At 42.6% G+C, this 62,601-nt stretch overlaps 1 protein-coding gene across 1 annotated transcript; it reads left to right on the top strand.

The window, feature by feature from the left end:
* The first annotated feature begins 9,137 nt into the window (after positions 1-9,137).
* LOC147452362 (putative phospholipid hydroperoxide glutathione peroxidase) lies at positions 9,138-39,089 on the top strand. The gene is made up of 6 exons (XM_086518080.1): positions 9,138-9,288; positions 9,760-9,836; positions 10,994-11,055; positions 11,131-11,249; positions 11,582-11,752; positions 38,774-39,089. Exons 1-6 carry the CDS (start codon positions 9,244-9,246, stop codon positions 38,795-38,797), a joined length of 498 nt encoding a protein of 165 aa, XP_086374206.1. The 5' UTR covers positions 9,138-9,243; the 3' UTR covers positions 38,798-39,089.
* Positions 39,090-62,601: the final 23,512 nt, after the last annotated feature.

Below are 62,601 nucleotides of genomic sequence, written 5' to 3'. Positions count from 1 at the left end.
GTTGTACTTGAGGTGGGAACCGAATCCAAGCTTGAGGGGCTTAAGGGCTGTGCTTGTGGTGAGAACTCGGCCCTAGGTTGAGAGGCTTGAGGTGTCACAAAAATCAAAGCAAATCCCTACAAGGAGGGGGCAAGCCATGCAAGAAGGGGGGGTGGTTGCTTGACCACTCTCTCTCCAAAGGGCACCCCTTTCCCAAGAGGCAAGTAGGCCACATGTCAAGCCCCTATCTAGGTTTCCCTCATGGTGTGCCTAAAGCCTATTGGTTGACCTCCAAAGGGGTCCAATGATAATTAAGTAAATTTAATTAATTTTTTTGCATTTATCAAGTCCTCTCTTTCATGGGGGAAAGGGGGACACTTGTCCCAAGGCTAGCATGCTTGCTTGGTATGACTCTTGCTTGTGATTGGCTAGGCCTGGAGGGGTCTAATGAGCTTCAAGCATGAGCTACAAGGGGGGTCAACCAAAGCAAGCTAGGGGACTGCTTGAGGGGTATACTCTTCCACACACACTCTCATTGTGTATTGTGCAAAGTGCAAGAGCTCCCTCTCCTTCTTGAAGCAAGTAGAGAGGTTGAGAGCCTACACCAACACTCTTGGCTATGGAATGCAAGTCCAACCAAGAGCCATGCTTCAATGCTTAAGCTTTCCATCTTCTCCATCTTCATTACTATGCTATTATGTATGCTAGCAAAAGAAGAGTGATGATAAATGAGGAACTAGTTCTTTCTCCTATGAAATGTTTCTTCTTCCTCTTCTCTACCCTCATTCCCTACTAGCTATCTCCACCTTTGAATGTGTTTGAGGTCTTGGGACTAAGGCTTGGGATAGTTAATGCTTTCCACAAAGTTCATGTTATGCTCGTGATGCATGAATCTTTCCATCTTCATTGCATCACCTACATCACAAGGAACACAAAGATTGTATTGTAACAAGTCTCTCTTGATGGGAGAGACTATAATACAAATGCTTATTGGAGGGGGAACCGGCTACACATAAATCCGGTCCTCAATTGTTGTCATGTTCTCTAAACTCTCTCTCTTGCAAAAGTATTGTTTATGCTAAGTTAACTAAACGCTATGTTTATGTTTCTACCATCAATTAAGTTCACCCGCTATGCTCACAAAGTAATTCCACAAAAGTACTTTTTCTAATTTTTGCTACTCTTAAAGTTAATCGGCCATGTCCATTACATTGGTATCAAAGCATTTGGTTTCTCTTTCTTTCTTAAGAAGAGAGGTCCTTAAGTAGCCTATAAATGGTTGAATTTGTTCATTATATTAGGGTAAGTGGGACTGGGATCTATTATCGGTTTTGTTGAGCTCACTATGTGGGATATGGTGCACACCTCGGGCAATTCGAACTTAATAATGGGGTCTTTTTTAGACTTTCCTACGACTTTACCATTATTGAGCCATAAGAAGTCCAAAAGGAGCTAGCCCTCAGTAATTTTGCAATATTAGACCCACTCCACTACTCTTTATAATTAACCACTTTGAGCCGTGGATGTCCTTTCAAATGCTATTTTCCAAACATTCATTTTTTGGCATGAAAAAGGCCGTAAAGGAGTGGTGGCGAAATCGTGCAAACCTCTCACCATCAAAAATTTCACCATCACAATAAATGTAATAAAACCTTTGTTAGCACTAGTGTTTTTATCGCCATCAAATTAGATGCAAATGGCTTTTTCTTCATTTTAGTGTTTTTAAAAGGTGTCTCCATATTGGTGTTGATTGATGTGAGGTATTAAAACCATAAGCACAAAGTCTTATCTTTGTCATAACATTTAATTCAATGTAGGAAAAGATAAAGCTTTTGGGTAACAATCACATTGTTTTCTATTTTTCTACTATCTTCTCTCTCTCTCTCTTTCTCTCTCTCTCTCTCTCTCTCTCTCTCTCTCTCTCAATTAAGAATGTCTTATCGATTATTTTATGTTCTATGGAGCAAGGAGGGCTTGGGATCCTTAACTCTAGCACTCAGGTGGAGGTACAATGTCCCAAGTTTATGGTAGCCATAGCAAGGTCAGACTTGGGCCATTATGGCCAAGGATATGATGGATAGCTCCGGAATACGCTCACAAGGTGGCCAGTGGAAAGGACTAGAGGTGCAAGACAAGCTGGTGACCCCACAGTGGGCCATCCTAAAACTTGGAGGTACGACAGGTGAGCTTATTAAAAAATGCAACATAGAAACATAGTCTTTGGAATGGGAGAGCTACCAAGGTACTTTCACAACTCTATATCTCAATGATCCCCTTGGATATCTAAGGCTGGAGGCATCCTTTTGACCTCTTTCTAGAGGGAAGATGCTAGAAAGGTTAATAACAAAGATATTAAACGTTTAGCCTCAGTGGGTTAGAAAGATTGTTGATCAATAGAGCTCTAAAACGGCTCGAGAGGTGGTATCTATCGGCTTGTGAATCCAAGGTCGAGTGGAAAGCTTGGCATTGGCATGTGAACAGACAATTCCTAAAATTGCAAACGAAGGATGTGTATCTCACCCTTATGGCATCACAGGATTGGTTCTCCCTGCTCAATAAGAAGTGAAGTAAAAATTGGCCAAAGTCAAGGTGAGAGACGGTCATGAAGAACATATGGCGCCCTCAATGGCCACATGGGATGAAGGTTTTTCGTAACGGTGCTATGGGGAGCCATGCCAATTGGAATGAAGGTCCTTGCTAGGGGAATTGTTCCAGATAGATGGTCGCAATGCAGAAATGCTTGTGAAGACCTCTCACACCTTTTCAAGGAGTGTTCAACGATCTGTGGTCGGCAGGCAAGATCTACAAATGGGTCCAGAAAACCTAGAAAATACGATTCTAGCGATCTTTTCTTGGGAGGGAAGATTTCTGGGAGCTCATTGCTACACAGATTGTGAGGTATTGCTACTTCAAACACATTTGGAAGGCAAGGAACTGTCGAATCTTCAAGAACTCCTGGGAGGTAGCTAAGTTCATGGAGATAGTCCAAGAGAGTAAGGTGATGATCATCGCCATTGGAAAACAAAGAAACTCAGAGGAGTGGAATAGGAGCCAAGATGCCGCAATAACAAACATACAAAATTAAAAGTATGGGCTCATCCATGGTCGTGGGGTGGCTCCCCCATCAGCCGATGTATCTATGATATGTTAAAGAGGTCATGGCTCGTCACGAGCACGACAGGAATATGTAATTTGTTGGATCTATCAATATAATCCACTCACCATTGTGAGTTTTACACAAAAAAAGAATTTATTATAAATGAAGTGCACTTTTAGACACAAGTTATTCCAAAAGCACAAGTTATTTCAATTAAGAATGTCTTATAAATGATGTACACTCTTAAGCACAAGTTATTCCAAAATTTTAGTTGAACTTTCTCTCTCTCTCTCTCTCTCTCTCTCTCTCTCTCTCATCACCACAATTTAATGTAAAAAGAAGATCCTCTCGCTTTCCCTCCCTCCCTCTCTCCCTCTCTCTCTCACACACACACACACCCACACACACACAAACACACATACAGAGTTTATTACAGCTAAAACTATTGCCTTCTTGAGGCCATCGTAAAAACTTGACCTTGTCTTGCATTCATTTTTTGGCATGTTAAAGGCCTTAGTACCCAAAGGGTACTGAAGGTTGTTCAGTTTTCAATGTGAGACAAGTATCCCTATCTATACTATTATAAAAGGTGGAGGGATTCCGGCCCCCTCCCCTGAACACGTGGCGATAGCTCCTCGCTTCGACAATGTAGCTTGTAGCCCATGGCGCTCAACGCGCTCAGAGAGAGAGAGAAACAGATTGCACGAGCGAGAGGCGGCACTAGTGGGTTCTTAAAAGTCTTGTGAATGAATAGAGAGATCATAGCCTTTTAAATGCTATTCTCCCAAGGTCCAAAGGTACATTCACTTTTTGGCATGCTTGAAAAGAACAAATGAATAACTAAAATATTGATACTAGTTGGATGCCATGATATGAGATGTTGATAAAGGGTCCTTTCATTTAAGGACTTCAAAAAGTTCTTTTTATTAGATTGTTTTAATATTTCCTATACTTATTAGATCTATTTTTTTAATAAGAAAACATCAAAATATTTTTTTGTTTTGATATTTGAAGTGTTTTTTAATTTACTTTTTATTTTATTTTATTTTGTTTCAAAATGGTGATGTCCAATGTGCACTTTTTACCTTATTGGCATGCTAAATGCCTTAGTGCACTATGGATGAAGGTCTTTCAATTTCATTGCTATTAGTTAACACTAAGGGGCCTTGAAAGTCATGTGAGTAGTAATGTCACTACAATCTTTTTTACATTTGTTTTAAGGGGTATCTTGGGTGATGCCTTGGGGCTTGAAGAGTGAAAAGTTTAAAGAAATGCAAAAAGAAAGGGAAATGGGGACATGGGCGGTCACAGACAGAGTGGTCTCACCTTCCCCTCCTAAAGTTTGGGTGTAATACGAATAAATGAAAGGGAAAATTACCAAAAAGCCCCTTAAATTTCAAAAATTCCCAAAATACCCTTGTATTTATTTTGATTGGATCGTTCAAGATTTTCTTATCTTTATTCCTTTTTGAATTGAGATCCGTTTTTGAGTGCTTAATTACCTCGCAAAAAAGGCAATTATGTCTAAAATTTATGTACCAATCCATCTCCAAAGCTTGCATAACCAACTCAAATTCTAGTTTTATCATCTTGTATTGATAGACAATCGGTCTTCTTGTGAGAAGCTGTAGTTTTTTCTATCTTCGAAGAAATGTAATCTCACAATTGAGGGTATTTTGGGAATTTAAAAGAATTTGAAGTGCATTTTGGAAATTTATGAGCAAATATTGGGGATGCCATGGGTACGACTTTGAAAACAGGTCTCTGATGCTCTGGTGCCTTCGAGGAGAAAACAGGTTTAGATGGCACGTGGAGGAGAGAGAGGGGGAGAAAGAGAGTGTGCGAATGTCGCACGTACGGATGTGGGCAGAGAGACGCAAGGATTTTTTGGATGCTAAGGAAGTTTTTCTTAGATGTCGTTGCGTGGGAGGTGCGAGGCACGAGCGCACAACGGTACAGACGGAGCCATAGGGGAGGTAGGGATTTTGATCGTAAGGAGGTGCAGAGGTTGCAGAATGCACAAGAGCTAACGAGGGCATCCATCGAGCTCACACGGGAGCTGACCAGGGGCTTCTCTCTCTGCAGCTGACAGGCTGAAAGTCGGCACACGGAGGGTGTGAGGCGGAGACTGGATGTAGCAAGCAAATGACGACAAGGGCCAACCACACACATGCGACAAGAGGGGGGGAGGCGATGGCGAGAGCTGCTTTAGGATTGTGAGATTCCTAAGGGGTAGAAAAAGACTTACTAGAAGAGGAAAAGCGCATGGCACACAAAGAGGCATTTCTCTGCACGAGTCGAGGCCATTGGTGGAGTGGCATAGCAAAGGCAGGCACACTTGAGTTTAGAGAGGAGACTTGAGAGGTTCTCTAGTGGCAGGCGGGGGCTCAAGAGCAACGAAAGAGATTTGCAGCATCTCTGTCAACGAGGGAACTAGGAAGTTATAGTTTTGGCAAGTTAAAGCCAAAAGGAATCTTCGCAATGAATTAATGAATGAGATGAGAATGGACCCAATATGTAGCTATGGAAATACATGATAGTTTTTTAAATGCTATTTTCCAAAGTTTCATTCACCTTTTGGGATTATAAAGTGTATTCATAGGAGTTTGATCCCATGATATGAGGTATTGATAAAGGTCCTTTTATTTAAAAACATCAATTCATTTCACTATCTTGTTTTATTATGCTTATTAAATTTACATTTTCTCATGGAAAAAGTACTTAAACATTTTTTGTGCTCTGAATTTAACTTTTATTGTATTTATTTTACTTATTTCTCATTTTATTTTATGTCAAACGTTGATATGCAATGTGCACATTTCACGGTATTTAAGTTGTGGGACTCTTCGTAATATATAAACTACTCGTGATTATATAAGTATAATAGATCATACACTTTTATATTAAATCACAACAAAAATTCCATATGATTATGGGCACGTATTTAAACTCACTCTCCCTCATCTCCCCTTAACTTAGCAAGACTTCGTGCCTTCTCACCTTGTTACTAAAGTGAGACCTTTCGTAATATAAAAACCTTTTATGCTTTCATATCTATAATAGATAATACAAATTTATTTTAAAACACAACAAAACTTCTATGTGATTGTAGGCACTTATTTAAATCTACTCTTCTTCATTTCCCCCCTTAAATGATAGGCCTTCATGCCTCCTCACCTTGTTTGGCAAGTTGAAAGGCTTTAGAGAACAAAGGAGTAAATAGTGTATTCATAGGAGTTTGATCCATGATGTGAAGTATTGATTCAATTTCTTTTATAATATTCTGATCTATAAAGAGTCCTTTCATTTGAGGACTTCACAAATATTCATTTCATTAAATTATGTTAATATTCTCTATGCTTATTAAAATTATTTTTAATAAAGATATTAAATTTTGTGTCTTTTGGTTTTAAATTTTGTTTTGAAATGGTAATGTACAATGTGCACCTTTCACCTTATTATTTAACTGAAGTCTTGTGTAAAATATAAACCAATTCGTGATTATATATGTAAAATGAATAATATAATGTGTGTGTGTGTGTGTATATATATATATATATATATATATATATATATATATATATATTTTTTTTTTTTTCATTTCATTTTGTTTTCAAATGATAATGTGCAATGTGCACCTTTCACGTTATTATTTAAGTGGGCAGGTTCGAATGTCAAGGAGTTCGTCCCTCTCCCACAATGATGGAAGCTTTAGCTATCCAATCATGAAACGTGAAAGGATTGATTATATATGTATGATGGATAATATAATTTTGTATTTAAACAAAACAAAAATTCCATGTGATTGTATGCACTCATTTAAACGTACTCTCCATAAATCTCATCCCTCATCTACTTAGCAGGCCTCATCTTGTTTGCCTTTATGTGTGGTTTCCGTCATGCTCCTCCCCCTTGGCATAGAGCTAGGTTGCAACTTGTTGGCATGCTCCTCCCCCTTGGCATAGAGCTAGGTTGCAACTTGTTGGCAGCATATTGCTAATTTTTTGGTGGAAACATTTCATGTGAACACAAAATATTGGCAACATGTTGCAAACCAAGAGCTCACGTGAACTGCACTTAAGAGTATTACGATTTTTAAGGGCTTTGTCTCTATGATACTTTTAAATCAAGATAATACTGTGTGGCTACTGATTTGGAGTTTTAAGTTAGTGCTACTAATATCACTAATACTATGTGGGACTCGACTCTAAGTTGAATGGGATATCTTAGTCTTTAGGACAAGCCTTTTCCATTTTTTTGAGACTAAACACAATTTTACATCATACGTGGGACATGAAATCTCTATACAATCTAATGTACCTCTAAGGCCTTTGCCACATGGCATAAGGAGAGGGGGGAGTGGAGGCCAAGACAAATAAAGACAAGTGAAAGAGTCACGATGGCTTTCTAAAACAATAAAAAAGCGATAAAATCATTAGGTTGAGTTTAACTAAAATCAATGCTAAAAAACGATTGCCTCAACCTAGCCACGAGTCGTTGAAAATAGAGACTAGTCCGTTGCAAACCATGGTAAAGGAAAGAAAAACCGATGAAATATATGAGAGAATAGATCCTCTAAATTTCAAAATTTCTAATGGTATTTCCACTTTTCTTTTTTGCAAGGAGGAAACTCGACCACTAGTGTTCGGGAAAGGTGAGCCTTAGCTTAGCCTTGAACTGATCAAAAGTCGAGATTAGCCGTTTACAAGCAACGATAAAGGAAAAAAAACCAATTAAGTATATAAAAATATTTCAAAATCCTACAAATTTGAAAATTTCTAATTATAGTTCCGGTTTGCATCTCTACATGCAGGAGACTCGGCCGCTTAGGAAAAAAGACTTTCCCAAACAATGTCGACAGTCGCTTAATAAAAGAGACTTTCCCGAACATTGCCTGGAATTAAGCTGCAAGAAAAGTCAAGCCATGTGAGGTTGTGAGATGAAAGATAAAATAAAAAGAACTCATATGTGTGTGTGTGTGTGTGTGTGTGTGTGTGTGTGTGTATATATATATATATATATATATATATATATATATATTCAGACTAGGCGGCGGAAGAAAAATGCAAAGGGGCGTCGATCCTTCATGACGAAATTTGATTGGTTGGAGTTGAGGCACTCTTCCGCCGAGCCCTCCATTTTTCTTCCGACCCCCCCCACCCCCCGGAAGAGTTGATGGCCTCTCTCAGCCCCCTTCACTTTTTCATTTTTTCTCCTCCACACCGTTCACACTAAGCGGCAACACATATAGGAAGGCTTGACACTTCCGCCGGTTCAGTCTGAACCCAATCATATATATATATATATATATATATATACACACACACACACACACACACACACACACACACATACATGTGTGTGTACATATATGTATATATGTATAGAATCTACTAAAATTGTGCACGTGAAGTTTCACTTTAGCATTCTAAAACAATAATAGAATGTAAAAAAGTGAAGATAAAATGCAAGGTGAAATAAAAAGATCCATTTAATATTTTAAAACCGAAATAACATTTAAGATAAGTTTCAATCTTCGCTGAAAACATCAAAAGCATGCAAGCTGCGTGGAGAGTGGAGCAAGAAAAAGAGCCCCCTCTCTCTCCCTCTCTCTCTCTCTCTCTCAAGGGGAGCTTCCCTCGTCTAGACTAATGCTCGGCCCTGGGGGGACTGGGCTCTAACGGCTCATAAGAAGAATGTTCATCGTTCACTACGAGGCAGTTCACGTGGAACCATGGCTCGCAACCGGCTGCCGGTTGGCAACCAGCAACTACTCAGTTCCCATGAAAAGCGAGAATTCTGGAAAATGCATTGAAAAATGGCATATTTTTCCTCATCGAAGCTGAAAAAGTGAGCAAAGTTTTGTCCTTTTCCATGGTTTCCAGCCTGCTCCACCTCCTCCCCTAGGAGCAGCATCGTAACCGGTTTGCAACCAATTGCAAACTTTTTCTTCGCAACACCTCATGGAAACCAAACTGGTTCGCAACTGATTGGCAACCAGTTGCAAACCAGAGCTCCATGTGAACTGCACCTACGCTACGACAATATCACACTAGGCTACGTGGACCGCGACTGATCTCTCCTTAAAATGTTTTCGTTTTGCGCACAACACATTCCCCGTAGTTCCTTCTGTTCCTGCTCAACTCCCCTACCTTCCGATCATCGCCATGGCCAACAGCCAACCCTCCAGCATCTACGACATCACAGTCAAGGTGTCTTAACGTTCTCAGAATCCAAACGGTCTGCCCATTGCTGTCTAATTCTCCATTGTTTGCCCCTGCGTCTTTGATGCGTTCTTGTTTGTATCTGGCTATTGCTGTTACTTCCTCCGTTTGAAAAGGTCAAAGAATAAGCGCAGAAACCTACAAGCTCCTGGTCATGAAACCATGCCTTAGTGGTCATGGGGAATACCCTTTCTGCACAATTGTTACCCGTTCTTTTAAAATGTAGAAGCTGCATCGCACTTGGGTATTTTGTGTTTAAGTCTGGTTTTCTTCATTTTTAGGAAAACTTTGCATTACATTTGTCCTTTGTAATTTTTTCTTTTCTGTTGCTCTGAGCAGAGTGGTTGCATACATTTGCATGTTTGAAGAATAGATAAAGCCTTACTGAATCACTTAATTTTAAATTATATTTGTTGTATCGATTATGTATTGAGGTTTGGCTTGTGTTTCTTTGCTCAGGATGCTCGTGGAAATGATGTCAGCCTGGAAACATACAAAGGGAAGGTTTTGCTGATTGTTAATGTGGCATCACAATGGTTAGGTCCTCATTTGTTCTCATGGATAGTTTGGGAGTAGCTTTTCAAGAGAAATTTTTTAGGGTCGAGTAAAGAGTGGTTTGTGATGTAAGCGGGGCACATGTATTAGTTAGGGTCAGTCGGGAAGGTTGATAGTTGAGACAAGCTCTTTTATATCCCCAGGGGCCTTTTATACACAGTAACATAACCTTGTTACTTTTGCAAAGGAAAGAAGCATTTTATACTATTTGCAGCTTTGTCATCTTATTTTGAGGTCAAGTTAGCTTGTTTGGTTATAATCTATTAATTTCTGTGTATATTTTGGCTCTTTTCTTGTCCTGGTTATTGGTTTGATTCCTTGGCATCATCTTCCAGGATAGGAGCCATCAGCCACCTTGCACCTTGGATATTGCTACCTATCCTTGGAGTAGGGTGTGTTGCATAGCAGTCTTTGGTCTACCATCCATCCATGTGATAGCAGGATTTTTAATTTTTACTCTTTGGACTTTTTGTGTTCCTGACCTTTTGGCTCCCCTGAGTTTTTTGGTTAGCGGTGGGGTGTGGGAGCATATTGGTACCTAGTTTTACACCCAATATCGGGCATTGACAACGTTAGCGGGGATATTGTAGTAATTAGTCAATACTATGCATGATGGAGCTGATGATTATATGGTCTTGTGGGTGACTACCATGAGTCTATACCTTGCACTTTCCTTTAAGGGTGAATCTGGGCTTATCCTAGATTCATTAGGTATTTTTTAGTCGTATATGGGACATGCATACTTCAGATTGTGAAGTTTTTGTCCGAGTTACGATTAGTTGATATTGAGCTAATTCTTTCTATCTTTTCTGGTGCTATTTAATGCTTCTTTTAGTGCTACGCTTCATTATGGCTGAGTCTGCCCTGCAACTCTAGAGTTATGACAGAATCTCAGTAGGCAGATCTTTGTATTGATGTATGCTTTTTGTGTGTGTGTGTGTGTGTGTGTGTGTGTGTGTGTGTGTGTGTGTGTAAGCATATATTGGTACCTAGCTCTACACCCACTATTCGGCACTGAAGACGTTATAGGGGATGTCGTTTCCTTAAGGGTCCTGGATCATCTAGGTGTATATATGTTTTCAGAATGTAATTTCTTTGCATAAAGTGCAACCACTCATGCAACTGTGTGCTTTTGCAGTGGGCTGACCACATCGAATTACACTGAGCTTTCTGAAGTATACAGCAAATACAAGGATCAAGGTGGAATACCTTGACATCAATTCTCTTTGTTGGCATTCACCTGGACAGGCGGTTGATGTGTGTCTTAGCATGCAGGTTTGGAGATTTTAGCTTTCCCTTGCAATCAATTTGGTGGGCAGGAGCCAGGAACCAATGAAGAGATTCAACAATTTGCTTGCACGAGGTTTAAAGCTGAATATCCTATCTTTGATAAGGTGTGCACTTTCCTTACCCGCTATCCCCTAGGAATTGCCAATATTTTTCTTCTCCAGAGACATCAATTATGGTGGTTTTGAGAACTGCTTGTAGACAGGTTTTCAATAATGTTACAGAACTGTTTTATGGTTGAGGATTATGTGGTTAATGATAATGTTTCAGTAAGGTGGTTGAGGAGCTCTCAAATAGAAGAAAACAAATGGCATGCCATATGTGCTACATGCCATGTGATTTTCACACGATGAATGAAAAACATTCTGCCTGCAAGCTCATGTACTCTTCCCACTTGCTTATGCTTAACATACTTTTTTGCTTTTTACATCTTAAACAGGTGGATGTGAATGGAAGCAATGCATCTCCTCTTTACAAGTATCTGAAGAGTGCTAAAGGTGGACGAATTTTTGGCGATGGTATCAAGTGGAACTTTGCTAAATTCCTAGTGAATAGGGATGGGGAGGTCATTGATCGCTATGCTCCAACCACCGCTCCTTCCAAAATTGAGGTAATTGTACATTACATGCAACTGGGTGACTTTGAAGTTAGGGTCCCATGTTCGAGAAACTCCCCACCCGCTTGCGCCTGTGTGCACGAGAGAGAGAGAGAGAGAGAGAGAGAGAGAGAGAGAGAGAGAGAGAGAGAGAGAGAGAGAGAGAGAGAGAGAGAGAGATGTTATATTAACGTCTTCAAAAAAGGCCAAAATGACCTATGAGACCAAAAAGTTACAACTGGTGAATCTGATACCATGTGTGAGTACGGAAATTACAAAGTTACAGAGAACTAACAATAAAATACTAAGGAGAAAGGAAATTGGGGGGGGGGGGGGGGGGGGTTTGTGGGTTCAGATGAAATCTCTCATCGATCGCTGTTGGATCTCATCGACCTCCTCCATGGTCAGAACTTTGGTTGGGCGTCTTGCATGTCGAGCTAGAGTGATCTGTATCTTCTGTTGTAGCCTTCGTCGGGGAGACCCCCCGAGGTCGTGGACGTCTGGATCTGTCAAGTTCAGTGGCTCGGTCAAGCAGTTTACCTCTAGTATGAGTAGGCTCTGAGATTTGCTGTATTCTCTTCTCCATTGGCTCTCCTCTATCTGGTGTAAAGAAATCTGTGATTCGTCTCTGAGATTGTCTCTCCCCTGATGTCCTCAGCAAGCTCTCCCTATCTCTGCGCAGCTCTAGCAGGAACAATCCGAGACACCTCTGGTCCTTGTATCTCTGAATAGAGAGTGGAAGCGGCCGCGTATCTCATAGTATGCCGGACAATGACATGTAGTGCAGCTGTGTCTCTGGCTCTAAGTTACATAGGTGACATATCCTGGCTCCTGTCGGCACCCCTCGAAATCGACCAGTCTGGATCTGGAGTTGCTATGAGGATGTGCGTGTCCAATAGCGCATCTTATCCCATGAGATAAATGTGTATCCATGTATGCAGGCCTAGTCACAAAGTCGTCCTCCGTGAGTTGGAGAAGATGCTCTCTGTAGAAGGCCATCTTCGTGCCCAACTCCTGTGTCGGCTCTATCCATCATAGTCACAGGGGACTCCCTTTTTCGGGCTTCCCGTCCCCACTTGCCGTCTCGTCCTCTTTTTTACACTAAAAATCCATTTGACTTCCGTCCCCCTTTCCATGTCCCGGAATGTGTCCCTTGTGACTATGGTATCCATGTGCTCCTGGTATTTAGCTGAACCAGATCTGACGTATGAGTCTGGTGATCTCTGTCCGTGTGAGAGACAGGGAGGGTGCATCCAAGGAGTATTGAAGTGGAGGTAATCTATCCATGTTGAGACCATGTGAGTGAAACCATGATGTCATCTGTCCATACCAACATGCTGTATCGCCTTGTAGAGCTAGTTGTCGAGATGACTCTTAGGCAAGCCGGGCGTATCTGTCCCTGGGGAGATCCCATAGATTGTGCATAAGGAAATTGATCTCCTCAATGCCTCCGCCATGACGGGGGGGGGGGGGGGGGGGGGGGGGGGGGGGGGGGGGGGGGGGGGACGCGGCTAGCTTGGCTCGGATAATCTCATGTGGTACTGAGGCCTTAGCCCGAATCATCCGAGAGGATAGAGACCAGAGGCCTCTCTATACATCTCCATCCATCTGTGTTGCCAGACCGCCCATGGTGGTCTAATGAGGGTCCCCATACTTGAACTCCATAAAGCATAGCTGGAGTCATGAGAGGGTCTAAAAGCCAAAGCTTTGTTCGCGGTTCCTGAAATTGAACTTGCGAATACATCCTCTCTAGTCCTCCCAAAGCTGCATATGCTCTCGTCACTCTAGTCTCTGATGCTCTCCTTAGTGAAAACACCGGTCCACCGAACACTACCCCAAGATAGGTATATGCACCTGTGTACTACCACAGTCTCCTGGCCATACATAAATGTGGGTGCCGACCTCTTGACCCACTGTGGTGCAGTGTTGAACACCATAACCTTGGTTTTCCCCAGATTGACATACAATCCACTGTCACGAGCAAATGTATGTAGAGCATCCAAATGACGTTGCATCCCCTTTGGGGAGTCAGAAATCAGCACAATATCATAAGGATATAGTAACAGCGGAATCCATGTCTCTGCTAGCTGAGTCCCCCTGTCCCCTTGACGTTCTACATAGTCCGAAAACTCATCCACATACATCCCAAAAAGAGTCGGGGATGGGGGCATCCCTGCTTTACTCCAATAGTGGAGTGGACCATGACAGACATTCCCTCAGTGGTGCGTACTGTAACCGGCCCGTACAACGTAGAGGGCGGTACTATTTCAATTACTTGTTAACTTTACACAGAGCACTGAGAAGGGAAGAGAACACAGTTGTGTCCAGCAACTAGAATGTCACTGCGCACACGAGACCGACACCCTGTAGGCCCCAAAGACTGGCGCCCCTTTCGGTATTTCTTTATTCAAATTAAGGTAGACGATCCGACGACTTAGCACAAGCTTTCACAAAGCTGTCCAAACCTGGCGAGGGCTGAAAACGCAGGTTTTCGACCTGATTTTGGTAGCATAACGGCGCAAAAACCCCTGTAGGTCAAAAGCACCTGTCTAGGACGGATTCCCTCGCTATCTGGAAGCTTTCTGGTGAGCTGTCACAGAATTCAGCGGGCTGTAATTCCCGGTTTTTCACTGCCGGGTGTCCAAAAGCCTGTACACGCATCCCAAGGTTTTCACGAGGCTCCCCCGGGGTTCCCTTGCAGTTTAGGTGCGAAACCCTAAACCTGCAGAAAAACACAGCAGGCTGTAATTCGCTGTTTCGGATCGTTTTTAGCGGAGCGAACACGCCTACGCGTGTCCCAAGGGCTCCCGCACACAATGGGACTGTTCCCCTGTGAATTGGACGAGTTTTCACGCGAGAAAACTCTCCGAACTCGCAATCTTTTGCGATGGAACTGTGCGTACCTGTGGGGGATTAGCAATTAGCTAATCCGGTTCCTGTTCACAAGGCTCTTGCCTTGGCAAACACTCATAAACCCCCAGAACTGTACATGTTCATCTGAGTAGCCCAACTAGTGGGGCATTATCATATGTGCCAAAGGGGAGAGAGAGATGCACGAGAGCAAGTCATCGCGCTACATGAGATAGAGGAGAAGGTAAGCTTTCCATTAAAGCTGTAGACCTGCACCCACTACTCACACACACACACTGTAGGTCACTTGTGTTCAAAAATCAGCCTCCTCTCTCAAATTGGGCGCACCCTCTTCATGCTGGAAGTGGCAAAATTGCCTGGAGTCGCCATGTCCAGTTTGCCTCTTTTGAGTTAATTCTCTAGTTCCCACTGACTTATAAAGTTATAAGTGACTTTCCGAGTGGCCCAGACTTCATTTGGCGCACACAGGCTTCCATACTCATCAGAAAATTCAGTGCTAACTGGTCCGACCAGTCCCAGACTGACCGACCCAGACTCCCGCTGTGAGAAACCTATTCGGCACCGTTTCACACTGGCCATGCAATGTCCACTTGCACCTTTTCAAGGGTTCTGGGAAAAACAAGTAAAAATAAAAATAAATAAAAATATCTAGTACTTATTTACGGAAGGCAACAGGAAAAATACACCTCGTGGTGACACACCCCACCCTTGAAATACTGCAAGCGACCTCGCTTGCATGCCAATAATACATGCGGTATCAGTTGATATCACACATATTCTATGATGGGAATCCAAGATATACATGCTTCCGGAAATGTAGCGTTGGACGATTAAACAATCCCACCAACCATGCTACGACACATATATCAAGCATAGAAGCCTTCTAGTGTACTCTGAAGCACAAACTTCTCTAGCTAAATTCTGTATGGAAAGAGTAGATACAATTGCTTAACTACTCTCTTGAGCATCATGAACCATGCTCTTGCCTTGCTCCAAAAAGGCTACATCAAGTCACTGTGGGTTCCATCTGAAAGGCTTCAAGATACAATTGCAATAGCTGAGGTGAATCAAGCAATTCAGACTCTTCCATCCATTTGGCATCCAACGATGGATAGTTCTTGAACTTCACCAAATAGCGTCTTGCAACCTTTCCTCTAACCTTTCTTTCTTTATGTGCCAATATTTGTTCAGGAACAAGGATTTCATCCAATTCTTCCACTTCGGGTTGTTCCTCATCAAGCATATTCTCTGGCACATCACCAACAAAGGGTCTTAGAAGGCTGACATGAAATCATTATGTATTTTCCAGCCTTCTGGTAGCTTTAACCTGTAAGCTACATCACTGATCTTTTCTGAAATCTGAAAAGGACCATAATATCGCATAGTGAGCTTAGGAAACAAGCGTTCCTTGCCTTTCCTTTTCCTTAACTTGGCCTTTTCAAAGCGCAAAAGCACCCAATCACCAAGTGAAAATACAAGTTCACGACGGTGACGATCAACAGCTTTCTTTTGCTTAGCCTGAGTCTTCTCAAGAGCAATCTTTATCTTCCTGTATGTTTCATCCATATCTTGCACATACTTGTCTGCCTCAAAAATCTTGTCCTTAGTCTGCAAAATGGGCGGGACTTTCTTCCCTCCTTCCACTATCTCAAATGGTGCCTTACTTGTTGACGTATGCACAGTGTTATTGTAAGCATATTCAACCAATGGAAATGGTGTTCCCAAGTTGCCTTGTGCTCTGGCACATAACATTTGAGCAGGTCTAGAACAATAGAATTTGCCTCTTTTGACTGTCCATCAGTTTGGGGATGAAACGAAGAAGAGAACTTTAGCGTAGTGCCCATGTTCTCAAACAATGCCTTCCAGAAAAGACTCGTTATACGTGGATCCCTGTCACTGACAATTGAGTGAGGCATCCCGTGATATTTAAAGATATTGCTCATGAATATCTTGACCATGTGTTCTGGCTTTATCTTCCTCCTCACATGATAGAAATGGGCCTGCTTACTGAACCTACAAATGATAGTCCAAATCCCATCATTGCATGTTTGCGTCCTTGTAAGATCAAAGATAAAGTCCATTGCTATGCTTTCCCATGGCCTATCTGGGATCGGCAATGGCTGCAACAATCCCGGTTGCTTTTGTCTGTCAAATTTGACTTTTTGGCATACTAAGCATGATCTTACAAATGTGTCAACATCTTGACGCAAAGCTGGCCAATAGAAGAATGCCTCAACCCCTTTCATTGTCGCATCAATTCCACGATGCCCAACATAAGGTGGAGCATGACTTTCCATCAAAATCTTTGGCCGTAACTGTTTAGTAACGCATAACTTTCCATGCATCATGAGAAAGTCATTCTTAAGCATATAGTGCTCATGATGTTGCCCATCAACAAGCTGGTCATAGATCCTTGCAAAATCTGAATCTTCAGCATATTGTGTCTTCATTTCGTCTAGTTCACAATGGTACGGAATTGACACTGTTGAAATTTGGGGCTTTTGTGACAACGCATCAGCCACCACGTTCTTTTTCCCTTGCACATGCACAATCTGAAAATGGAACATTGACAAGATGTTTGCCCATCGCATGTGCTTCTCAGACAACTTCGTCTGTGTGAGAAAATATCGCAAGGTTTGATGATCCGTTTGGACAACAAAATCAGCCCCTAGCAGATAGTGTTTCCAACTAGTGAGAGCATGAATTACTGCCAGCAATTCTTTCTCATAGACTTGCAAGTTCCTTTCAGTCTTCAAAAGAATTCTGCTCTCATATGCGACTACTTGGCCATTCTACATTAGAACTGCACCAAGACTATGGCCACACGCATCACACTGAACCACAAAAGGTTTCGAAAGATCTGGCAAAATGATTACCGGATCTGAAGTCATCTTCTCTTTCAAGTGTTTGAACGCTAAAATTTCCTTGGCTGTCCACTTGAAAGTAACTCCTTTTCCTTGTAGTGCATGGAGTGGAGAAGCAATCTCAACAAAATTTCGGATGAACCTCCTGTAGTAGGAACATAAGCCTAGAAAGCTTCGAATGTCATGTACGGACTTCAAGTCTGGCCATGACCTAATTGCTTCCACTTTAGCGGGATCCATGCATACCCCATCCTTTGAAACAATGTGTCCAAGGAAGTGAATCTCTTGCAAAAAGAATTCACTCTTCTTCGCATTAATGAGTAGCCTGTTCGTACGTAACTCATTGAAAACTGCAGTCAAGTGATCCCTATGCTCCTCTTCAGACTTCGAATAGACAATCATGTCATCAAAGAAGGTACCCACGAAGTTTCTATGTGGTCTAAAAATTCTGTCCATCATTCTATTAAACGGGCAGGAGCATTTGTGAGACCAAATGGCATAACAAGAAACTCATAGAGACCAAATGTTGTCCTGAACGAAGGCTTATGGACGTCTTCTGGCCTAATGCGTATCTGATGATACCCACTCTTTAGGTCTATTCTTGTAAACAATGACGCTCCCTCAAGCCGATCAAGAATGTCATCTATCCTCGGTATGGGGAACTTGTTCTTGATAGTATTCTTATTCAAGGCGCGATAGTCAATGCACATGCGCCATGAACCATCCTTCTTCTGCACTAAGAGTACAGGCGAACAAAAAGGGGATGAACTGGGCTGAATCAGCCCCTTCTCTAAAAGCTCGTTGACCTGACTCATAATCTCTTTCTGCTGGGCTGCACTAACCCTGTATGGTGGTCTATTCGATGGACTAGAACCTGGCACAAGATCTATGGTATGATCCTCAGGTCTCTCAGGAGGTAACTCCCTTGGCAAAGAGTCCGAAAAACAATCACTGAAACCACTCAAAAAAGTTGACATGTCTTTATCTAAGGTAGACAAATTAGATACAACTTGAGGTACTTCTTTTGCAAAGATCAAGTCCGCAGAAAGATGATTCTTTATTACAGATGAAATAGCAGAAGCAGAAACAACTGGAACAGACTCGCCTTTAAGCTTTACATCAAGGACATGAGTCTTTCCTCTATGTACAAGGGTAATCTTTTTGTTGTAAGTATCCACCGTAGCATGCAACCATGTAACACCATGGGATACCCAGTAACACATCACAGCCCTCAAGTGGCATAATATGAAACTCTTCCGCATCCACATAACTCTGAATGTGCAGACGAAGCTTCCCCAAAATGGGAGTAACGGGCTCTGAATGACCTGGGCATGCCAAACCTGCTTCCCCTGTCATACCCATCTCCTCTGCACGAATGCCCAACTTTGATGCCAATTCTGGTGATATGAAATTTGCACGGGCTTCTGGATCAAAGAAAACCAGCACTGTCTGGTCTCTAACTTTGCCCCAAGCTCTGCACAGCTCCGTGGCATCTATGTTTGGCTGGTCTCCAACCAAATCTGGAACAAGTCCTGCACTTGGCTTTGGCTTCTTCCCTTTATGGTCTGACTTGTCATCCTTATCCTGTGACTTCTTCTGTGGGCATTCATTTGCAAAATGTCCTTCTTGTTTACAAATGTAGCATTTCTTGGCCTCCCTAAGAGCTTTCCGTTCTTCAAAAGTTTTGCCAGAAAAATGCCTCTTTTGTCCTTGTCCTCGTCCCGAAGAAGACTTAGACTGCTTCTTGGACGTATCACCTTCTTCAGTGGAGGGCTTCTTTGTGGGAGGCTCAGAAGGCTTTGTTGCAACATTGCCCTTGGCTGAAAACTGTTTGCCCTGGGACCCTTTCTTGTGGCTATTAAATCCATCGGAATCTCCCTTCGACAGATTGCTGGCCACTCTTGCATTCTCTATCAATTGAAACATATTCATGACAGTAGTCTTTGTGCAGTAGTCCCTGATTTTCTTGGGCAATCCGCAACAGTACTTCTCAATCTGTTTTGACAATGGCACAAACCTGTAAGAGGTGACTGGCAACAGTGCGGCCCAAAACTGTTTAATGTACTTTTCCAAATTCGCACAATGTTTAGCATTCAACTCGTGCCAGTCATCACATCCACTTCAAAAGTGTTTGTCAACCATGTAGGCGCAAGAAGTTGTTTGAATTGGACCCACGTTATTGGGGCTTGACCCTTGTTCAACAATGCGGTCCACCATTGAAGCGCATTCCCTTTCAAGAAAGTGGCAGCCTTGCGTATCTTTGAAAATTTCGTGAAGTTGCCTCCAGCATAAGCTGCATCGAACTGCTGTATGAAGGTCAAAGCCTTCAATTGATCCTCAGTTCCTCTGAAAGTTTCAAACTTCACTCCCTGCCCACCTTCCTTGTAATCCTTCAGCCGACTCAAAGGAGCCACATTATCATAAACAGGTGCTTGTAACAGTGGTGCTCCATGATTGTTCATTCCAGCACTCGCATCAACTGTTTTACCTGTCATATCTGCATTTTGTACGTATGGCTGCGAAAAACCAGCCATACCAAATTGTGTTCCAGGCAGTCGAAACTGGCCATAGGCACCCTGAAAACCTGGTTGGACACCCATGTTCGCGGACATAGGGTTACCCATGCCTGTTTGCATTGTCCCGAACACATTCCCTGGCATATAACCTGTGGAAGGTCCAGCCATAGCTTGAAACACTGAACCACCTCCAAAATAACTAGGATAAGTATTAGGTAATGGAAGGGTCTAACGCATAGCGTGTTCATTACTCCCTTGACCATTCACAAACGGTTCCTGTCCAGCTAAAGCAAGTTGCTTTGGATCATTGGACACCGCTAGTTGCTCAACCACATGGGCTTTCCCTCGAGCATCATGAGTCCTCTGCGCATTGGAAATCTCCTTTTCCTGCAACGGCTCAGTCATGCCCTGTGTAGGAGGCTGAAAACCCTGTGTCGGAGCTTGTAAGAACTCCTGCGTCCTTGGGTTGTTAGCCAACTGCTGAAACATGTCCATGCAGCAACACAGTTGAGTTCTAAACAACCTGTCCTCTTCTTGAAGAGTTGAAGGAACTTTCTCGGTGCCATGTGAGGAAGATCCCTCTTCAGGTACTTGGTCTCTCTTCTCTGCCATAACGACAAGCTGTGTGTTGCTTTCACCCACAACAATCCACGCTGCTCTTTTTGAAGAAAAAGTGACTATCCCGTCGATGGAAACCATATTACCGGCCCGTACAACGTAGAGGGCGGTACTATTTCAATTACTTGTTAACTTTACACAGAGCACTGAGAAGGGAAGAGAACACAATTGCGTCTAGCGACTAGAATGTCACTGCACACACGAGACCGACACCCTGTAGGCCCCAAAGACTGGCACCCCTTTCGGTATTTCTTTATTCAAATTAAGGTAGACGATCCGACGACTTAGCACAAGCTTTCACAAAGCTGTCCAAACCTGGCGAGGGCTGAAAACGCAGGTTTTCGACTTGATTTTGGCAGCATAACGGCGCAAAAACCTCTGTAGGTCAAAAGCACCTGTCTAGGACGGATTCCCTCGCTATCTGGAAGCTTTCTGGTGAGCTGTCACAGAAATTCAGCTGGCTGTAATTCCCCGTTTTTCACTGTCGGGTGCCCAAAAGCGTGTACACGCATCCCAAGGCTCTCACGAGGCTCCCCCGGGGTTCCCATGTAGTTTAGGTGCGAAACCCTAAATCTGCAGAAAAACACAGCAGGCTGTAATTCGCTGTTTCGGATTGTTTTGAGCGGAGCGAACACGCCTACGCGTGTCCCAAGGGCTCCCGCACACAATGGGACAGTTCCCCTGTGAATTGGACGAGTTTTCACGCGAGAAAACTCTCCGAACTCGCAACCTTTCTCAATGGAACTGTGCGTACCTGTGGAGGATTAGAAATTAGCTAATCGGGTTCTTGTTCAGAAGGCTCTTGCCTTGGCAAACGCACATAAACCTTTAGAACTGTACATGTTCATCTGAGTAGCCCAACTAGTGGGGTATTACCGTGTGTGCCAAAGGGGAGAGAGAGATGCACGAGAGCAAGTCATCGCGCTACATGAGATAGAGGAGAAGGCAAGCTTTCCATTAAAGCTGTAGACCTGCACCCACTACTCACACACTGTAGGTCACTTGTGTTCAAAAATCAGCCTCCTCTCTCAAATTGGGCGCCCCCTCTTCATGCTGGAAGTGGCAAAATTGCCTGGAGCCGCCATGTGTCGAGTTTGCGCCTTTTGAGTTAATTCTCTAGTTCCCACTGACTTATAAAGTTATAAGTGACTTTCCGAGTGGCCAGACTTCATTTGGCGCACACAGGCTTCCATACTCATCAGAATTCAGTGCTAACTGGTCCGACCAGTCCCAGACTGACCGACCCAGACTCCCGCTGTGAGAAACCTATTCAGCCGCAGTCGTTTCACAGTGGCCATGCAATGTCCACTTGCACCTTTTCAAGGGTTCCGGGGAAAACAAGTAAAAATAAAAATAAATAAAAATATCTAGTACTTATTTACGGAAGGCAACAGGAAAAATACACCTCTTGTTGACACGTACCCACCCCATCATTGTCCTGTATAGAGCCAAAATACCCCATCTCAGCTCTGTAGGGTGTGTCTGTAGGCACACCCATGTCCTTTAGTCTGTGTATAAGTTTGGCTCTCGTCACTATGTCAAAAGCTTTGCGGAAGTCCACAAAGCTACAATAGCCTATAGGTCCTCTTGCCATGGTGTCTACCCTCCTCAATAATAGCTCTGAGGGTCAGAATCTGGTCAAGAGTGAAGAAACCTCTCTTGAAACCTGCTTGCCCTGGTGCTCTTATGCCCTCTCGCTTTGCCCATCTACTCAGCTCCTGCTCAAGAACGGATGCATACAACCTAACTAATGTGTTGACCAACCATGATGGTGCGATAATTCGCGGGAATCATGGGATCTCCTGACTTGAAAATAGGCACAATCGTAGACATACTCCATATAACCGGCCTATACAACGTAGAGGGCGGTACTATTTCAATTACTTGTTAACTTTACACAGAGCATTGAGAAGGGAAGAGAACACAGTTGCGTCCAGCGACTAGAATGTCACTGCGCACACGAGACTGACACCCTGTAGGCCCCAAAGACTGGCGCCCCTTTCGGTATTTCTTTATTCAAATTAAGGTAGACGATCCGACCACTTAGCACAAGCTTTCACAAAGCTGTCCAAACCTGGCGAGGTCTGAAAACGCAGGTTTTTGACCGGATTTCGACAGCATAACGGCGCAAAAACCCATGCAGGTCAAAAACACATGTCTAGGACGGATTCCCTCGATATCTGGAAGCTTTCTGGTGAGCTGTCACAGAAATTCAGCGGGCTGTAATTCTCTGTTTTTCATTGTCGGGAGCCCAAAAGCCTATACACGCGTCCCAAGGCTCTCACGAGGCTCCCCCGATGTTCCCTTGCAGTTTAGGTGCGAAACCCTAAACCTGCAGAAAAACACAGCAGGCTGTAATTCCCTGTTTCGGATCGTTTTTAGCGGAGTGAACACGCCTACGTGTGTCCCAAGGGCTCCCGCACGCAATGGGACAGTTCCCTTGTGAATTGGACGAGTTTTCACGCGAGAAAACTCTCCAAACTCGCAATCTTTCGTGATGGAACTGTGCGTACCTGTGGGGGATTAGCAATTAGCTAATCCGGTTCCTGTTCAGAAGGCTCTTGCCTTGGCAAACGTGCATAAACCCCCAGAACTGTACATAGGTCAAATGAGAAGCCCTCTAGTGGGGCATAACATACTGTACGTAGGGGAGAAAGAGAGCAGTATGTAGCGTGCGGGGCATCACTCCCGTCACCATACTGTGCATAGAGGGCAAGGTAAGCATTCCGTAGCTTCTGTACCTGCTACAATCCACCTGAGGCTGAAAATGGCGCCCCCTTTGTTGATATGCAGCTCGTTTTTGCCTCCCAGAGTGGCAGAATCGCTCACAGGCTCACAGGCTGACACGTCGCCTAGTTTCCGAGTTTGGGCTTTCCGTGCTAAAAATATCTCAACTGGTGCGTCAGTTGACTTGGCAGCAGAGCAATAAAATGTTCCCCTTGTCATTCCAGAGCTAATGACGCGAACACATTTTCCGGTCAGAAATAGCAGTTCCCTAACTTTTAGGAGATGCTTCCATGGCGTCCCTATCGGTCTCCTGACCATCATTGCAGACTACCATTTGACCAACATCTACAATGTGGGTTAATTTATTGGCCCCTTTCAACTTATAAAGTTGCAGTGACTTGATGAGTGGCCCAAATTCCAGTTTGGCGCACACGAGCTTCCATACTCATCAGAATTCAGTGCTAACTGGCCCGGGCAGTCCCTGTCTGACCGACCTAGATCCCCGATTTGAGAAACCCATTTGGTTGCAGCCGTTTCACACTGGCCATGCAATGTCCACTTGCACCTTTTCAAGGGTTTTGGGACAAACAAGTAAAAATAAAATAAATATATCTAATACTTATTTACAGAAGGCAACAGGAAAAATACACCTCCTGGTGACACTCCAAGTTTCCGAGAGGCTTGCATACATGGCTCGATTAAACATCATAGCCAAGAGCTCTGCAAGCATATCTCTGGCATGGATGAAGTGCTTTGCTACCAGACCATCATGATCATGTGCTCTCCCTGTCTACATCCTGTCAATGGCTTTCCTTACTCTCTCGGTAGTAAAGAAAGAACATGTCTTCGGGTATGTCTCTAGTGGGTACGGCAGAGGTTGGTGCCCTGATGCTGTGTAGAGAGATGTGGCATATTCCCTCCATGTCTCAGTGGAGGTGACCGCTGGCGGTGGTGAATGTGTCATGATTGTGACTATGTTAACAACATTACATCTACTCCTAGTTGCAGATACGCGAAGTGCCATGCCAAGGAGAACCCCTACGCTTGGATGGTCACGACCCTCGCTCAAGAGACGTGCCTCTTCGCCAAAAGCCACACTCCTTCGACGACTGGTCACACCCCTTCGCTCTACGGGTGCGTCTCTTTGCCCAATGGTTGCAGCTCTTCGCCGAAAGGATGTGTCTTTACGTCTAAAGTCATGCTCTTCACCAGGAGACGTACGTGTCTTTTCATTTGTCTCTCTTCGTCTCCTATATAAGGAGCCTATTGTACTTGGTTTCGAGCATTCAATCAATCAAACACAGAATCTTCTGAGTCAAGTTCACGTTTCTTTAGTCTTAATCATGGGTTTAAGTACTTAATTAAGGATTAGTACCTAGAAATTACATTGGTATCATAGCAATTTTTTTTTTCGGGACCCGAAGGTTGTGAGCCTCCCACCCTCGCCGCTACACTATACTATACCCGGAGTTGCATGGAAGCGGAAGAAAGGTGGTACGCATGTGCATGCGTGCATGAGGTAACTTAAATTTTCCTTACTTCAGTGCAAAACAATAAAGGACAGAAGGATTGTGTGTGTGCATTTACTTACCCGTGAATGGTGATGATGGTGGCCTTGCTGTTGCCCTTTCGTGGGATGCACCCTTCGGCATTTGCTTGCACCTCTTGTGCAAATAGCCACATATTCAGCAGGCTGCCCCTTCGAGCTCGCCCTTCTTCCCGACGGCGTGCCCCTTCGTGCTCGTACCCTTGGCGCATGCTTTGCTGGGCTGAATTGCACGCTGGCTGCCCTTGCCTTTCGCTGGCTGCTGCACATCCAACAGGCACCCCTCTTCATGAAAGGGCACATGCACCCCTTCACTCACGCCACACCCCTTCCCCCCGTGATCTGTCTTGTGCAAATTGCTGAAATTGCTGAATTGCTGAATCGCTGGGCTGAACCAATCGCTGCAACGCTTTGCTGGCTGTTTTACGTTGCAAATACTTTACGATGGCAAGTATACCAACGGTGGTCTTCATTAATTGGCCATAGTTTATTAAGTGGCCACCAAATAACTCATTGGGCGGACACCCTTCTAATAACGTGGCATTAATTTTTTTTTTAAAAAAAGCCAAAGATCACTAACGAATTGGCAACCCATCTTACATATTTATGCAACCTGCAATTTCTGCCAGCCCTTGCCAGAGTGCAAGCGTTCTCCTCCACGCATGTTGGCTCTTGGTTGCATTCCTCACCCTACATACGGTGGATGATGCTTTCGACATGTCTACACCTTACATCTCGTAGATAGACAAGATACTTGAGAAAACCTTGCTGGAGAAATTAGAATCCACCCGAAGTTATCATTATTCCCGATTCGCCGGAACCCGAACGTGCTCCAGCGAGTGCTTCAGTTCTCGAAGGCGCTCCCGTTCCAGCAATTGTACCCGTTCCAGAACCCGTACTTGCTCCAGAACGAGTATCCGTTTCTGTGCTTGGGATCGTGCCGACACTACAGAATTACGTGATTTACGTCACCCATCACCACGCAACTCAGTTACAGGTGTGGATGGTGTCGCACATATATTAACGTGCGAGTCTCGTTATCTTCCTCCAGCCCTTGGTGCGTGTTCACAGCCAGCTCCTAGTCCCAGATTACACACCTTTGTTGCCCGCTCCAGTGGAGACACCTCCCATCGACGAGGTCGAGATCTCTATGTCCACGTCCCAGAGAGAAGATGATCAGCAAGCGCAGATGTTTGCCCTTCTCAAAGCCCAACTGGAAGCTATGCAACAGACTTTCTCAGCAAGTCTTGCTTCCATCAACAATTGCTTGGACCAGTTACAGATGCAAAGCTTTGAACCGACCAAATCGGAGGTTTTGCGGTCCAAATTTTCTCACCCAAAGCATGGTTTCTCAGAGACAACTAGACACAAAGTACCTTCATGCGAGCAACAAAAGTCTCGGCATGAATATTCTTGGAAATGTTATAGTTCTAAGCAACCAACTTCTTATCGGAATCGTCAGTAACGAAAGGAGCAACATGAAGCTTCCAACGGATCATCAGCGACATCAAGATGGGCTTACTTAGTAGCACATATATCCGACCCTAGTCGAGTACTCGGTCATGAATGCCGCGACGCTGGACAAGTTCCCCCTCACGAGCCATGTCCTACATTTAAGTCTTTCTTATATGATGGTGGTAAAGTCGAAGATTTGTTGATCCTTTCCTTGTGCAAGAGGATCCTTCAGAGGTCTAAGAGGCAACAGCTCCCTCGACCTCCCCCTTCTCAATTGGAAGCCTTAATACTCGCTGAGAAAGTTGAAGATTCAGAAGATTCCAGTTCTTGTGCGACAACCAACAAGCACATAACCACTTCTTTGGTTGTGATCTAGGTAGAAAAAGTTGCCTCATCACCGCCCTTGCAGAATAAAGTCTTTTTCTCTGAACAGATACCAAATGCAGTGGTGAATGATAATTCTTCAAACTGAAGACTCCAGTCCTTACCTTCAGCGCTGCAAAGGATAAAGCAGATGCAGACTATTGCAGCATGACTTCAGTCGCTGCAATTGAATCTTTGGACGCAACTTGTTCCATCGATAAACCTTTACAGATGGATATACCTTCAAACACTACTCTGTCTTAGTCTACGACATCCCTTCAGGAGGATTTTACTGTTCCAGACAAACCAATGGAATACTTTACAGATTTCCAACCAGTGGTCATCACTCAACAAAAAACTCAAGTCAGTTTACCAATAATTTCACTCGAAGCGGATACAGATTCAATCTTTTCTTGGACAAAGCTCGAAGTTACAAAAGACATTGACAAAGGCACTTAACAAGTTGCAGATATGATCAGTTTTCAATTTGGCAAAATAGTCATGGTCAATAACAATGCCATGACATGGGACTTAACAGAAAGAGCTTTGGATGCAGAAGCACAACAACAATACATTTCCTTCTCCCAGAGTTTTCTACAACTACCCAGGGTTTTATTTAAAGAGGGAGGGAATGTCACGATTGTGACTATGTTAAAAGCATTACATCTACTCCTAGTTGCAGATACGTGAAGTGTCATGCCAAGGAGAACCCCTACGCTTGGATGGTCACGACCCTTTGAAACGGGCCGTGGGGTGCTAGGCTTCGGCTTTCACCCGAAATTCTTTACTTTAAACACACACACAGAGAACGTGCAAAGGAAACCTGTGACGGAGATTAACACTTGAATACACACACGGCTCGGAAGCTAGAATACCCCGAGCAGACGTCGACAACCTGTAGGCCCCAAAATTGGCGCCCCTTTCGGTATTTATTTATTCTTTGAGAGGGTAAATTACAAAGTAGAGTCCTGGGAATCCTTTACCTGTATCCCTCTAGATACTACCTGATTTGGCCAAATTTCGGCAGCATAACAACCCCAAAACTTGCGCGAAACCAATTCCCCTGCTGGAACTCACTTCCACTAGCATAAACCCTCTGATTCTTGCCCAAAAACAGTAAATTCAGCACGCTGTATTTACTGGTTTTTGCCCTGTTTTCAGCCCCAAACAGTCCCCTAACTATCCTCTGCCAGTGGGGCATGATTCCCAATGGTTCTGGCGTCCCTATGGCTGAAAAACAGTCAATTTTCTGCGCATACACAACGCTGAATTTGCACCTGTACGGTGAGGTTATGACGCTCACCGGTGCCTGCTTTGGAGTATTAGCTAGCTACCCCTGTTCCTGCTCAAGGAGGCTCTTACCTCAGCACAAAAGCATGAAACCACACAGCTGTACATCAATCAAATGAAGAGCCCTCTTGTGGGGCATCACATAACTGCACGTAGGGGGGAGAGAGAGCAGTGTGTAGCGTGCAGGGTATCACTCCTAGCACCATGCTGTACATGGGAGGGAAAGAAAGCACTCCATAGGTCTTAACCTGCGACAGCTTCTCAATGAAGCATCCCTTCATCATAAATCGAGCGCCCTCTCTGCTGCCCTTGACCTGTAATGCATCTGTGAACAAATAGGTGCAAAAAGGGGGAAGATTTCCATGGCTGCCAAAACTTGCGTGTCACTGAAAACGCAGCAAAACAGCCCTGTAAACACGCATCTGATGCCTTCCAATGCTGAAAATGAGCTCCTTGGACCTAGGTAAAGTCATGGGAAGCTCAAAAATGGAGAGAAATGGCTGAAAATCAGAGTTATCAACCTCCAAAATTGCTCCAAAAAGTCAGTTACGAGTTCTGTTCTCCCAAACTTGGTAAATTGGCCAAAAAGTGCCACTTGGCACTCATGCATGCAATTTCCTCGCATTGGGCTTCTGCTTAAAAATCTCTCAATTGGTGCATCAGTTGACTTTGCAGCAGAGTAATAAAATGTTCCCCTGGTCATACCGAAGGTATTGACGCGAACACATTTCACGGCCCAAAATAGCAGTTCCCTAAATTTTGGGAGATGCTTCCGTTGAGCTCCCACTGGTCATTTGACCATCTATCCTCACTTGGACCGCATCCAAAAGTGCAATGTGGCCCAACTGTCGGATACTTTGTGTTGGTGACCCCACCTTGACTTTATGCCTTTATTGAGTTCACTTCCTAGTATCCACCAACTTGCTAATTGCAACGGGGATACCTACATGATCTTGAACTGAGCCTAGACATCCTTTTACTTCACGAGTTCCAGTGCCGACCAACTTTCCGTCTGCGGATGAAACTACCGTTCACATTTACCATACAATGTCCGACCATTTGCAACTTCAAAAAGAGGGTCTCAAAAATTAAACAAAAATCATTGGAAAGAAACCAACAACTAAGGTTAGCAGTAGTCACGTCCTCGTGACATACCCCCCTCTTAAAATCGCAAACGTCTTCGATTGCATACCATAAATACATGCCGTAGATGATCTTGTGTGGTAAGCACCCTTTTATCATCGCATGTATCCGCAAGAAAGACTGTCAAAGCATATGTACAAATGACTTAATGAGACCTTCAAACTTTTGTCAAACTGTACACTGCTGTTGCTTTGAATCCATGAGTATATTTGATGTGCTAGCTCTATCATTACCCCTTCTTTGCAGACATTGATTTGGGGCATACGTAGGCTATAACCCAAAGGCCTCAAGGTAAAGCTGCAATACATTTGGTGACTCTGACAGTTCATGCTCTTCCATCCACTTTGCATCCATAGGTGGATAGTTCTTGAACTTCACCACATAGCATCTTGCAACCTGTCCCTTAACTTTTACGTGTGCAAAAGGCTCTTGCCTCTGCAAACGAGCATAATTCCACAACATTGTAGCGTACTACCCACGACCAAATAAGCTTAAATTTCAAGATGATTTACCAATGCGTCAAAGAATCCAAGCAATCACCTTAGAGAATCGGCAAGCAGCGTGTCACCTGGCAGACCCACATCACTCCCGTAGGAGATCTAGCGGCCAATCTACCACCGTGAGACCTCTCCCTATCTCATCTTGCAAACCCTAAAAACGCAGCAGAAAATCAGCCCTAATTTGACCACTTTTTAGCAGGACGTACATGCGGAATTTCTTGTCTGTCCTGTGAAGAGGAACCCTCTTCCATAATGCCCTTTCCTTTGTCGGCCATAGTGTAATCCCGCGTTCTTGCACTCTGTGTCTTTATCCAAAACAACCGAGGCTCACTCTTTGAGGAAAAAAGTGATTGATATCTCGGCAATGGAACCATGAAACTGGCCCGTGGGGGGGTAGGCTTTGGCTTTCACCCGAAATTCTTTACTTTAAACACACACACAGAACGTGCAAAGGAAACCTGTGACGGGGATTAACACTTGAATACACACACGGCTCGGAAGCTAGAATGCCCCGAGTAGATGCCGACAACCTGTAGGCCCCAAAATTGGCGCCCCTTTCGGTATTTCTTTATTCTTCGAGAGGGTAAATTACAAAGTAGAGTCCTGGGAATCCTTTACCTGTATCGCTCTAGATACTACCTGATTTGGCTAAATTTCGGCAGCATAACAACCCCAAAATTTGCGCGAAACCAATTCCCCTACTGGAACTCACTTCCACTAGCATAAACCCTCTGATTCTTGCCCAAAAACAGTAAATTCAGCAGGCTGTATTTACTGGTTTTTGCCCTGTTTTCAGCCCCAAACAGTCCCCTAACTATCCTTTGCCAGTGGGACACCATTCCCAATGGTTCTGGCGTCCGTATGGCTGAAAAACAATCAGTTTTCTGCGCATACACAGCGCTGAATTTGCACCTGTACGGTGAGGTTATGACCCTCACCGGTGCCTGCTTTGGAGTATCAGCTAGCTACCCCTATTCCTGCTCAAGGAGGCTCTTGCCTCAGCACAAAAGCATGAAACCACACATCTGTACATCAGTCAAATGAAGAGCCCTCTTGTGGGGCATCACATAACTGCACGTAGGGGAGAGAGAGAGCAGTGTGTAGCGTGCAGGGCATCGCTCCTAGCACCACACTGTACATGGAAGGGAAAGAAAGAACTCCATAGCTCTTAACCTGTGAGACAGGTTCTCAATGAAGCTCCCCCCAGCAAAAATCGAGGGCCCCCTCTGTTGCCCTTGACATGTAATGCATCTGTGAACAAATAGATGCAAAAAGGGGAAGATTTCCATGGCTGCCAAAACCTGCGTATCGCTGAAAACGCAGCAAAACAGCCCGGTAAACACGTATCTGATGCCTTCCAATGTTGAAAATGAGCTCCTTGGACCTAGGTAAAGTCATGGGAAGCTCAAAAATGGAGAGAAATGGCTGAAAATCAGAGTTATCAGCCTCCAAAACTACTCCAAAAAGTCAGTTACGAGTTCTGTTCTCCCAAACTTGGTAAATTGGCCAAAAAGTGCCACTTGGCACTCATGCATGCAATTTCCCCGCATTGGGCTTTTGCTTAAAAATCTCTCAATTGGTGCATCAGTTGACTTTGTAGCAGAGTAATAAAATGTTCCCCTAGTCATACCGAAGGTAATGACACGAACACATTTCACGGCCCAAAATAGCAGTTCCCTAAATTTTGGGAGATGCTTCCGTTGGGCTTCCAGTGGTCATTTGACCATCTATCCTCATTTGGACCGCATCCAAAAGTGCAATGTGGCCAAATTGTCGGATTCTTTCTGTTGGTGATCCCACCTTGACTTTATGCCTTTATTAAGTTTATTTACTAGTATCCACCAACTTGCAAAGTACACGGAGATACCTACATGATCTTGAACTGAGTTTAGACATCCTTTTACTTATGAGTTCCAGTGCCGACCAACTTTCCGTCTGCGGGTGAAACTATCGTTCACATTGGCCATACAATGTCCGACCATTTGCAACTTCAAAAAGAGGGTCTCAAAAATTAAACAAAAATCATTGGAAAGAAACCAACAACTAAGGTTAGCAGTTGCCACGTCCTCGTGACACCCTTTGCTCAAGAGACGTGCCTCTTCGCCAAAAGCCACACTTCTGCAACGATTGGTCACACCCCTTCGCTCTACGGGTGCGACTCTTTGCCCAATGGTTGTAGCTCTTCGCCGAAAGGATGTGTCTTTATGTCTAAAGTCATGTCTCTTCACTAGGAGACGTGTCTTTTCATTTGTGTCTTCGTCTCCTATATAAGGAGCCTATTGTACTCAGTCTCGAGCAGTCATTCAATTAATCAAACACAGAGTCTTCTGAGTCAAGTTCAAGTTTCTAAGGATTAGTACCTAGAATCCTTACAAAAATGCTCGTGGAATAGCCTCCATGCTTTGCCTGAGTCTTGACTTTTAAATAGCAGATATAGATCCCGCTCTAGTTGAGATAGATATGCCCTTTTCTTTCGTCGCACTAGGGGGCGAAAGATAATCCGTGACTGTCTATGTGTGCTAATATGCCACGCGTGCGTGGAGTCCGTTAATAGTACCTAAGAGATGGTGGTTGATCTTGCTGATGGACTCGCTCAGTTCTTCTTTGCATTTTTGGATGGCATCCTCCACCGGTCATCCTTGCTATTCGGCTTTCTCATGATTGAGAGGCCGCGACAAGAAAGGGAGAGGCCTCGGGTACCGGAGGGAAGAAGAGGTTTTTTTTTCCCCCTCCTCTCTCTCTCTCTCTCTCTCTCTCTCTCTCTCTCTCTCTCTCTCTCTCTTTTTCTACGCGGACAGACTCTCTCTCTCTCTCTACATCTATCTCTCTCTATGCGGACATATTTTTTTTTCCTTCTCTTTCTACGCGATTTTCTCCCCCTCTATCTCCCTACGTCCTTTTTATTTTTCTTTTTTGTTTTTTTTTTCCCTCTTTCTCTCTCTACACGATTTTCTCCCCCTCTTTCTCTCTCTACGTCCCCTTTTTTCTCTCTTTCTCTCTCTACGCTATCCCCCCCCCCCCTACCCCCTTTCTCTCCCTACGTGCTAGGTTAGGAGGGAGCGGGAGCGTAGGGGCAGCGGGTGCGGGTGGAGAGCAGGGGAGCAAGGCAGAGAGAGAGAGAGAGAGAGAGAGAGAGAGAGAGAGAGAGAGAGAGAGAGAGAGAGAGAGAGAGAGAGAGAGATAGAGAGAGGTGCGTTTATGGCTCTCTTGCGCATCTGCCGCGCCGACTTCCATCGCTCTCCCTTGCCTCGAGACGCGATCTGCCTGCAAGCCCTATCTTCCTGCGCGTTACGAACCTGCTGCTGATGCTTCCTCCGTAGTGAATTGCCCTGTTTGATACTCCGCAGCCCCTCCCTTTGCTTGACACCCCTTCTCCCTTGAACCGTTGACTGCCTCTGTGGCTTGCGTGAAACCGGCATAGTAACAGGGGACGCCCTTTTTCGGGCTTCCCGTCCCCACTTTTTCGTCCCCACTTGCCGTCCCGCTCTCTTTTTTACACTAAAAATCCATTTCAGCCCCGTCCCCCGTCCCCCGTTCCCCCGTCCCGGAATGCGTCCCTTGTGACTATGGTTCAAACCGGCCCGTAGGGCGGCAGGTGTTGGCTTTCACCCGAAATTCTTTACTTTAAACGCACACACAAAGCACTTTGCAAAGTAAACGTGCGACGGGAATTAACACTTGAATACACATGGCTCGGAAGCTAGAATGCCCTGAGCTGACGTCGACAACCTGTAGGCCCCAAAATTGGCGCCCCTTTTGGTATTTCTTTATTCTTTGAGAGGGTAAATTACAAAATAGAGTCCTGGGGATCCTTTACCTGTATCCCGCTAGATACTACCTGACGTGGCCAAATTTTGGTAGCATAACGGCCCCAAAACTTGCGCGAATCAATTCCCCTGCTGGATCTCACTTGCATTGGCGTAAACCCTCTGATTCCTGCCCTAAAACAGTAAATTCAGCTCGCTGTATTTACTTGTTTTTGCCCTGTTTTCAGCCCCAAACAGTCCCCTAGCTGTCCTTTGCCAGTGGGGCACGATTCCCAAGAGTTCTGGCGTCCGTATGGCTGAAAAATAGTCAATTTTCTGCGCATACTCAACGCTGAATTTGCACCTGCACGGTGAGGTTATGACCCTCACCGGTGCCTGCTTTGGAGTAGCAGCTAGCTACCCTTGTTCCTGCTCAAGGAGACTCTTGCCTCAACACAAAAGCATGAACCCACACAGCTGTACATCAGTCAAATGAAGAGCCCTCTTGTGTGGGGCATCACATAACTGCACGCAGTGTGTAGTGTGCAGGGCATCATTCCTAGCACCACATTGTACATGGGAGGGAAAGAAAGCACTCCATAGCTCTTAACCTGTGACAAAATGCAAATGAGGCTTCTTCCCAGCTTAAAATTCAGCGCCACTTCTTCTGCATGAGGCAGGTGCACAGAAATGTGCCACTTGGCGCATTTACAAGCTTTTGCCCGTTTCGGGGTTGCCGCCTAAAAATCTCCCGACTGGTCGCCCAGTTGACTTCGTAGCAGAGTTGTAAAGTGTTTCCCTAGTCATACCGGAGGTAATGACGCAAACACATTTCGCGGCCCAAAATAGCAGTTCCCTAAATTTTAGGAAATGATTATGTTGGGCTCCCTGTGGTCATCTGCCCATCTATCCTCATCGGGACCGCATCCAAAAGTGCAATGTGGCCCAACCGTCGGATATTTTCTGCTAGTAGTCCCATCTTGACTTTATGCCTTTATTGAGTTCACTTCCTAGTATCCACCAACTTGCTAAGTGCGACGGGGGACCTTTATAATCTTGCTCTGAGCCTAGACATCCTCTTACTATATGAATTCCAGTGCCGACCACTTCCTGTCTGCGGGTGAAACTACCGTTCACATTGGCCATACAATGTCAAACCGTTTGCTACTTCAAAAAGAGGGTCTCAAAAATAAAACAAAACCCATTGGAAAGAAACCAACAACTAAAGTTAGCAATTGCCCCGTCCTCGTGACATAGTTAACAGCTGCCACGTCCTCGTGACATTGCCGCTTTTTTCTTGTTTTCAGCGTTTTCTCTTTCATTTGCGGGTTTCCTTTCGCTTGCTTGATTGTTGCTTGTTTGCTTCTTGAGTACGTCTGTGACTTTTTTGTTTTATGTGATTGCATGGTGTTGCATGTGTTGCATGTGCGTGTGTGTGGTTGCTTGCGTGGGGTGTGGGTGCGTGTATATATCGAAAGGGGCGCCAGACTTTGGGGCCAATCTCTTTGGGCACGGAATTACGCCGGGCCATGTCAACTCTCTCTCTCTCTCTCTCTCTCTCCCTCTCTCTATTAAAGTTCACCGATTTTGAAGTTTGTGTTTGTGTGTTGCTATTGATTTCTATTGATTTCTGGCTTGGAGTGTCCAAAGCGTGTTACAAATTCATTCCGCAAAATACTGTCAGCCCATTAGTATCCCTAACATCTCAAAGAGAAATCAGTTCAATCAGGCAATCTGTGACAAGGGAATGGAGGGGTTTCCCCGTGGTGCGGACTCTCCCCTCTTGTGTAGTCCTTACCACACCAGATTCAACCTGTTGATTTATTGGTAACTTTTGGTATAGACACTGCTAGTAGCCCAAAATCTTAATGGTACAACTCCCTCTGAAGAGAATTTGTGATGTTCTCCTCCTCCATCCACTTTGCATCGAGGGCTAGAGAGTATCCTTGACCAAATTATCGGTGGACCTAGCTTACCTTTTTGTTCTTTTCTTGTGTTGTGTGACCTTTTGGTAGCCCCACTGGCCTCCCCTTTGCGCAAGCTCCCCTCTTGTTGCAATCTGCACCGCACCGGATTCAAGCTGCTGATTCATCTATAACTTCTGGTATAGACACTGCTAATAGTCCAAAACGGTACAACTCTCTCTAAAGAGAATTTGCGATCTTCTCCTCCTCCATCCACTTTGCGTTGATTCTGTGCGTCTACGGGGAATAGACGAATTCTAGAAGCAATTTTAAGCCAAGTAGCACTCGTGTGGGAACCTAGATAACAGAAGTAGCTTCTCCCATCCATGACGAAGCAGATATAGTGTTCCCGGCTATAGGTATGATGTATTTCAACCAATAGGCTTATGAAACCATGCATCTTTATGCATCAGAAAAGTACTTGGGACATCAACAATGAATTCAGTTTGGGGTTCACGTGCTTGTAACAGTTCAGAAATCGATAAAATCTCTTTCCAAGGGGGGGAATAGCTCGTCTTCTTGTCCTTAGTGCTATGTCGATTGTTTTTCTCAATTTTATGTTGTGCAGAAGTCCATGTGAATTAGTAAATTTTCTTTAAAATATTAAGTACACGCTTTTGATTCTGTGACATGTCAATCTGTAGTTGATGTTTGTACTATGCTTTCGAAAAATTTCACGCCGGAAATTTGCGTAAATCTCCGTTTGTTTCTTCAGTTTTTGCGCTGGGTTTCAATCTTTTCTTCACCTCCTCGCAGAGAGGTGCTGTCTGTGTCAGATTCTCCACGAGAATCCATGTGTGTTGCAGAAGGGATCGGATCCTCTGTAGAAGAAGAATCTTTTTGAGCTCTGATACCATTGTTGCAGGCTTTGGCACTCCAAGCGAGAAATCAATAGCAACACATGAACAAAAACTGCAAAATCATTGAACTTTAAGAGAGAGAGAGAGAGAGAGAGAGAGAGAGAGAGAGAGAGAGAGAGAGAGAGAGAGAGAGGAAATGAAATGCTATATTAACGTCTTCAATAGGCCAAAATGACCTATGAGACCAATCTGTTACAAAATAGTGAATCTGATACCATGCTTGGGTACAAAAGAATTGCAAAATCACTAAACTTTACTTTACTTTACGAGAGAGAGAGAGAGAGAGAGAGAGAGAGAGAGAGAGAGAGAGAGAGAGAGAGAGAGAGAGAGTGTCAACACGACACGGTGGCGTATCGTGCCTAGGCGCATTGGCCCCAAAGGTTGGCGCCCCCTCCGGTATTTCTTTATTCATAAGTCGCAACTGTACTACTCCTGAGGGTCCTCTGCTCTCAGACTCTGTGTCGAGATACTCTCCAGAGTGAGTCGCCAAGGGTCCTTATAAATAGTACAAGGGAGGCCCAAAAGCAGAGCCCCAAAAATCATATGTTCTAAAAGTAGTGCAACCCCTAAAGCACCTGCACCAAAGGCCCACGTAAAAAATGCCAGTGACCAGTGGTGTAAAAAAACGGAAATCTGTATAGCTCTGCCACGTCAGCAGACCAGCGTAAGTCACAGAATTTCCATACAGCCTGCCACGTCAACAGTCGGCACCATTTTCGAAAATCAGGGCCAGAGATCAAGCTTATGGCACTCTAGGTTTTAGGCCCCTCCGCGGGTGCTCCATAAGTTATTAAACTTGTCTTGGCTAGGATTTTAATCCTAACCCTCTTTTTAGGCCCTATGCCCAAAACTTGTGCAAGTTCTTCTAGGATCAGTTTCTCCTTGTTCTCTCAGCCATTTTCCTTCCAGGTGGGCACGCCACGTCATCACTTTGTGACAGTGCAGTTGGGGAGTGAGGATCTATGGTGGGGTTGGAGAGATGGGGGAAGAGGTGGAGAGCTAGAGTTTGGACTCTTTGGTGGTTGGGGTGGCATTGAGGTGTCAATGGAGGAGGAAGGAACCGAGATGAGAGAGAGGCGATGGGGAACTTCGGCTGGTTGTTGAGGTAAGACGTCTTCAGTGGTACAATGTGAGAGGGTTCTTCAGAGGACTCTTGAGTCGACTCACCCAAAGTTCTTGGAGGCTTAGACTATGCTTGAGTATGGGTCATACATGAGTGGCTCATGTGTCACGTCTTTGTAGATCTAGGATATCAATGTGACGTGCTTGCTCTATGAGGCTCCACATTGGGAGGTTGTTGCTATCCGCCATTGGATATGAGAGGTTGTGCGACTGTTGTTGCTGTTTTTAGCCATATCCATCCATGTTCCGCAGCTATACACAGACAAGGTGGATACATTGCAAAGATAGTTACAACACTTCATAGGAGAACATTTATGACATTGAGAACAATGGAGCAACTCACTGTACTGGCATTGCCAAACGACTACTACAAGACCATGACCAGAGACTGGTGATCTGCCAGCAGCACGCCTAGCTCCAGACCAAGACTCAAAGAAAAGGTACAATGGGGGTGTAGAGGCTAAGGTGCAATGAGGTGCATACTTTAGACTTGACTGCAGACGATGCTGTGTAGGGAGAGCTACAACTGACTCCAGTATCATCCAAGGTGCCTCCCTCCCTAGATATACCCCACTCAAATTTAGTGGTCTAGCTGCAACTGTAATCTACCACAGGCTGAGGTTAAGGATGGGTGCTGGCCCAGAGGTATAGGGTGCCCTCCTCATCTACACCTTAGTGGCTACTTTTGACACACTGGTCCACACAGCTACCCCTTGGTACCCTTGCCCGCATGTGGCGTACAGTTGAATGGCCTCTACTTGGAGCACCGTTTGAGTTGGCTTGCACCTTGCCCCTGGTATCACTCTTCAACCTTTTACACTTGTCACCGCTGTATCATTATAGCTGGCTACTCTATTTTGTGCGTGAAACAATCAAACATATGGCAGCTAGATTGGATGCACACAAGGAGTAGATTGTCCAGAGCATAGACAATGGAAAGTTGGTCAACACAGCCACATGTATCTACAGATGCTAGAAGGTCAGATGCAGACAGAGCTAGGAGGGAAGCAAAGAAAAGGAGGAGAAGGTGACAGAGGCAGGCAGAGCCTCCTCAGGTCTACAGAAGCAGAAGGCGAAAGAGGTAGATAGAGCCTCCTCATGTCTTGCAAGTCTGCAGAGGCAGGAATCCTATTCTATACCGGATCCACTTCTGCAGGCTTCGTCTTCTTGAGCACTTCTCCAGAGCCTGATAAGGCTCTTGGGGAAGTTGTTAATACCTACATGTAGTTCATATAGAGATTGGACTTCTCTAGCTGCGCTATGACATGGTAGGAGGAGACTTATCCATCTCTTGGACAAATGTTAGGAGATCTGGGAGATTGAGAACCGAGAAATAGTCTTGGTATTAGATTGTATATCTTGTGGATTTTGGGATCATGCCTTCTTGGTGGTCGGTGTATCATCTTTATATCACATGTGTGTTGCTGATCGTGGTACGTCTGTTTATGCAGAAGGATATCAAGAAGTATTTGTGAACTTCCAAGTATGTTTGCGGATGAGGCTGCTTTTGAATCAACCTCTTGTGAAGGCTGTCCAACTCGGGCCTCCAACCTCTGCAACATATGCAAGCCTTCCTTACAAGTGCTATATATAAAAGACTTGGTGTTTTACTGTTTGTTGACTTGTAGGTTTTGAACCCAGCTTCATTTGAATTGAATCTTTTCATCCCAATGTATAAAGTGAAGTTGAATAAGTGATTTTGGATACTGAAGAATCTTACTGATGCATGAATATTGATTTTGTAATAATCTTACTGATTTTACTCTCTCTAAGGTCTCTTGGGATAGTTTCCTACGACGTTAAAAGAATCTTCTTCTATTCTCTCTCTCTCTCTCTCTCTCTCTCTCACACACACACACACACACACACACACACACACACACACACACACGCGTGCGCGCACATACACGGGCGCGTGTGCACACACACACACACACGCACGCATGCGCGTGCACGCGCGCACACACACACACACACACACACACACACACACACACACACACACACACACACATGCATGCATCTGTACCTAGCCATACACGGGCACACATGCACGTGCAAATGAATGTATGTGTGCCCGTACTGGTGCCCATACCTGCACACAAAAGGCATGCATGCGTGGACACCTCTAGCTCGGGGCTGAGTGCGTGCGCACATTGCATTCATGCATGTTTGCCCGCGGCCACACGGTACACGTGCAGATGTATGCATGTGCGAACAAACGCAAATGCATGCATGTATGGACACAAAAGGCATGCACGTGGAAGCTCTAGCTTGGGTTTGAGTGCGCGTGCACAACACATACATGGGCGCATGTGGCTGTACATGGGCACACATCCCCATATTTGTGCACACTTCCCCATACGGGCACACAAATGAATGCATGCATGGACACCTCCACTCTGGTCTAAATGCACGTGCACGCATTCGCAGAATTTTGGACCTTGGATTGGATTTGTGGGTTAGTGTTCAGGAAAGAAAAACTTCTATCCCCAACATACACAAATGGTAATCAACAACACCTCACTAAAACCATTTGAGTTATGCAGGGATTGCCAAACTGCAATCTCACGATTGTAAAAAAGAACAAAAAAAAGGGATCAAAGATGCGGATCGTCTTTATGTTTATTCAAGGTGGATAATACACCTTGGGAAATGTCAGTGTGGTGTACATTTAAAAATTTATTAGATTAAAATTTAAACTTGCAAAAGTTTAGCAGTTTCTGTCAAGGAAGACTCGGAAATAGCAAAGATTTTTCAGTTCTAGCCACATTAAAAAAAAAAAACCTTGATTTTTTAAAGCGAGCATCGACCTATCGACCCTTCCCTCACCTATTAATATGTGGGCAACTTCTTCAACGACATTTGGATCACATTCTTTTTGAAGAGAAAAATGTATTTTGGTTTGATTTTATTTGGTTTTGGATTTTATCTTTATATTGTTTTGTACATTTGTAGGTTAAATTCCCTTATGGTTAATAAGTGAAGAACATTGATTTATTTAATTGGAAGGTCATCATTGTATTCTAACTATGTTCCTGGTAATCTTTAGTTAAGGTTTCTATGAAGCTATCCTCATATTTGCACATCCAAACAATAAGGAATTTCATTATTTGTTATAGCCTACTTGCAAAGACAAAATAGCTACAAAGGTAATTTTGCACCTACATAATGTCAATTTTCTCGATAATTTTTAGACTCACCCCAAATTTGATGTGTTCAACCCAAACTGTCTTTAAGCAAATTGTCAGGAACTCATTTTATGTGTTGGGAAAAAACACAACTAACCAAAGATACCATGAATGGGATCTTCCTGTTATTAAGATTATAATTTTTTAGGAATCGTTCCCTAGCTTCTAGATATCGATTCTTTTGAATTTGTAGATAAAATTAGGTCTATGTTTTCCTCTTGTGGAAAATTTTGCAACCTAACAATACCTATACACATCTGCAAATAAGAAACCAATACTTCTTTCAAAGGAGATTGCTAGGCATTCGAAATTAATAGTATTTTTAGGATTGGAAATTTTCAAGGTGATTCATGTTTTCGAAGATACTAATCTCAACTATATTGCCTATTATGTTGTCAATCCTAATCAATATTCTAACTAGTTGGCTTTGTAGATGATTTAGGGTCATAGATATTGGGGATGAGAAAAAGTTTTCTACATCGATGCATTCTAAGTTATAAGTTTCTTCACTAAATTGAAATTTTCGGGTTCTTTGCTAGATATTACAGTGATAAGAAAACTTTGAAGTATTTTGATTTATTGATAATCTTCTTTCTGAGTATCTTTAGTTATATGTGTTAGCATGCTTTGTATGTACCAATACATGTATCGGTTTTGTTTACATTGTTCAACAATGTACTTTTAGTGTAAGTTTTTATGTTGCTGGGGTAATATTAATAGGAATATTGTAAATCCTCTCTAAGACATTGGTTTGTATTTCACTTATATATAATAGCATTAAGTGTAACTACTTTTTTTTAATCAATATATACTCTTTTTAGATAAGTTCAAGTGGATAAGCAAAGAGAATCTAGATGAATGGTTGCAGCAACATAAGTCTTTCTTTAGATAAAGTTACTCAAAATTCAAACCCAAACGAAACATATGTAGCTCATGTCCTAGAACGTCCTTGGGTCACATACTGAACTGGAGAATTCACTGATTGTAAATTTTTAATTCCAATGTAACTTCACTCGTTTAGGCAAGACCAAACTTATAGTGTAGATACGTTGGTTTACACATCATGTTTCTTAGTGCAACACAAACTCACCACAAATTCGTTGGTCTAAGTAGTACTTGTGTAGATTCTTCAATTTAAGCAGCACAAATTCACTGCAAATTCATTGGTCTAAGTAGTTATAGTGTAGATTTGTCAATTTAAGCAACACAATCAATTGGTATGAATTCCTTGACTTAAGGAACAATAAATTATAAATCATATTGTAGTGGTTGGTCACCATTCCTACTAGTAGGATTTTGTTAACCTCGATATATTAAAGAAATGGCATTGTTGTGGTATTGATGGACTTTGATTGTTGAATGATGATTATGATCAATGATATCTTGATACATCAAAATATGACACAAACTGCTTATTGTAGTGGTATGAGACATTAAAATGTGCAATATATGGGTGACTAAAAGGTAAGTAGATTAAATTGTTTAAATCTATAAGATTTTATTTTGATATATTATATTTGAAAAAAACATAAAATCTATACAAAATATAAATTTATCATTTGATTCCCTTTCTCTCTCAACATCCCAAACATCTCTCTCTCTCTCTCTCTCTCTCTCTCTCTCTCTCTCTCTCTCTCTCGCACACACACAAAAGACTCATGTCAAAGAGGGAAAATAAACCAAAACGTTCTATTCAAAAGAAACTAAAAGATAAGATTGTACTTAATGCTTTCTCTTCAAAAACACAATTGAGGATTTATAACCAACTCATTCCAACCTCTATTTTGAGCCAAAGGAAAGTAAACATCAAATCTAAAAGGACTCCATCGTGTTTATTTACCTGCTAAAGGCCTTAGTATCCATATGGATGAAGGTAGTTCAATTCTAAGTGCTTTACATTTGTCCCTCAAGAGCCTCAAAAGTCTTGAATAGAAAAAGTCACGTCCTTCAAATGCTATTTCCCAAAGGCGTATTCATTGTTTTGGCATGCTGAAAGAAAGCTTTAGAGTACAAAAAATCAAAGATTGAATTCATAGAAGTTTGATCCATGATGTAATATTGGTTTTATAGAAATTTTTATATTTTTATTTATAAAGAGTCCTTTTATTTAAGGACTTCACATGCAAAGATTCATTTTATTATTCTCTATGTTTATTAAATCTATTTTTTTTAGAACTCATTAAAATATTCCTTTGTTTTAATCTTTTAACGTATCTTTTTATTATATTTTCTTTTCATTTTTCTTTTAAAGTTTCAAATGATAATATGCAATGTGATTTGCAAATTGTTTTTATTTTCAAATGATAATATGCAATGTGCACTGTCACCTTTTTATTTACGTGGAGCCTTTTTTAATATAAAAACTATTCATGATTATGTATGTATATTGAATAATATAATGTGTTTTTAAATTTTATTTCTTTATTATTATATTATTTCAAATGATAATGTGCAATGTGTACCTTTCACCTTATTATTTAAGTGGGACCTTTTTTAATCTATAAATTATTTGTGATTATGTATGCATAATGGATAATATAATTTTATATTAAGACACAAAAAAAAAATCTATGTGATTGTAAGCACCCATTTAAACTTACTCTCCATAAATCTCATCCCCCCTTTAATTTAGCAGGCCTTTATGCCTCCTTACGTTGTTTTTAAAAAAACAAGAGAGCTCTCAAATCATATCAATTTCTTCATTAGTTTGAGATCCACATCACAAAGTCATCCTCACTTCAGATTGAAGAAAAATATTTTCACACCCCACATAGGTGCCACATAGTCCTTTGTGTAGGTCAAAAAGTGATTTGCTCATATGTAACTAACTCAATTTTTAGCTGTTAAAGGCCGTAGTACCCAAAGGGTGAAGGTCATTCAATTTTCATTGTTTTTGTTCCAATTGCACAAATTCCGTGTGAGTTGATTAGAGCACAAGGTTGCTTGGCCACACTCGACTAAAATGAGTTGGTCCAAATATGTAACTCATTTCAGTTGGTGTTGGGAGTTCAAGGGAAATAAACACCAAATCTAAAAACGATCATATCATGCTTAAAGAAACAAAAAAAATCACTCAATATACAAATTTTATAAATAGTGTGAGTCGAGAAAAAATTTCACATCAAAACTCATCATCTACATAAAATAATTATTTATAGCAATACTCACACAATGTGTGATTGATGATTGATTAAACAAGGCAAAAAATTTACAAGAAAGCCCTGCTTTCATTAAAATAGGACATTAGGTGTAATCATATCAGTCCATAAAAACAATTTTTTTACAGATAGTAATCATAAATCAGTCCATAAAAACAAACTTTTTACAGACAAGTGCAGAAACCTGATACATTAACCACATACTAAATCCACAATGGCCAGATATGGTGCCACCATCACCACCCACCTCACATACGAAAAGTGGTGCTCGATGCAACCAGCAACAATGAAAAAACTACATATGTAAACAAGGACCTATCGACCTCTCCCACACCGACTCAATGCCAAGGTGTCACCACATAATTCCATGGAAAGCATGAGTACTAGATTTTAAAGTGGAGGTCGGTAAGAAGATAGTGAAGGAGGTTTTGGTTTAGCATGTCCACACTCACTGTGACGTGATTGCGAATGGCGGCAATGTCTCAATGGTGCATCATGCAACTGTAAGTGCTTTCAAGGCCTTCCTTTTTGTAGTCTTCCTTTTAGACCTTGGTATGTTACTTTTTTTTCCTTTTGAAGAGCTATGTAAATGTATAAGTCAATGCTCTCAAGAGTTCTATTCTATAGAGTACATTATATTCAATGGTTGAGGGGTCTCGTACATTTGGTTATTACACTTGCAGATGTCTATCCTTCTTCATATGAGGAATGGGATCAAGTGGAGTGTATTGTAGGGCTCATATCTGTAATCCATGATCACATTGGTGTTTTACAGTATACTGGAAGATCTAGCAAGAGCCTTGCAAATGAGGGCATTTTCTTCTATGAACACTTCTACTGGCTCAACTAGAGAAATAAAAAAGGTACGTGGTTAAACTTCCTCTCCCTACCAATTGGAAATCCATGGACTGGCCAGTCCTGGACACGATAGTGAGTGAAGCACTCCGGAGCAAGCTGTTTAGGGATGTGTAGAGGTCCCTAAAAAACTCTATACCCAGTAAAGAAGGCTAATTTTTGTCCTATAAGTTTATTTGTGGAGCTTTTTCCCACCTGCCACATACATGTTGCGAAGACTATGCTAGTATGTAAATCTCTAGACTCTTTCTTCTGTCACAAGCTTCTTGATAGAGGATGGTATATTAAAGAGGTAGACGACATACATTGCGAGGTTGTACTGGACACTTTGGTAGCCAAGTACATGATCGACACACAATCACTTCTCATCTCTTTCTGGTACAAGCTCTCTCAGCTTGTTGCATGCACGCTGCTCTGATCATTGATCACAATAAGGGAGCAATGCAACCTTCTTCAACTCTGACATGACATAGTGGAGGAGACTGCAAACAATGAGCCATCATAGTTCTATTTCTTACTAGGTGGACACAAAGTAATGCAACAGAGGAAAAAGAGATTGTTTGTAGAGAGCTAATTGTCCGAGTTCAAATTGTGCCAACATAGCTTGGATGAATTCTATTGAGTGTAACTTTTTCTTCAATTGAAATCTATATTCATGAATTCTATTGTAATATTTCTTTCAATTTAATTTTTTTATTTCAATAGTGAGATGATTTTGACCATTGAATCTGTTTGTCTACTTGTGTCTCTCTTTGTGCAAGTATGTGTCATTTCTTTACATTTAGTACAACATATGTAGAGTTTACCGTCGTATGTAAAATTCCTCTCTCTCTCTCTCTCTCTCTCTCACACACACACACACACACACACACACACACACACACACACACACACACACACACACACACACACACACACACACACACACACACCCCACATTATTGGCACCACATTGACATGTACAAAAAATCATATTACTGTACATAGTTAGCATTTCTTAGAGTATTTGTAATTACAAATTTGTAATTACAAATTTTGAACTAGTCAATGGGATAATATACAGATTCTACAGATATGGGATCAAAATGTCCTCTAAGTAGAATCCATGCTCATGCCCTTCAAATGAGGGTGGGGAGAGATTTGTGCTTGGTGGATTAAGTATACCCTTCTTTGGTGTGTCGTTTATCAACAAAGTGTTGTCAGCATCAAGTGGTACATGGATTTGAGAAAAATGTTTGTAATAAAGGTATACACATCTGGTTTTGTGGGGTGGTAGTGGCCATCAATGACATCACACTACATTTGAAAATACAAAAAATAAAATTATGAATGCTTGATTTTTGCTACGTTGCAAACTATGGTTATGAGGGGCTTGAGGTTCCTTTGCTTCTCAGAAGACCATATTGCTACGTGGAACCTTCTTAGAAGAAATTGCAAAAATTTCTTGGTACCAGGCCGCACAATGACTCTGCGACCAAGTATTCAAAAGCTGTGTAGGTTGAGAGATTCTGTATTTGAACCATACAACTCTCGAAAAAGCAACAATCCGTTGATGTCCAAGATAATTAGTCTCTGCAAACATTTACTAAAACAATTAAGTAGTTAGATAGTAGGATGACTTTCAGATTATTTTACATTGGTTATTACCGGAACAATCATGTCAATGTCTAGCAAAGGTCCATACTAGGTTTGACTGGAGTGGAGGTTGTCGACATCCTCCATATTTTTCTCCTCGCTCCCTTGTGCTTCTACTGTTCGAGACTCTGGTGTCTCTATTGTAGAGTGATCCATAGTAGAAGAATTAGCTTCTACTGTGGTATGCTCTGTTTGAGGCTCAGGCAGAGATGACTGTTCATGCTCTACCGACGGGATGGTGGAGGGCTCTACTTGAGGGATGGGAGGGTTTTCCTCAGCGCCTCCATCTGCATGATCTACTGATGGAATGGTGGAGGACTCTGCTTGAGGGATGGGAGTTTCTTCCTCAGCCCGTCCATCTGCATGATCTACCGTGGAATGTGGAGGGCTTTGCTTCAGGGTTGGGAGTTTCAATATGAATTTCTTCTTCAGTCCCTCTCGGTGCATGTTCTGTAGCAGATTTTTCCATCTGAAGAACTCCATCTGCAAAGTGAGATTCAATTGAAACCCCTCCCGATGCATGATCTGGCTCCTTGACACTCGCACTGGCCACCTCCTCATCATGCATCTCTTGGATCTCAACCGGTCACTCTATTTGATTAGTCCTTTCCTCAATCCGTCCCTATGATTGTTTAGTCACCCTCTCTTACTCCCGTCCCTTCTCAACTGATCTTACAAAATTTGATGACTCGTGGACGCCCGCTTGCTTGAGTCCCTCAACAGTCATTGATATCTCTACAATATGGTCATCCAATTGGGTGTCTTCTGCATCCATACTTACACGGTGTGAAATAGAAAGTAGATGATTGACAAGAGTGGCACAATATCGATGCAAATACTGTATTGTGTACTTCTTCAATGCACTCTGCAAAAGAAAAATGACAACAAAATGGAACTGAGAGATATTTTTATTGCAACAATCACCATGTTATAGTAATGCTTTGCAAAATTCCTACCTTTGACATGAATGGTTGTAGTGCAAAGAAGCTCTACAATATGTACTCAGCATGTTGAAGTGCTAACCCTCACATACACCCTATCACCTTCGACGGATGCATATTATTTATTTGATTGAGTCATGGACCGGGCTTGTCGGTCCAATAGGTGTGTAGGTGATCTCCAATGAGAGGCGCACGACTTATCTTATTTTTACATTAGTTTTGCAACGACCGACCACTGTGGGCGCCCATGTGTGAATGGGCCAAACTCTTATAAAAGGTCCATTTGACCTAAAAACCCTCATTCTGGGAGGTGTAAACTAAGAAATTCTCTTGCTCCATCTCTGTCTCCTTCTCCTTCATGTGCTCATAGGTGTGTGTGTGTGTGTGTGTGTGTGTGTGTGTATGCTTGAGAGAGAGAGAGAGAGAGAGCAATCGAGCATTGCGGAGGCATCAGCGACGGCGAGGTGGTTGAGTGTGACATCAATGGCGGCTCCCTCTTCTTTGCAGCACAGGATCCTTCACGACGGAAGCATTGAGCGGTGAGTGACACACCCCTGCCCCTTTGAGCTTGCTAGGATCTTCTAACTGTGTGTTTGCAGCCTTTCGAGGCTCGCACACAGTGCATAGGAAAGTTCCCATCCTCGACACATACGGCAAAGCGTACATTTTTGGCGCGGCTGTCGGGGACTGCCTTGCACTAAGCTTGAGGAGCACTCAATGCTACCTCAGGAAGCCTCTGTTTTCTGGTTTTTTGCTGAGTTGTCTGAGAACTATTAAGTGGCTGTAATGGGCAGTTTTAGCAGGTTTTTGTAAGCTCTATTAAGTGTTGCAATGTATTTATTTTTGTTAGATTTGTTAGATCTAATGGCAGGTGTTAATTGATTTGTTAGTTAGTGTAAATCGGTAATGTGCAGTAGACGGTGAGTAGATTGAGTACTCTGTGAGTGACCAGTGTTGCTGTGTTAGGACTAGGACTAGGACTAGGACCAGGACCAAGACCAAGACCACGACTAGGACTAGGACTAGGTCGAGGACCAAGACAGGGACCAGGACCATGTCCATGTCCATGTCCATAGATTGAGTACTCTGTGAGTGAGCATTGTTGATGTGTTAGGAAGTGTAGACATTGTGTAGCTTACTGTGTTAGACAGTGTGTGAGTGGTGGTAATTAGTGTTAATTAGTTGTGCTAGTTGTAAGGAGGTTAGACAGAGCCACATAGAGCTGCCGTGTGCGCGTGTGAGCTAGGCCCCCACGCGCAACATTATCCACTTATTTTTTTTTGATAAAAAAAAAGCGAAAAAATGCTCGAAATATCTAAGACCAAAAAGAAAATTCAAAAACAAAAAGAAAAGAAAAACTCATTTTAAGAGGACCAGGTCGAGGATTAGGTCGAGGACTAGGTCTAGGACCAGGTTGAGGACCACAGGTTGAGGACCATGTCCAGGATAAGGTTGAGGACCACAGGTTGAGGACCATGTCCAGGATAAGGTTGAGGACCAGGTCTAGGACTCGGACTAGGACCAGGTCGAGGACCAGGTTTAGGACCACAGGTTGAGGACCAAGTGTAGGACTAGGTTGAGGACCAAGTCTAGGACTAGGACTAGGACTTGGACCAGGTTGAGGACCAGGTCTAGGACCACAGGTTGAGGACCAAGTCTAGGACCAGGTTGAGGACTAGGTCTAGGACTAGGACTAGGACTAGGACTAGGACCAGGTTGACGACTAGGTCGAGGACCAGGTCTAGGACCACAGGTTGAGGACTAGGACTAGGACTGGGACTAGGACTAGGACCAGGACCAAGAATGTCGGACAAGTTCCTCAAGTCCTCCACCATCCCCTTCACACTCACCCTTTGAACTTACTAATTTTAGCCTTCTCTCCGACTAGGAAAATGCTATTTTTAGGATTTTAGGGGCTGTACGTAATCGAATCGGGGGCTGTAAAGTACGACATGTCCCCCTAGCCAAGATGCTTGTTTTGAGCTATTGCACGCCATATTCTGTGGCTTGGTTAAAAAAAGGGACCAAAAATACAAAAAAAATTTGGGTTGTAAACACCTGAAAAACTAGGTGAGAGGCCTTCATGGGCACTCACCAACACCTCTAGAGTGTTGAGGTCACATGCATCTACGCTCTGGTCGTGTGCAGGTGAGCACATTGAGAGTGTCTCCGTTTACGTGGACACTCATTATTCCTCTACCTTAGGCTCTAGGCCCTCAACGGGAACCCAAGGTAGTACCACTCAGGACCCACATATTGCATCTAGTGACTCTTCCTCTGACTACGACATCATGGAGGGTTATCCAATGCCTAATCCCAATAGCTCAAGTGAAGACATGCATGCCATGGGCCCACGGTCTGGGCCGAGCGTGCTTAGCCGCTTGAAGGAAACCTTTAGTAGAGTCACTCGCTCAACACATGGAGCTAACGATGTAAATGAGGGGGGTGGGAAAGCAAATTTGCCATTCGTGACCAACGTAGACCCCATGCTCTTGGAGAATGTGCACGTGAATACTCCATTCACACTGCATCCTCTGACTCTTCAGAGCTATTCCCCTCCGAGGTTATATTACCTGATGGTAGAAGCCTTGCCGAAGTGCAAGAGGTTGAGCGGTATATCATCGCGTCTAGGAAAAAGGAAATCGAGAGCTTACGTAGGGCAGATCAAAGGAGAGAGTTAAAAGAAAAAGCCCCTATGTCAACATCCATGCCAGGAGAGCAATCGAGTGCTCCTGAATTAGCCACAACTAAGGGTCAACCCATAGAGAGACACATTGCATCTAGTTCAAAGGACACCCCTAGCACCCCAATCCTAGATGGAGCGTTCCTAAACGAGAACTGGGAGTACGAACTACAAATGGAAACTCTAACCGACCTATACACAGGTCACACATATCACGTGGGTTGGTTAGATGTCCTAAATCCACAACGGGTGCCACTAGTGTAGAGGATCAACAACAAAGAGTTTGTGAGGTCATCCATAGGAATTGAGCTAGAGAGACAGAACAAGGGGATCCACATGCCTTCAACGAGTCTCATGGTATTCTTGGATACAGGGTAGGCTAAACAACCAACCTTATCGCAAATGGAGACTCCCTCCGTAAGTCTGATGGATCCTCCATATGTTGTTTTGCCAGGGATCTCAATGCAATCTGAGCCCACAAGTGATACCTTTACCTTTCCAATTCTAGCTCATCTTTCCCTTGATGACACCATGGCTACCATGCCTACCCCAATGATGGGCATGCCAAGAAACATGCCATGGATCTCTTGTTAGTAAAGCACCGCTACATGGTAGCTCAGTGCCTGCAACAGTACCTACAAGTGTGTATCAATCATATGCACCTATTTTTCCTTGTACTCATGTAGCTCCTACCTCTCACATTGTTTCAACAACCTATGCTCCAGACCCACAACATCCAAGATCTTATTTCAATGGGACCATACCGGCTAGCATTAACATGTCACATCCGACATCTCCTATGCCTAGGGCCACACATAGGAACTTTGGCCCACCACATGGCACAACACCGTACCAAACTTGAAACCCAAGGGCTTCCTATGCGCCAAGCCCAATGCCAATACCTACTCCACATGTAGTCTCTGGAGCGCCTTCACCCACGGTGCCTGTTCACTTAGGTGACTTGGCAACATTTGCTCAAGCTATCGATCGATCTATTGCTGAGAATATGTGTAACAACACCTGATATGGAGCCTAGAAGTAAGGCAGTACAAATAGACAAGCTCACACAAAAATTTAGTGGAGATGGGGATGCATTGATGCCGGCCCCACCTCTTGAACAAACGTCACAACACATGGTCCCTAGGGCCCAAAATGTTGTTCAAACAACACCCTTACCACCTCCAATGCTAGGACCACTACCACCACATCCGAGAATCACTTATGTGAATCAAGTGGGTTGTGAGTCATCTATTGCTGGTTTGGAAGAATGTGAGGAAGATATAGACCCTAATATTGCCTATGGAATTGATGCACTTGAAGAAAGTCCCCAATATTACATGGAGGACGATTGGGGACAAGTCAAACCTGTCTATCAAGTAGCGGCTCTTGCAGCAAGAGGCCAAAATGTCAATCACACTACCAAGAGACCACCTCTTCAATGCTTCGAGTGTGGGAGTCCACATCGTGTAGCCGAGTGTCCTATTAGGCTACAAAAGAATGTTACACTAATGCAAACCAATTAAGTGAGCACGTCTACAATCCTGATACTCATGTGTAATCTATGTGGCATAGATCATTTGATTGCCCAATGTCCGGATAATCCAAATGCGCCAAAGATCACGCCATTAAACTTGATTGAGGTTATTGAGGAGCCATCACAAAGTAAACCTGTGGTACTAGTAAATGTACTCACACGATCGATGCCCCAAAAACAAAATTAGATTCTTGAGGAAAGAGACATGGCATCAATTGCCCAATCTCAGAAGAAGAAGAAAATATGAAGGAAGAGATTGCAAAAAGCAGTGAAGTCAGACCCAGTTCAAAGACCAACATAGGACTGGCGACGACCGTGTATATATGAACGACCCAGAAGAGGATTCTGATTCAAGTGAAACCATGGAGACCAAAACGACCACTAGAAAAGAAACCAACAAGGAAGATCATCATGAGCCACAATGGCCAGGACCCAAGAAGAAGATAGGAACTTACCCAAACCCTACAAAGGAGATCGAGTGAGTCAAGCAATTAGGGAGTTTGGTAGAAGAGACCCAAAGGGATCTAGAGCCAGCACCTTGGCAGATCTAGATTACTGACACATTGTTCCCTACGCAACAACAACCTCACAAAGTCCATAGACCCCTAGCCATACCTAGTCATCCAAGAAGAAAGCGACTTGAAGTCATGGGACAGTGGGCGTACTCAATTCTTGTTGGAAATAATATTTACAGAGGGACTACCTGACCCTATCGAAGAAATGGAGATCCCATCTTCCCCACGTCAAGGGATTGAAACCCAAAAGGTTCCGTTAAATATTGCCAAATTGATGGATTTCATGGCTTTAGAAGTTAGAACCACCATCATGTCCAAACTATATGGAGACACTGAGCTATTCTTAGCTCTTCGAGCTTTCCTCAATGGAGAACTGAAAGTGGCCTACCACAATTTGCACAGATGGATGGAGCTAGGGAGATGCCAATAGAGGAGGAACACTTAGATCCACAACCCAACCTAGATGAGAACTCTATTGTAGAAATACATGTTAACAAGTTCACTCACATGTATTGCCTATGGTACTAGAGCCCTAGAGGTTCCCAGTGTGGGCGCTTTTCCTTGAAAAGCAAAAAACCCAAGGCATACAAAATAAACACACACATCAAAATTGAATCAATGTGAAAAGACTTTGGGGAGGTCAAAGAAAAGGAAATAAGTCAAGCAATGATTTCATGAGCAATTTCTTTTATTGTAGCTTAACTACAAGGTCTTCTAGGTATAGCCTCTAGTCAGTCCTCGAACATGAAATACTTGGCTCTCGTGATTAAACAGCTTAATTGACCAGAGAAAATTGAGAAGCTTGCTCATGGTATTAATAGTTGACCTCTAGTGCCTTTTGATTGTTAATGACTTATTTAGTTTTTGACCTTTACAATTGTTTATGCGTTTGATTATATTACAGTTTAATATTTATTGCTGACAAATTATTTAATATTCTATTACCAATCAATTTGTCTGCCTACAACTGTATATGCTTTTTAATTGTACATGAGAATGCAGTTATTGTGCCAATTTTTGTTGATTTTGCAATGATTGGAGAAGGCTAAGGACATTCAATCTCGAATAATCTTCCACCTCGACGAACGGGCTTCATCTCAATAGCTTCCGAGGACGGAATCTATATCAGGAAGGGGGACATGTTAACCCTCACAGACACCCTATCACCTTCGACAGACACATATTATTTATTTGATTGAGTCATGGACCGGGATTGTTGGTCCAATAGGTGTATAGGTGATCTCGGATTAGAGGCGTACTACATACATTATTTTTACAGTAGTTTTGCAACGACTGGCCACTGTGGGCGCCCATGTGTGAATGTGCCAAACACTTATAAAAGGTCCATTTGACCTAAAAATCCTCATTCTGGGAGGAGTAAGGTAAGAAGTTCTCTTGCTCCATCTCTGTCTGCTTCTCCTTCATGTGCTCACAGCGGTGTGTGTGTGTGTGTGTATGCTTGAGAGAGAGAGAGAGAGAGAGAGAGAGAGAGAGAGAGAGAGAGAGAGAGAGAGAGAGAGAGAGAGAGAGAGAGAGAGAGAGAGAGAGAAAGTGATCGAGCATTGTGGCGGCATTGGCGGCGATGAGGCCGTTGAGCACGACATCGACGTCGGATCCTTCTTCTTCGCAACACATGATCCTTCACGATGGAAGCATTGAGTGGTGAGTGACACACCCCTGCCCCTTTGAGCTTGCTAGGATCGATGCTCACACACACTACACATGCAAGTTCTCAGCCTCGACATGTAGGGCAAAGTGTACAAGGAGGCATCTCCATCCACACAAGTTGGCATCTAAGTTTCATTGTACGTTATATGGTGTATGTATAATACGCTTTAAACGGGTGTATTATATGACACCTATCTTTATTCGATCGTATTATACAATGCCACATCAGCAAAAGCATCGTCTCGTATAATTTCTTAGAATTTCAATAGAAATATTTATTTTGATCGAAATATAGTCCTTTATATAGGTGAAGACGGACTGTTTTCTTCATTCTATTTGAGCTCTCTTCCCCCTTGTCTCATCTTTATGTTAGTTTTAAAACATATAAAAAATATCAAAAATTTAATTTATAAATTTAGTAATCAATTATCTATTCAAGTAAAAATTCAGAGCTTAGGGTAAAAAATCAATTAGTTAAATGTAGTTTTTTGAAGGTTATGGAGTTTTGAGTTTAAAATTTACCTGCTTTGTGTGAAGTATATCTCGTACTGGGAGGTAAATTAAGTAGAGAGGTTAGTGATTGCTTGTCCTCACACTTGGGAAGTGATTTAGGATAGTTAAAGTTAGCAGTTACTTGCTTTGTGTTGAACTATGCTCACACCTAGAAGTAACTTAAGTTAGATAGTTAAAGTTAGTAGTTACTTGCTTTGTGTTGAACCATGTTCACACCTAGAAGTAACTTAGGTAATTTATCTAATGATTGTTTGTCATGTGTAGAGTAATACTCACACTGGAGGCAATTTTGGTAGATTAAATAATAATCTTTTGCTTTGTGTAGAGGTATTCTCACACCTAAAAGAGGTTTAGATAAGTAGTGAATTATGATTGCATGCCATGTGTAGAGTTACACTCACACTTGGAGGTAATTTAGATAGGATATTTAAAAATATCTTGCTTTGTGTAGAGTTTACTCACACTTGGAAGTTATTGAGATAGATAAGTGATTTTTTAATCATGATTCACGTATAGAGTGAAAGCTCACACTTGAAAAAAAATTATTTTTGGTATTTAGAATTTAAAGAGGTTGAAAATCTATGTTTTTTTTGAAAACGATAGCGACTATAATAATAAATGGTATGAGAGTTCAATTTTAGATGTGTATTTAGTAAGTAGTGTTGTTTGAGTTTGCAGATCACAAGAAAATGGTGAAAGGATATGAGTACAGTGTCATCGACACATGAAAAAACAGTTAGTTGCAGTTGGTTGGGTTCACACTGGATGGACTCTCGCTTGGGCAATAACATGCGGCAAGTGATACGGATGGTGGTCTAGTGGACACCGTGGCAAGGTCACCACCACCACCATAGTTTGGAGATAGGCTTAGCTGGATTGGGATACCGGCTAGCCGTTGGTGGCTACTTAGATATGAGTGGTTGGTTCCAGGTCGGGCGGATCAAGATCCACTTTGTATGGTTTAACGTCTAGTCTTGAGTCCTGAGTCTAGAGTTGTGCACGCCATTGGCACTCTCCCTGCACATTGGAGCCTTGACACCCAATTGTACCTTGAGTCCTGAGCTTGGAGCTGTGTGTGCTGCCAGCCAGAGTTGTATGGTTCTTTGAGCTTATGGAGTTCCATTGATTTGAGTCTGCAGTTGGGTTTTGAGTTGTATCGTGTCTTGAGTCATATTGCTCTTCTGTGTTTGAGTCATGTCCGCGTGTGATGTTTCTTCTGTTGGAGTGAGGTTTCATGCATATGCACTGAGGAGCACCCACTCTAGAGAGCATGCCACCTTTTCCTCGCTACATGTGCTCTCATTTTTGGCACGCCCAATGGGATCTCAACTAAAGTCTCACTCCGTTGAAAGTCGAGTCGAGGAGCTATTGTTTTCAGCTCTCTATACCACTCGATTTGTTTGCACGGCTACCTCAGCTTGGTCCTGTCTAGTTTTTCCTTGACCTGCTTAGTTTTCAACTTTCTCGTCTAGACCTACTTGTCTAGTCTCTCATCCTAGTCTAGTAGTCTCTAGGCTGGGTCTAGTCCTCTCTCATCCAGGTCTAGCTAGGAGTAGGCTGGGTCTAGTCCTCTCTCGTCTAGGTCTAGCCACGAGGTCTAGTCACTCGCCCTAGTCTAGTGGAGTCTGGACCAATGTGAGGTAAAGATATTTGTGCTCAAATCCTGGGTCGGATTTTGGTTACTGCATGACACATATAAGGTAGTCAAAAGAGAAACAAAGCCCACTACTAAGTCCTTTGAAGTACTACCACAGGAAGCGTCAACCCTTCATGCCAAGCAGAAGTCCACCAACCCCATTACCCCTACCTTCTCCCTCAACCATTTCTACACCTCCCTAGTCACCCCCATCAATAAAATTCTCATCCCCTATGTTACAACAAGCTCCATTGCAACAACCTCCTACACAGACAGCCATGGAGGAGCTCACAAGCGTTCTAGATAAGGTGAATATTAAGTTTCCTAGTTTCAAGGGTCTCTCCACAGAGGATGCTGATGACCATGCCCAAAGGTTGTTTCTCTCTGTAAAGGTTGTGGTCTCAACTCAGAAGATGCCTACTTAGTACTCTTTCCATCCACCTTGGATGGCTTAGCCAAAAAATGGTACAGTCAGTTTGCAGAGAACCACTTTACAACTTGGGCCACGTTACGATGAAATTTCTGTGAAGCTTTCAGGCCAGAAGACTTCCAAGAGAAGGTTCTGGATGAATTAGCCAATCTAATGCTCCAGTCAAATGAGACTTTTGCAAAACTCATGACCAGAACCAAGTCTATGGTCGCTAAGCTTCCTCAACAACCAGGTGAATTATGGTTAAGAAATGGGTGGAGAAGTCTCTTTCCAAAACCTCTCAGCAAAAACTCTGAGAGAGTCTCGGACCTGACGCCACTATGGAGGAATTTGTCACAGCAGCTACTCGGATAGAAGGAGCTAGGAAGATGTTCACTGACTCTCCTCAGGTAGAGACTACCTCAGTCTTTTTAGAAAGTCCCTTTGATCCTTTAACCTCTTTACGTAGGGAACATGTTGGCCCACATAATTGCCTCTTAATAATAGGCACGTGCTAAGATTGATCATATCGGGCTGGCACTTTCTCTCAAACTATATGAACAAATCCTTATCTCCCTCTGGCTCACACATGACTAGAGCTCACTGATAGCTTTCTGCATACAGATCTACTACACATGCAACACCTAGACTGGGAGTTTGCACACGCGCTCACACACTTAATCTTGTGGAATAGACCGAATATAGAAATCCACTGGTGCATTCTCAACCCCCTCTCTGAACACACACACACACACACACACACACACACACACACACACACACACACACACACACACACACACACACACGCACACGCACACGCACACGCACACGCACACGCACACGCACACGCACACGCACACGCACACGCACACGCACACGCACACGCACACGCACACGCACACGCACACGCACACGCACACGCACACGCACACGCACACGCACACGCACACGCACACGCACACGCACACGCACACGCACACGCACACGCACACGCACACGCGCACACACACACACACACACACACACACACACACACACACACACACACACACACACACACAAACGCTTGGCATGGTGAAACTTGTTGGATCCCTCGCGCTCACACACAAACGCCCTTATCTCATTTGATTTCCCTGTCTATTACCATCAGTATTTGGATTGACTCTTGGCCCGTATCTCATTCGATCTCTCCACTCAATTACTGAAAAAATTTGGTACTGGTTCTTAGCTTATCAAAAACGGATTTGCTCATGCATGGGCGCATACACACATACATACACACACTCTCACACAAGCACAACTAGCAACGTATACACAAACTGTTTTGGCTCTTCTTGAGGGAGTCAATGTGTATGCATACCACACATTCACAGTATGAACAGTGGTAAACATAGCTTTACTTTGGTGGAAAACATGGGTCTTCGATTCATCCCACCTTCATCCCACATGGCTGATATGTTGGAGAAAAACATAGTCCAGGTAGGTGCAACTGCACCTACTCAGTACTTCATTTACTACAGAGGTTGCTTAGTTTTCGAATTAATCTAGTTTTTTTTAGCATAGTGTACCCCTGTACATAGACATACATGTTGGCTTTGACAGTTTTTTGCAGGTTTGAATGTATAATCTTAGACATATTGGGTTTGATTCTTTTTCTTGGCAAGAAAACTTTCAATAGTTACTCAGAGGAGGGTTGAACTGGTAATGATAACAAGTACAAGGTTATTTACTTAATAAGATTAAAACTGTAAACACATTATCCTTTTTTGACATATTGTAGATTGATTGAAGTTACTTGTTTCTTCTTTTTTTGTTGCCGTTAACCTCCTGTGAGCGTCTCGTAAGAGTGGCAAACACGGGTTTTACAAAAAGAGAAGTATTAAAATGCAAATAGGATGCTGGCAAATTTTTGGAAAATTGGCTTGTTGCACACTTATTTGAGCATAATGGTTTCTTGAATCTTGTATACACTACATGAATATTGATCCTTAGTGAAAATTTGAAAAACGTGTTGACAGAGTGGAATTGCTATGCATAAATGTTAGATTCAACAATTTGACTCAAGGTTTAGCTTGATGGGTTGTGACTCTAAAGTAACACATTTACATTGTTTTACTTTTGAATTATGTAGCTTTGGATTGGGTACTAGAAGCCTTAAACCTCTTGTGAGGGTCTCAACAGAGATGGCGTAGATTGGATATTTTAGAATTTGTCCATTTTACAAAGAAAATGCTGCCCAAATTTGTGCTTTTTAGAGATTGGTAAACTAGAAGATCGAACAATACATAACATAACTTTTGAACTTGTTTTCCTTTTTTGATGCCGTTAACCTCCTGGGAGGGTCTCAACAGAGATGGCTTTGACTGGAAATTTGAACTTTTATCTGCTATGAGGTTTGGCTTGATGACTTCAAACTGACTAAGAACCTGACCAACATCATAAAGTTACTTTTATATACACGGATCGAGACACTGAACCTTAAAGAAAACTCTGAAATTCATTTTAGTGAAAGAGGTTTAAAAGCATGGCGTGAACTCATACTGTTTGTAGTTGACGGTAATTAGTTGATGGAATGCTGGCCTTTTTTCTATGACTCTTAACTGCATCTCCATGGGAATGACACCATTATTGTGGTAAAAGAAACATAAAATGCTTTTTGTTGAATAGAATCATAACTTTTTAAATTAATGTTAGTGTTGTACTTTGAAAACACCCCAATGCATAAAAACAAGGGCCTTAATCCTCATGTGAGGGTCCTGGATGAGATGGCATTTGATTGGACTTTTGAAAATTAATTCAAATTACAAAGGAGATGCTGCCCGATTTTTTTCTGGAATTAAATGATGTAAACATTATCGTAAATAAGGCTCAATATTTAAACTTCATATTGGATCTAGGTTATGTTGTTAGTTTGTGTTGTAATTTTTGACACCAATAACAAGGGGAGGGAGTCGTTGACACCTGTCTTCCCAAGTAATACCAGTTCTGATAGGCTTGTGTTTCTTGGATGGTGATAGGTAAGAGATTCTTTCCTTGGGATTACAAAGGAAACTGCAGCAATAACAAAAGATCATCCAATGTTCGATTATTTCTATTGGTGATAGATAACCCTTGTATATGATTCTTTGATAATAACATGTAATACACTATATATTCGCTTATTTCTATTGGTGATAGTAGATAACCCTTGTATAGTGATTCTTTGATAATAACATGTTATACAATATATGGCGTTATTGACTGTCAGCAAAACAAAGTCAGGCGTCGTATTGAAACAGCCTTTGGAGCCACTACTGACACATTCTTTTACGAAATAAAATACTTTAGTTTCTCCAAATACACACACACACACACACACACACACACACACACACACACACACACACACACACACACACACACACACACACACACACACACACACACACACACACACACACACACACACACACACACATATTGTGGAAACACTCTCCTGCTCATGGCTATTTAATGAGAGTCTCGGGCTGCTGAAATTTTCTCATGAAGCTTGCAAAACAATGATTCTGTCTCGCATATTACTGCTTTGCTTTAACTTATATACTAAGTTCTACACTCACACCATTACACACTCGCACTATTATAGGCAGTTGCTACACTTGCACTCTCCTGCTTATAGAGTTTACTCACACACGTTATTGCACAACAATGTATGCTCAATACTTTTCAAGATACGTTCCAAGCCAGGCAAATTGTTACTAATTCCATATTGGAAGGTATTTGCTTTAAAATTTCATAAGAGCCCGATCATCCCTTAGTGGTTGAATACTACATAAACATCTATAAACTATCGGTACTTGTCAAAAGTGTGGGTAAGCAAACGGTCTCAAAGTAGGTGAATTTTCATACTCTCATGGAGGAAAACCGAATGGATTCAAAAATAGTGGATCCTTCTGCCTCCTCCTCTTCTCAGATGTACATCGTTATCTTTTTTGAATTATTTTTTGAGGAGATTTAATTAATTTACTCAGGTGTACATCTTTAATTGAATAACACTAGAATTTTTTGATGCATTATTTACCATTACTTTCATAAATATTAGCTTTTTCAGAGAAATAATAGTTACGTGCTATCATAAAAATGTCATCTTGGTTAATAAATGCATAATACTATGCAAAAAAAGGAGGGGTTTCTTTTGTCAAGAAAGAAACGATCATACATAAAAAACACTAACCCTTGAGTACAATTTATCTGCTTGCATTAGAAAGAAATTATCAGAGTTGGTGTTCAAGTTTAAACTACGTGAGCTAATAGCGGGTTTTTAAGCTATACACTTTGCTTTATATTGTTATCTCCTTGCCATAAAGGATCGTAACTTTTCCTGCCATATACTTGGCAAATTTTTGGAAGATTTAAAAAAAAAAGGTTGTTAAGAACCTGTTTATTACATTCAAACAAGTCTAGAGTATATATCCTTGCTGCCATAAGCAAACATGACTCTAGAGAGAATGTTTTGTCATCAATAAACATTTTTTGAATGCTTGGATAAGAGGGACATGGATGACAACCATCGGGTCCGTCCTATACCTGCATTCCATGACTAAACAAAAAAACTGATGAATTTTTTGTTTGCATGATGGTTGCAGGTAAGGATTCCAATTTCTTTTATCTTTGAATTCAAAGTGTTGTTTGAACAATTTTTGGCAGGGATACTTCTTCTACTACTGCTACTTCATTTTTATTTCTTAGATGTAATAAAACATCAAAATTTCCTTTCAAATGTACATAGTGTTTTTCTGGTAAAAATATATATGTAATCACTTTTATTAATCCTTATCATATCTCTTTTTGAATATATTGTTCAAATTGTGAATAAAGTATATAGGTTAATACAACACACACACACACACACACAATGGTACTTAAGGGCTCCTAGATTATTTATTTATTAACTCTTAAAGCTTCACTTCCATAAAGTCCACACCATGGGACTTGGCCCTCTATAATACTGGCAAATACATATTTTTCCTTAAGTGGTTTACTACCCTATAGCCAAAAGCTGCCATGAAGGCGCTAGGATTTTTCTCTGCAAACGTAGCCGGCCTCACTGTCTCAGAAGGGAGTCGTTCCACTCATGCCGATTTTGCTCATTGCTGTGATTTGGCGGCCCACCTCCCTTCTCTATATAAAGAGGCGAGGGCGCTTCTCTGCCCCTCACTTAGCTTTGTTTGTTGTTCTACTTTAAAATATTTGCATCTTGTTTTACACTGAAGCATGGAGCTCGCTACAATTGTCACTCAGATCGGCCACTCTACCCATGCATACGTCTTTGCATGTTTTTTTAATAAAAAAAGGGGGCATTTTTTACTTTGGTAATACTGCTGTAGATTGTGTTTGATATTGTGCATGAAGTTTTCGCTATAAACCTGGTTATGATCCTCCATGGACGGTGAGTATATATGATAAATGGTGCTATGACATGGTTTTTTTCCTCCCACTGGGTCTCAGGTGACTGTGGTACTTTGTGGTTACTGTAAGAGATAAAGATGTTTTTTTGAGTACCAATAGCTGCCATTCTTATTCACTGTTTTCTAATGGCATAAGGTTTACACTGCCTTCTTGAAAACGGGCTTTTTTGATACCGCTCTACTGAGCCTGACTTTACTTTGTGGCGAGTAACCAAGCCTACCTTGTTGGCTTAATGGGCATCAGAATACAGTGTGTGTTAATTAATACTGTCGCTTTTTCACTTAGTTATTGGTCTCAAGCATTTTACGATGATCTGGGTATGGTTTACCAACTGCTAACCGTTTGTTAAATTTTTGTAAGCATTGGTTTGATTCGGTGACTACTCTACATTAACAATGGTTTGTTTTGGGGTTTGCTGCTGCGTTACTTTGCTTGGAAAATCTTTTCGATGGTAATCTGACACATTATGGGGCTTATTGATGCTTTTAGTACATAGACTTTGTAGCCATGTTGGGTATATGTACATACTTGAGGGGGTGGTGTTTTCTATCCTACTATGTACTGGTTCTTAGAGGGGATTGAGCCCGGTTGCACCATCTTGCTGTACTTACTACTTTATTGACTGGGATAAGCTATACATTGCATTGCCTATTAACACATAGGTGGTTGGCTGGTGGTGATGTTCTCTATCCAGCTGCGCAATAATTTTGAATGATTTAAGATGTTGGACCCTATTGCATACCATTACAACACTTGGACTGTCCTCTATTCAGTTAGGATGAATTCACTTGGACGGATGGTACTCCTTTCATAAGCTTTGAGTGCTGAGGTGAATCTAACACGGTAAAACATGACATATTTTTTTTTCAAAAGACTTCATGGTTCGGCTCATAAACTTGGTTTTTTATCTGGGTTCCTTGAAAGAGAAATATGATTAAGTGATAATGGATGATTCAGAGTCCATTCTACCATAATGGACTTTTGACCTGGAAAATTTTGACTAAAGTTTGAGAACTTTAAATGGAATTTTTTAGAAAAAATTCTCAGTTAAACTTCATTTGATTGGGTTTTTAGAATTTATAAAACTGAT

This window comes from Adiantum capillus-veneris, chromosome 8, assembly GCF_014529385.1.
Source record: "Adiantum capillus-veneris isolate H3 chromosome 8, ASM1452938v2, whole genome shotgun sequence".
Taxonomy (NCBI): domain Eukaryota; kingdom Viridiplantae; phylum Streptophyta; class Polypodiopsida; order Polypodiales; family Pteridaceae; genus Adiantum; species Adiantum capillus-veneris.
This window is presented reverse-complemented; position numbering and strand designations above follow the sequence as displayed.

Coding starts and splice junctions, on each gene's coding strand:
- LOC147452362 (XM_086518080.1), top strand. CDS start 9,244: ATGGCCAACAGCCAACCCTCCAGCATCTACGACATCACAGTCAAG. Junction 9,837..10,993: donor GTTAATGTGGCATCACAATG/GTTAGGTCCTCA, acceptor GTGCTTTTGCAG/TGGGCTGACCACATCGAATT. Junction 11,250..11,581: donor AATATCCTATCTTTGATAAG/GTGTGCACTTTC, acceptor CATCTTAAACAG/GTGGATGTGAATGGAAGCAA.